Here is a 72,089-nt window from a genome sequence, read left to right as displayed (position 1 = left end):
CTCTTTTCAAGGCTGACATAGAAGCCAATGCTCCAATCCCTTCTCCCAGCCTCTTGCAATTAGATTTCCGCAGGAAGAAAGAAAAGGAATTAGAAACAGGATAATGTAGCTTTAAATCATTTCTCATAGCCTTTGCCTTCTAAGTAAGAGCCCTGAGCTTTTTTAACATGTTTCTTATATTGTTTAGTGTGACACAACAAAAAGCACAACTTGTTTGACCCTTCCTCAATAAAAAATCATTTTGTTCTGACATCCTATAAAATCTGTTCATGAGCCTACTAAGCCATAGTGTCTCCTCCAATTGACAAGGAGCAAGCACTGTAAACACATACAGTAAAGATCCCTTACCGATATGTTTAAGGCAATTCTGACAAAGTAATACATGCCATTAATACGTCACAGTAACAGACAAGCATGTGCCACTGTTAAAAACAGTGACGTTTCTAAAGCCGAGAGTTATGTCATCATCAAACTTTAAGTTCCTGAGTCAGCAGGGGTATTTTGGGTGGGTTATGTTGCTTGCATATGAGCAGGTATGACATTGCCCATAAACTCATAGGAACACAATATGATCGTCTGTGCAATCCAAACCTGAGAGTGCATCAGCATGGACAGATTTGTATCCTAAAGAGCAGTGTGTGAACATTTCTGATCTGACAGCACTAAAAAAGGCTGAAGATTGTAGCTGGTAAGAATACTTCTTCCTCCCCACCACCACCTTGGAAACAGTGAAATCCAGATATAAGCTTGCTAAAGGTCACACTTATTGTTAGCAAATACTGTAGTATTGTATATGTAAAGAACGATTGTATTCTGGTACAAGAAGCATGTTGAAAACTTTGCTTATGTTTACTAAAAAGAGAGCTCCTAAATAAAGATGCTGTATGATGTTTTCAGAAGCAGTATTTGTATTCGATTTGCAATGCTCTTACAGCGGCTTTACAAAATCCTAATATGTCTGTAGTATGAACTCAAAGTTTTAGTAAATTAAATACCTACATAAATTCCAACCAAAATCCTGTTTAATTCCAGAATTATGACCCTCTAGCAATCTTATTTGAACACATTCCTACTTTTACAATAGTTTTTTAAAGAGTTTATACTCTAGCATCACATGCTTTAACATTAATTTAATTTTGCAACTCTTCTTAATGGTGATGTTCTATTATTATGTCTATTGTTAATACCAGTAACATGGGGAGACTAAGGAAAAACACCTTCATTAATTTTGGATGTCCAGTGTGAGGTATCTAGGACCATTTTCAGACTGCATAGCATTAAATCTATTTAGGGAAATTAAACAGTGGAAAATTTCAACTTCAAAAGTAAACAAAATCTGAAATATTTTGGCTCACAATTAAAATACTTCAGTAATGAAATACTACCGTACTACCTCAGGCAGCTGTAGTTCATAATCTTAATATTCCCATCCTCCTCTGTAGCACAGGTTTTCTGAGCAAAACAATAGCAGTAAGAAGAGGTTGCTTTATTATACGGTCCCTGATTACAGTGTTGAAGAACACATAGCCTGGCTGGAGAGTTCAGTCCATGAAGAGGTGTTAAGCAAGGGGGAAAAAAATCAAAATACAGTTCCTTTAAGGCATTGTGGCTGGCTATCTAAACTAAAATATTTTGGTTCTCAGATATTTGATTTTAAGAAAAATGTATAGACAGCTGTTGCATATAAGAACAACCTAGCTGACATTTTCCCCATTTCTTAAGGTAGGAAAAGTAACATTCACTGAAGCTTGCACCTTCAAAGACAAACTCCCATCAGCTGCAGGAGCAGTTGTGAGCACTTACCACTTCAGCAAAGGGGACCTCAGAGACGCAAGTCAGGTGTCTAGAAAATGAGAGCATATGATGAAAGCTGGGATCAGGCAGAGGTAAGGAACCACTTTCTCACCGCAGTGCTCAGCCCTTCAGAGCTCTCTCAAGTGCTTGCACTACTTCCCACTCTGCCTGCCTTCAATTAACACCTCCATCCCCAATCCTCTGTCTCTTAAGGACAGAAAGGCAGTGTTTTCTGCTCCCTTTTTGACGCAGGGTTCAGGAGAAATTTTAGGCTGCTTAACACTCAAATGAATGGGAGAACACAGGAATGGGATGCCTTCTTCTCCCACTGTTGAAGTACAGCTAATGTTTCAAGCTTTTTTTTCCCCTTACAATGGAGACAGAGGGTCTGAACGTGGCACAAGCCATTATAGTGGATGAAGGGAAGTGTCTGTGCTTCCTCAGAGGAGAGGTTCCCAACTCTTCCAGGGCTGTCCTCACTTCCTAGGTTAGAGCTAGTCTGAAGTAAACTTGCACAAACAGTGTATGCATTAAATACCTTGATCCTCATCTCCATTTCTGTTTGATCCTGCTACTTGCTAACATGAACACAGCCTGAGAGGGCCAAGCCTGTACACAAAAGTTGGCAGAGGAGTGACTGTGCCTTGAGTAATTTGTAAGAGATGAGAGTACTGAGAAAAGCCAGCTGTTTGACAACAGGATTAAAGCTGTTAGCCAGGTCTGTCTGTACAACCAGTGGAAAATGTTTAGGGGATCAAAAAAGACTGAAGATCACCAAAAGCAAGTGAGCATGTATCATCAGTGCTCCCAGTTTGATTTCCCAAATCCTGTGGGGGTTTTCTCTGGCATCATTTATGAGGACCTGGGGTGAGAAAGGAGAAAATGAAAGAAAGGGTAATAATGACTGGATAAAAATGGGGAAGAAGGGAGCAAGAAAAGGAGGAAAAGAAGTACAGGAGCTAGAAATTGAGTGTAGTTGAGAAGGTAGCAGGACAAGGGCAGCAGCAAAGAAGAAGAAGAAGTTGAATGGAAGCAGGATTTGATGGGAAGGGCCAGGAATGTGAAGTAAAAAATAGCTACCTGGCAGGGGTAAGGGACAACATAACTATCATGTCCCTGAGGGCACCAACAGCCCTGACTGTCCCTTCCCAGCCTCCCTGGGACCTCCTGCCACCTGCCCAGGGCCCAGGACCCCATTTCAGCTCCGCAGGGCCATCAGTCCCTGTCTCCAGCTCCCCACAGCCCTGCAGGCCAATGGCCTGTCCCTGCCTCGGCCCATCCCTGTCCCCAGGGAGCCCAACACCCAGGACTGGGGCTGTCCCAGTGTCCCCTGGCTGCTCTGCTCCTGGCTGGGGTGGTGGGCTGAGTTCTGGCTGCCAGGCCCTGCCCTGATGCCCCCCTGGGATCCCCCAGCCCGTGCAGTGCCCTGACAATAATCCTCCCTATCTCCAGCTCAGCTACCAATTCCGGCATGAAATGCAGGGGTCTGGATACTCATCCACTCTACTTTCCATGTGTTTTTGAACTCCCCTCCCATACTCATAAGACTTCTGCTTCATTTGCTGCAGAAAGTGGGGGTGGGAGAGACTATGTAGAGTACAAGGGGAAAAAAGTTTTGTAGGCAAGGTGAAGAAAATGCCTATCTTTTAGCACTTCTTTCTTTTTTCGTCCTTTCCACTGAAGAATCCCACTTGGCCTTTGCAGTGGGTTGATCCCAGCCACCCAGTACATAACCATGGCAAGAATGCACTTATCGAGGGAACAGGGGGTCTCTTCCATTCCATAGCTAACTTGGTGGCTGTAGATACAGGTTGAGGTGTTCCCTAAACTGCATTGTCTTTGGTAGACAGATTAAAACAGTAAGGATTGCAAAAGGAGAAAACCTCCCTGAAGTCACTACATATGAAAGAAATGAGAGGCATGCCTTTGTACATCTGCAGGGACATCAGCTGAGGGGGTTATAGGCAAAGTTGCTAGGACTGGGAAAGAGGTTTGTGAATAAAATACAAGTCCGCAGTGCACCATCAGCCAGTTTCTTCATGAAATGTGGGTCCTCTGCTCAACTAAGTAAATAATCCACAATTCATTGCTTATAATGGGCATATTCACACTAATGTGTGAGACTGATCATCAGAAAACTAGTTTAAAAAATGAATAAAAGCCAGAATGATCAATCTGATGATATTCAGAACTTCTCAGGAGTTGTTTGGAAGTGTTTCAGAAATTGCAACAGAGATTTAAAGAAAAGTGGGAGATGAAGCTTCAAATAAATGCATTGAATGCATGTATGTAATTTGCCACTTCATTTAGTAGTCACTGCAAGATTTTCAAGAACAGAAGAGTGTAAGAGAAATGACAGGATTCAACTGTAAAAAAAATATGTACTTTACATAGTCCTAATACTTCTGAAATAAAGTGTAAAGACACATTACAATGCTTGAGATAAAGTTCCTGGTTTTCTGTTTAATCTTTGTCAAAACCAATTTACTAGTGTTATTTTTTAAAAAGAAAAAAAGTAATATAACTTAATCCCATTGAGTATTTTCAGGCCAAAATATTGCACTTGATTTATATACTATTATCCAGTTTTTCTCCAGTAACAGACAAATGCTAAATGCTTTATCAGTCTGGCACTGATGATGGTTTTGCCACAGGGTTTCCCAGACTGCTTGCTCTGCATAGCTGCATGAAAGATTTAAGTGATCATGATTAGGTGGAAATGTTAAACTTCTTCATGCCAGATCAATTAAATGACTGATCAGAAGAATCAGCACACATCAAATGTATGAATGTTTTAGCAAAATTCACACCAAAATTAACTTTTACATTCATGATGCATTCCTTAGCTCTACCCTTTCCAAGTAATAGGAGACTTTTTGTCCTGTTGTGATAATACTTCACAGGATGGTAGTACAGTATTAGACACTGTCCACATAGAAGGAAAGACAAGCTATATGTAGGAGAGATATACAATACAGCTACCTATTCATGTAGATCTTGAAAAGTTCTCTGTACTGCAACGAAGTAAGTAATGTTAGGGATGAACAAGCTCCTAGGAATAAAATTAGACCCAGCCTAACTTCCCTTAAAAAGACTTCAAAAACTCATAAGGTTACATGTGAGGTAAACTTTTTTCCCTTTCCAGTTGCTACATGCCTTTGTGCCTTCAAACTTCGTGAAAAGAAATGTCAAAACAACTTGTGAAAACTTAATTTTGAAATAGCTCCAAACCATTAAAATCCACTTTCTAATCTAACATAACTTTGTCTAACAAAAACTTTTCTCATCTGCAAGTAATGGCATTTAGAAAACATCCTATGTATAGATTATTAAACAGTGTTTTAGTCTACAGATAAATTACCTTACATTGCTAGCTTTTCTCTTTTTGTGTTTATAGCAACATTAAATATAGGCAGTTATATCAGAAGTGCACTAAAAGACATTTTTTATAGCAATATGGAAAAAATTGCATGGAACACTGGATAATTTTTGTGTGAAAACTTGGATTTTCCCTCTATTACAAATTTTAAATCTTTTGAACTGAGCTGCTTAGTGAGCCACAAATGACTGAGAAAGTACTTGGGGGAAATATCACCTAGACTTGCCCATTTTCATACTCTTTTCAGGGTTCTGGTTTTGGTCACAGTTGGAGGCAGAATATGGCATTACATGGATCTTGTTTTGATCTAGTATGGCTGCTTTTTCCAGTCTTAGAGTATTTTACTGCTTGGTAATTCTAGTACAGTGTGATCCTTTCCAGTTTTAATGTGGGTGGATATTTCCTAGAGTTGGAAAAATAGAAACAACAGCATTTATTTTTTTTCCTTTTTTTTTTTTTTTTAAAGAAGAACAGTTGTACTCACTCAATGGAAATCCAACAGGAATGTGTACAGAAAGTGTGCTCATTCCTGTAAATTATGTCTCCTCAGCCTAGTCATGTTAATATATTTTATGTTGTCAAAATAATGACAGGGAAAGTATGATCAGATGTACAGGAAGAACAATCAGTAGGGAAACCTGAAGTGTCAGAGAAATGCTAGTAAGAAAATAAAACCAACCAAACCAGAAAGTAAAAAGAAAGCAAATAAAATAAAAGGAAACTTGCATGCCTTGGATTACACAAAATACTACAGTGACACAATGACAGTAAATCGTAGAAGCATCTCTACTGAATGGCAAAAGAAACACTGGAATTAGCTAAGAAAACTAGATAAAGATTTCATGGTGCTGATGCCAGAACAAACACAAAGAAGGAAGAAGGAAACCTCCAAGAAAACACCATTGCACTTGGATTAGCAAACAAGAAAACAGAAAAATCCAAAGACTAATACAATTCAATTGTTAAAAGCTACTTACCCACACTTTGGTTGGTAGAGAGGGATGATAACAGTCCTGTTTTTCAATCTATATTGTATGTTTGTGCACACAAAATATAATGCCATATGTATGGGAAATGGTATTACAATGTGACCGGGCAGCATCTCTTCAGGCAGATGTAAATGTTTAAACAGAGTGCTACACTGTGAGTTGGGGAACTATTTTAAATTCTTCTGATACAGAACAACAACAGAACTGAGCATCTGCTTATCAGCCAGGTTGTTCTTAGATGTAAAAGCACCAAATCATGCCACTGGTGTAATGTGATACTGCATCAAAACCACTGCAGTTGCTCCACAATACATGCTGATGTAGCTTTGCATTCGAAGTAAAATCACATTAGATGGAATGTCACAGGATGGTGATGCAACATAAATAAGATTATGCATTGGCTTCAAGAATTCATTAAAATCATAAGGACCATGCTGATTATATTCACATAAACAGTTTATTTGAATTTTGTATCTCAGTTAATACTTACAGAAAATCTCTTCAACTAATATTGGGAGAGGGTGTGAGTAAAATTCAACCACAAGCTGTAACAGAGGATAAAATATTTCAGAGAAACCTAAATCTTTGTGACATTTAAAATTGTTCTCGGAGTCTGAATAACCACTGTCCGTGGAGGAAAAACTCTTGGGAAACTCTTTTTCCCCCCCGTTGTAGCATGATACCATTCAGTACATGGTGCAAGTATGAATGCAAGCACGAATCTGTAGGGCTCTGGACTCCATGGTCACCTACAAGGCGCTGAGGCACTCAGCACAATACAGTATAAATCGCTAGATAAGCCCTTTTTTTTTTTTTCTTAAACAGTCAAGTTTGCTGCCAGCTTGCCATACAGATTTAAATAAACACTCCAAATAAAAGCTGAAGTTCAGGTCTTTTATTGAACTTTAGAACCTTACGTGTGCAGTGTTCATGTGGATTCAAATTCAGAGCCTGACATATATTCAATCTTAGTTAAGACCTAGTTATTTTTGTTGGCAGCAGAATTGGTGCTAAAATCATAACACATTCCAGTTTTCTCATTCTATTCCAGTTTAGTTTATGGATTATCTAAAAGGATGTCCATATACAGTTCAATGAAAGTTAATGGGTCAAGCTACAATGTCCCTGAAACTCCACTAGTCAGATCTCAAAACTGTGTTTCAAACTAACTTTAGTGAATGCCTGAGGTAGAGACACTAGTTTATTTGTTTAGGCAATAATTGTCCTTTGCCTCCAGAGAAGCCCTAAAATTGCTTCTATGTTTAGAATCAAGATTGGTCTGTTAAGGCTGCTTGTCACAAAGTTTCACCTCTTTTTAGAACTGTTTATTCCCAGTACCCTATTTCCCAATTTAGTCCATTATGGAGTTTGATTGATGCATCTGCCTGACACAATATAGCAAGAACACTAGAATCCTTTATCAGATGCCTTAGGCAGTACAATTACTATTTAAGGGTTACAGTGACATTGTTTGTTAAAGCTTTATTGCCTGCCTTTCTGAACAAACATTATTATTTGTATCTATTGGGTTTTTTACTATCTCGGTTTAGGGGGAAAAGACTGTGTAAAAATACATTGATGTGAAAAATACTTAGAGACCCACTCTTGTCCCTCAGCAGACACATGACATTCTGCTGGAAGTTACTGCTGTTTGTGGGATTCATGTACACAGATGAAATGAAAAAATAGTTTCTGGTCTTGTTCCATGGGCTAGAATAAGGAATGATCAGCCTTTTCAGCAATGGAAAATCGGGTGCTATTTCTTCATAGCCGCTACTACAACAGATATTGTCTGTACAAGGGACAAGTCAGAGCAGTTACAACTGCAGAAAAATAGACTGGGAAGGGGACCTAAGAAGTCATCTGGGCTATCTCTTGCTCCAGGATATGATCAGCTCTAGCTGGGTTATTCTTGAAAATGTTTGTTTGGCTTGTACCTAAAGACCCTCCAGAGATGGGATACCCAAAACTTCCCCAGACAATCATTTTTGGTTATTAACTACCCCAAACTCACTACCTAGTGACTGAGAATGAATCATCCTTTCAGATGTATTCTTTCTTGCCACAGCCAGCATGGACATGGAGGTCAAATGATTACTTTCCTCTTTGCAGCTCTTCATTCAGAAGCAGTGACAGTGTAACTCCTTTGGGAGATATGGTTGCACTCTTTCTCCTTAGCGCCTGCAACTGACTGCAAGGGACTACTCCACAGTTTAGGAAAGAGCTTAGGGATGGCCATGGTGGAATGGAAAAGGACTCAGAGAGGAGACAAAATCTTCTTTGTGACTGAACTTGGTCCTTTAGTTCTCTTCATCACCCTCATTCTATCCCTTTCAAGTTACAATTACTTATTCCTGTAGATAACTTCATACCTAAACATCTGGCTACAAGAGCTGCAAGAACACTTAGCTCTCATTTAAACTAAAACTGTAGCCTTTGCAAATATTAAACTCAACAGCCAAAATAATAAACAAATTCACAGGTGCATGCATATAAAACATGAGGCTGGCGTTACCAGCATTTTGTTTTTTCTAGACACTCTTTAAATATCTGCAAGTCTCCATTAATTTTCACAATAGTTTCTGGGAGTACCAACAGCTTTATTATCCATTAAACAATGTGTTAACAATCATATTCCATTGGTACATTTATAATTTAACAGTTATAACTTGACAGACTTCATAGTAGGCTTCTCAACGTTTACCAGCAGCCACCTGATTTTTTTGATCCATTGCTTTGAGTATATTGGCAACTAGGAAACACACGAGTAAGTCTGCATTTCATTGTAAATGATTTAAACTTATACTCACTAAACTGTGGCCCACTCTCAGGCACTATCATTACCACCATAGCAAAAGAAAAGACTGTGTGCCTTGCTGTAGAATAGTCCTAGAAAGGCTTTCTTAAAAAACGAGAACAGTAGGTTAGGCAAAAACACCCTTTTGTCCAGGCAGCCAAAATCTATGCCACTGCCCAGTGCTATCCTGTTGGTTTGGTCTGTTTTTTGGTGTTTGTGACAAAACATAATAATGTTCTTATTGTGGCCACCCATTTTAAATTAACATAGCTTTGTTCCTACTACCATTTTTTTCAGGTCCTATGTGAATTTCCTGGATTAACATATCTTGGCTTCAAATTTCTCCTACTCTAACACCTTCTTCCTCACTGATTTCAGGAATTGTTGCTCAGTCCCTGTTTCCTCTCCCTGTCCCTCCCTCTTGACAGCACCCTACCTCCCATGCTCTCCCCAATCTCTCTTTATCTCCATACTGAGTGGCCCTTTGGCCTTAAACTAATTTTCTATATTCTGCATTTTCATCCTTTTTCATATCCATCAGAAATGTTCCAGTTCTGCATGGGGGCACATAGTTCCTGAAATTGGTGTCCTACAATTTCATAACTATTCTTCTTTGCTGAAATAACTGAAAAGATGTTAAAACACCAAGTTGTTTAGACTCAGATATTCAACTTTCTGTCCATATTTCTTGAAACTTTCAATTTGGTGGGACTTGCACCAACATTTCATATGGGCCTTGTTCACTTGCTGGGGTTTTCACGTTTCGTACCTGTTATAGCCAAGCAATCCAACAGAGGTCTGCTTCATTCAGTATCTCATCTGGTCCGGCCAGCACAAATAAACATAAGGCTCTGCTCAGAAAAAGAAATTTAATTTGGCCCTTGCCAAAACCTCTCAAAATTCCCTCCTTTCCCCCACTAGAACTAAACACTCACTGAACATAAAGAAAAACACAAACTTACTGTATATGCACAATTTGCAGGAATAAAAGTGATGGACTGTTCTGTCAGCTGATGTAAATCAGCATGGTTTGCTTAGAGGCAATAGAGCCTCATTAGCAGCTAAGGAGTCGGTCTCTGCATTTGCAACCTAATTTTCAAGTCAAATCCACTGGATCTAAAATTTTGCAGTGTCTTTTCTGTTCTTGCCTTAATCTTTTTCCTGCCATCTGATCATTCCACAGTCAATGTGAGTAATCTTCCAGCTACAAACACTGAGATCAAAAGATGTGCTATTGCCAAAAGCTGTTGGTTAACAAAACATTAAGATGTTTTGCTCTACAATTCCAGCTCTAGGTGGCTGAAACTTTTAGTGCCTTCCAAGAAGCCTAAGTTTCTATTTAAAATAATGGAAACAACTGGCATGTAGCAGAGCTCTCATAGATAGCCTAGCGTCTCTATTCATAGCTGAAACAAAAGGTATGTTTTGAACAAAAGGGGCTTGATTGCTGTTCACCTAACACTGGGACTTGTAGAAAATGTTACTGTTGCCTAGTAATGTGAGTCAGAATTTACTTTTCTTTCTAGATTCAGTCCCTATAAGGAAAGCTACTAGAAACAACAGTAGCAGGGAAACTATGCAAAAGATGAGCAGTATGTCTGTTATCTGTACTAAATTTTATGCAAATTCATTTATCATTGTGTGTTTATTCCTGGAACACTATGCCAAATATTTAGAGTCAAGTTTTTACTAGGAAACTCTTTCAGATTAGATGTGCCCACTTCATAAGGATTGCCAGCTGACTTTGTGTTGGGTTCTACCTAACATAACGTAACTATTTTCTTAGGAACATGTAAAAGTACACACAAATTTATTTATGCATCAAAGTTAAGATGGAAATTCTGTTTAATTTATGATAGAATATTTCTGTGCAAATTCCAAAATTACAGCAGATCCAATGGCATTACAATCCCATTGTATGTAAAACTGTCCGTTTATGTGCAGTCCCTTGTTCTAACATTGTTTCAATTTCTAAAGTTGCAAGACTTTCTACATATGAGTCACATTGAAATCCTGTGTCTTGAAAATATTTTCTTTTAACCTTGAAGTAAAGCTTATAAAGCTAATGTACAGTCTTCTGCATTCTACATGTGTTTTTATTTTTTATTCTAGTTCAGATTAATTTGTTGTAGGTACTGAACATATGTAAATATATTAATTGTCTAAATTTTGGTAATTATAAAACCTCATGAAAATTTAAACTGATGCAAAAGCATGTCAATTATGATATAGACAAATAGTCTCGAGAAATCCAAATAGATTTGTCTTCCGCTGGCAAGGTAAGCATAACAACACCACATTTAAGACAGCTACTGGAGATATGACATGGGCAGTTTTTTAGATCAGGACTTTGATGTTTATTTGTACTTCCAGTAAAAACTGGTGGATTTCTACCTGCAATTGTACGAACTTCTGAAAGACTTCACATTAGATAAATGCAGGATTTAGATTCCTGATGTATCATTTAGACCCTTTATGGATTCAGTTTGTGATCCCTGAGCTCATCTTCAACTGTTCATTCCTTCATAAACAGCAGTCTTCAAAGGACTGTGTTTTGAAATAAGGATTGTTTGACTTTGGGTTCTGCTTCTGTTCAAACAGATGGGTCATCCTACGATCTTGTCCACATTTTAGCGAAACTCACATTCTGGTCTTTCTAAAGAGATAATAATCACATCCTGCTAAGAACAGCTCTTTTTTTGCTTAAAGTAAAGAACATGTTAATACTGTTTCACTTGGTACGGTCTTCTCTTTCTTTCATTTCAACTACCATTCATCAATGTCCTCAAAGTACTACAATTCAGTTTATTTGTGGTATTAGGACTCCTTCCATGTAGATTAGGATAATAAATTTTAGACGATCTGTTTTCAGAAGCAGAGACATTACTACCTAAGTCTAACAGGGAGGAGAACCCTTGTAAAAAGGAGGAACTCTTGTTTTAAAGGGTCCTTTGTTTTAAGTGCTGGCATAGTTATTAAAAAGGTTGAATTTATGTTCTTCAAATTTCCTTAGATATATTAGAACTTTGTAAATGAGGTTCAGCGTGTTTCCAGGCATTCATGTATTTGTTTGTTAAAGCTGTTGCATACTATTCAGCAAAGAAAGCACCATTTCATGCTTAGCTTTCAATATGCTTTCACTTTCTGAATTCACAGAAGATTTGAAAGTGGTTTGCTTTGGCTTTTTTATTATTAAAGTAGGATTAATTTGTGTGTGTGTGCTAGGATGGTATCTATTGTATTAATTCTACAGTTGTTGAAGCTGTTATTACGTGGTACAGTAGGATATTAGAGTGCAGTTAATATACATATAGCCACAGGGAGATTTGGGGTTTACTTTTAAACCACTGTTAATCCTTTAATTAAATCAAACTTTGTGCCCTTGAAAAATTATCCCTGCAACAGTGAAAATTTCTTGGCAGAAGGCCTTGCCATGGGAAAAATATACAGAGGTGATTGTCTGTTCTCTTAACTAATCATTGCTTTTCTAAAGAGGAAAACACGGTATCTTTAGCAGAATTGTGAGGAGTGGAAAACAGTTTCTGACCTTTCTCTAGCTCTCTTTCAGGTCCAAGGGAAGTCTGCTCTACTGCCATGGTGGATACAATGAAGGTAAAGGAACCCAAAATAGAAGTGTCAGCTAGTGCTTGGCAAGAAAATTGGAGGTTACAACCTTCCTGCTGGTGAGATTAGTATATGAGCTACTTTAATAAAAGGCCTCAACTTTCACTGCTTTCTGGGATAGTTTATGTCTACTGGTTCCTTGTCCCTTCCAAGGAGCAAAGGGAAAGGGGTGTTCCTGCAGACTTTATCTTAAAGCTACAAACATATTTCTTGACCAGAATGTCTTCTCAGTCTTCAGAAATTGGGAAACTTGATCTAGCGTTTGAACAATTTTCTGAAAATAGCTCTCATACCCAAACTTTTCTTTAGTTGTACATCAGTGCTGCCTTCATTATGGTTAAAATTAAGTGGCAATCAGAGATAGGCCCTTTATCAAGCTTCACACACTAGCCAAACACATACTGAATTTCCTCTTTAAGGCCCATGGAGACATTTCCTTATACATATTCTTTCCCTGCCTTCTTTGTAGTCTATTACAAAGCAATGGATTACCTTGACAACAGCCACCTGAACTGGTAAGCTTTTCCTTGTAATTTGTTCTTTTTTGGTTCAGGATTACAGGTTAGGGTCAAGCCATTCTGGGGCCAGAGTACACTGTAAAGAACACCCCCAATGGATTAGTCCTAATTTATTTGACCCAGGTGTTCCTGTAATTGTGACACACTGAAAAATTTTGCAGTGTTTTAATGGCCCTTAAACTTACATTTCCACCTGCTCTTTCTGGCAGTGTGGCATTGCTCATGTTCCTTATGTTCCTTTGTTTACTTAGGTGTGTTTCTTTGTTTCTGTATCTAATTTAGCACATTTTAAAAAAGAGGGCATAGTAAAATTTAAAAGGCTGGTAGTGAGAGTTTCTCACATTACCACCACGTGCACTGCTAACACACAGGTGTACACCAGAGGAACAGGTAAAGTATGGTGTGAATGATACCCATAATGAATGTTTCCCCAGATGCAATTAAACATCTGTTATATACACTATGTAGCTCATTTCTTTCCTGCATTACTATCAGAATAGGTTAAAACAGAAACCCCCAGGGTGTTCCCTAAAACTTGCATATATTCACCCATGTCTCCTTTGCTGGGGTAAGAGACAGCCTCATTTTGCTAAACAATTTGATAATACGTCTGTGAACTTCAGCAGCAAGATCTTTAGATGTCTGATGCCAGAACCTGCTTAGAGTTATTCTGTCGTCTATGCTCCAAAGGAGACCAGTTCTGCCACATTTTGAAGATTGTGCAAGCGTTTCATAATGCGGTTGATGTGAACAATGACACTTTTTGTCAGGAAAACAGGGAAAGAAACCAGGCATGAAGAAAATTCAGGAACAGAAGAGGGAAGGCTAGCAAGCTGAAGCCTAAAACACCCACATTAGCCTAGAATGCTTTTCCATAATGACTGTGAACCAAAGGGCCTCGAAGAAGTCTGCCCATCGGTGTCTTACTAAGGAATGTTTCATAAAATAAGTCTCTGTGTAGTCTAAGAATTGCTTACAGCTGGCAGATGCTAGAATCTGCTTATTTGTAATGTCCTGCACCTGATACTTCTCCAAAATGGTAAAAGCCAGCAAGAATCAAGATTATCTTCTTACAGAGTTTCAAATACACATCACTTTATCTACTAAATTAATTATATCTGTTAATCTTCAGGCATTCTGTCAGATCTTTGGAGTACAGTATTGCTGGTCAATAACAATTTCTTCCATTAAGCCCAGCTTGGACAAAGCACTTTATAATAAAACCCAGTCTAACTAGCGGTTGCTTCTTGCTTCAAACTGACCTTGGCTGTGCTTACATATGCTTTTGGTTTGCATTCTAGCCTCTCCGTTTTTCAGCAGTATCTCACCATCATATCCTTTTCAGGTGTAACCAGCCCTGTACATTGACTTTTAAATCCTGTTCCCATTGTACCATCCCAAATCATTCCATTTTACATCTTTCACCTTTCAGAAAACTCCCTTCTCTCTTCAGCCTTCTCTGATGCAGCTGCTCACAGTTCATGAAGAGTCATTGGCACTTGATGCTGCTAAATGTATGTAAGAATTTGCTCACAGCCTCACCATGGCTGCATTTCAACACTGTAACTGTTTATTGCTTTACCAAAATTCATCTGCTTTGTCATCTTGGCATTTATGAGTCTGAATTGACTGATGTCCAATGTAACGAAAAGTACCATCATTTATTCAAGCATGCTGACACTTGTACAGTGTTATCAGTGGGCTAAGGAGTTTAACTGTGGATCATCCAAAATCATGTCTTCTGATTCATCTAACGTACTTAGTATCCAGTTTAAGAATGCATTGAAAAGTTACCATGATTTCATGCCTTCTTGTTGCATACCAAACACTGACCTGAAGCATTTGGTTAATTTTCATCAGTTTTTGTAACACAGTACACATAACTTTTATAAATGTTATTGTTCCCTCAGTGTTCTTGCTGTATGGTTTTTTCTATTATCCATCATAGGCTCCTCCTAAAGGAGTCTTGGTAAAATTAATGAGAACATCTTTTAGTCCTTTTTTCTTTCTTCTCTCTCCTCCCCTCAGTTTTTGCTGACATATGACAATCTGACTCTTGGCCAGAAATTCACATGCATTTTTCCAACAAGTTCATATCCGTTTGGTCTTTCAATCTTGTAACGTTCTGAAAGATGTAGTGGAAAAAACACTGAATGAGACAAAACACAAGCAAAAAATACTACAAACTTAGTTTGGGATTCCTTGCTCATGGTTACTTCTTATTAACATAACCTCTGCCATCACCTGCACTTACAGAAATGGAAGTGCAGTAGACCAGAATCTATCTATGTGGCTAAAAAAAAAAATACCAACAGCAGTTGGGTACACAATAGCACAAGGAACAGGCCCATACTTCTTTTAGCAGCGGCACTGTGTTGAGTTTGTTTCTCTGGTTTTGCAGTTAGCCAATGTGGACTCATATGATAACCAATAACAGATATTAAGAAACTCATCACATAGCAGGAAGTGTGTGATGTCTTCAAATTGCACATTTGCAGACCATTCCACAATCTTTTTTATGTCAAGGAAAAGATGTTGGCGGGAGGGAAGTCTGTGAAAACTACAACACTGCATTGAACACCAGTTCTGTTCTCTGCTTCATTGGACAAATTTAGATTCTAGTACTGAGCAGAGAGAGAGCAGAAGTGAATTTAGGAGATACTATCAAGTTATTGTCCCCTTTTAAGATATTACATTTGGGTAAATTAGCAAGTAGCACAACCCTGTTGGAGCAGATCTGTAGAGTACACGAGTTGCTCCTGATGGTTTGATGCAAGTAATGCAAGTAAATGCAAGCATTTCAGGATTTTTTATTACTTTGTATGGGCTCAGAGCTGGTCTCCTTCTCTGACTACCCATTCGGAGCTAGTGCATCTTCCAGAATTCGTTTTACCTGAAAGGAACCTAGTTCATGCTGTGGTCTGGGACCACCTTGCAGAGCCAGCCAAAGCCCAGCCTAGGGGGAGGTTCTGGAGAGTTACACTGAAATACCCCCCTGATCTAGCTTATAGCATCAGTATGGACAACTCCATGGAAAAGTGAAAAAGTAAAGACCCATACTAGAAATAGGAAGAGAAAGGCAAAATATAAAGACACTGGCCGTGGGCAAAAAGAGGACAAGATTGACCATGGGGTTAGGAGTTTAAGCATTTCAGCTAGTCAAAATTCACAAGAGCTTTTTTGTTTTCTTTTTGCTTTTGTTTTTTTTAGTGAGAAAGTTATATCCTTCATCTAATTAGATGTTTTATGAAAGTTTCCTACCTCCTCCGACTATTTTTGTAAGAAGAGCATACATAAACTATGCAACAGACATGGAAGGGAAAAATCATTTTTAGCTGTGGTACTTTCCCCTTTCATGAGAACCATTCTTTATTTCCTGTCTTGAGCCTATTTTCCATGGAAAAAAATGGAAAAATGGGAAAGAGAGAGAAGAAAATAGTAGGCAGAAAAACAAAAACACAAAGTTTATTTCGGGGGGGGGGAATGCAAGCAAAGCTTGCAAATTTCTATAGAATGAAACAAAGATGTTTCCCTTTAAAAATTGTAGATCCTGTCCCTTTGTTAGAACAACTGTTTTCATGTTTTAACCAGTTTGGACTCCTCAGTTTCTAGAGTGAGTGTTTTTGTTTGCAGGTGAGTGATGAGAGAGGGGGAGATTACGTTTTAATTACATTATTTTTCATGTCAGTATGTTTTTTAATCCCTGTACAAAAGTACTCAGAGAGCTTACTTTCTATTAAACAGGAGACATTTTTTATTAGTAAATGACGTGCTAGAGATCTGAATGAACTTTAATTATAGATTCAGCAGGACCTCAGTACCAACTGGGTTCTCATTCATATCGTTAACTTTTTTAATATTTTCACAGTCAGGTTGGCAGCTGTCAGTGTGCCTAATGCCTTAGATTTTTGTCCTTCAAACAGTACCATCTTCTCTGACATATCATATCGTACTATTTAAATGTATATGAACCATTTGGTGACTCATTCTCTCAAGGGACAGAGTTAGGGAAATATTTACAATTTTAGTCTTAGATTCATCAAATTCTGTGGTTTTAACACTATAATCATCTTGACAATCCATTTGCTTTTGCTTTGGAATAGCTACATATTCTCACACATTAATAAATAGGTATCAGCTTATATGATATGTGCTAAACGGTGTACCCACAATGTTGGCCTTGTATCTCTGACTGCTGTACTTGCCATCTGTCTGCTAAAATATACTTTAGGACTTATAATATAACCCCTTCGGGGCTCATGGGATTGAATAACTTTAGTTTTTCTGAAGTTATTATATATATACCCCCTTGAAAAATGGAATTTTATCTCCTCATCTATTGTCTCTTTCTCTCATATATATATATATATATACCCCCTTGAAAAATGGAATTTTATCTCCTCATCTATTGTCTCTTTCTCTCAAAGTTATGCTGCCTTAATGCTCAGACAGCCAACATTCAGTCCTAGACTAGTAAGCTTTTAAATTCAGATATCTCACAATACTGTTGAACTGGAAATCAAGACTTCGTGGCAAATGAGGAAAATAAAACTCATTCTCACAATTTCTAAGGAGCATTAGCACTTCTAGAGTTTTAAATAATATTCTTAAGCATATACAAGTTATCTAAGGTCACTTTTCCTATGTGTTAAATATAATGTATGTTGTCCCTGCATGCCTCATCAAATTGAATGCATGCCGCTAAAGAAGTCTGGCTGTAAGAATGAGACTGTAAGGAAAAGAGTGCAAATAAAAAAAGAAACTAATCTGCAGTTTCTAAAGCTTTGGTATTGTTGCATAACACTGTCTCGTATATTCTCTGTACTTGTATGATGGAGTTTTAGCAGCACTAATTGCAGATTTAGACCAAAGAGCTCCATCCCCTCACAAATTATTATCCATATGTATAATTTGCTTGTACTTGTATCCGGGACAGCTATTATGATATGTGCTTTTTACTTTACAACTCAAAGAAAGAAAAGAGAATCTCACAGTCCATGCACCCGTACAGTTACAGAGCTTGGCAGAAATTGCCATTATCCTGCCCCATGTATAGAGCTTTCACTGAGAGCTCCCTTCATCCAGTAAATGAAGATGAATGCTTATTAGGAAAAAAAAGGCTTGCTGTGATCAACTTCCCAAAAATAATCAGAGTGAGGCACGCAACCTGAACATTAGGGCTCTTAATGGCTGCTTTGGAGTGAACTGAGGAAGGCTAAGGATCCTTGGCTGCTTGCACTGAGTCATAACTTTTTAAACAAGGCCCTAAGTCAGAGCTATCAGTCCTGTGGTGCTGTTTTCCTGGCTCATGATAAGCCTGTCTCTTTCTATCCCAGGCTTGGGCCTGTGATTTAACATAGCAATGACAGCAATTGCTAGCCCCAAAAACATCCTTAGCGACTCTCATCTAATACAAATCACTTATTCTTTGTGAAAGATGAGTGAGTCATGCAAGCAACAGACAGCACATTAAGAGTACATTGTTAAAGTGTGCTTTAATTAGTTATGTGGCATATAATGATGAGGGGTCAAATAATAATTTAATTTTTGTACACTATCCTTTTTTTGTACATTACCAGCGGACCACCCTCTATGATGAAGGATCTCTCAATAACATACAGGATACTTACTGGAGAACATGAGGAAATTCATTATTCTTTTTCCACAATAGCTCTTTACGTGTTTTTAAAGTCTTTTTTGTGTTATATAAGTGACTTTGAAAGCTGTGGCCTAAACCTTTGTAAAATATCATTGGAAAAAAGAAAACAGATGCAAACCCCATGCCATAAAATTAAATGAGCTTTTTTAGACAAAGTATAACATACCACTTAGCTATTAATTTTTACTCCTACATCATAAAAGCCTGAGGCTATCCCTTTATATATCTCTAAGCATAGCGAAGTTGGTTCCCGGAAGAAAAACCTTTGGTTTATTTTTGTTATACCAAGTAATGTAATAGTGCCCCGATTTAAAAACAAACAAACAAACAAACAAACAAAAAACCCCTCCTCTCTAAAGTGGCTCCATATATGATGGATTTACTTTAAATAGTACAGTAGCGCATAAGGAAAAACTTTTTGCAGAAAATGAAAATGTCTCCCTCATAAAATAAACCTGCAAGCAGAGAAACAGGCAATAAACTCTGAAGTTTAGCTCTTCAGGTTTTGAGTTGAAGTCCTCTCCAACAACAAGAGATTAATAGCTTATAATCAGATCAGAATTAAGGATCATCCTACTGAAATGAGGGAGTTATATCTTTGATGCCAACAGGATTAGATTTTTTATACATCAATCGTTCTGCTGTTCACATTTACTTTATTTACAGCACTTTAACAGGCTGAAGAGCGATGACACAAGAACTTGGAGATAAACCTGCAAATGTGTTGATTTCAGCTTCCATATTAGATAAATTTGAAGCTACCCGCATATGTGTACACACTATTCACTCAGGCTCTAGAGTTTTGTGCAGTATTGCACCAGTCCTCACTAGGACAGTCATTCAGGTGACATCCCTGTGACCCCACAGAGAACCAGTGGCTTGAGCAGAACCCTGTAAAGGTGCAAGGAGCCACTCCCTGTAGAGCCAATTACAGGAACTGGGTCCTGGGCAAAAAGGACAAATCATTATTATTATATCTCCTTAGGATATGAAGGCTCACATTTGGTCATCCTTATCAGTGACCTTCAGTGTCTGTGGTGGGACTGTGTGGAGACTGACAAGGTGTCCTCAGAAGATTCCATCTAGAAGATGGAAATCAAGAAATTATACTTCAATTGGGAGCTCTCTTCCCCAAAGGGATGTGGCAGGCTTAGCTTCTTTCCAATGCAATTTTTATCGGACACATTTCTTTTTCTCGTCATTTAATCCTTTGTAAGCTGTCTCTATGACCGATGTCTGCATTTGAAAGGCTCTCCAACATTCAGACCCAGCACAGTCATGATGAAAAGATGAATACTGACACTGTCAACATGGAAATCCAACTCCTGCCATATTAATTCTCACATGTATTTCTCTCATGTACAAAGTTTGCCATTGTCTTTCACATTCTTATCATCCTGCTAGACTAATAGTCTAGAGTTGAATTTCTTTATAAATCAGCTTGGATTCTCAAACTGTCACCCTGTGTATCTTAATATGCGAAAGCAACATAGGAGCTTCTTACCTCCTACACACTATTCTGTAATTTTTGCCACTGTGCCAACAGATCCATTTTAGAGTATCAGTCTTGACACATAGACCACTTCATAATCTAAGCTGTAATTATTTGATTGATTGCTCCTTATGTTTCTCCCTAAATGTGATGCCATCTGGATCTGGTGATAGGAATTTTCTCTTCACAGGAGCTATAGACTTGGGACCAAGACTCTCACATGCTGAACTTTTTCTTTCAGTCCTTGGGATAATTCCCGCAGCAGTCATTGAGACAGTTCACTCTTTTTCAAAGACACAGATATGTGATTATAGCACATATATCTGGTACCAGCTTACCAAAACTGATGATTTTTTTCATTAAAAACTAAGAATGATAATATCATCAAGGTTTCTGAAAACCTTACTCAACTTATAGATATCCATCCCTACTAAACATTCTTCATTCTTTCCAGTTTTATTCTTTCACGTTCCCTCTTTGTCTAACACTACAGCTAGAGTTTGAGGGTAAACAAGGCTGTTTTGCAGCATATACAAGAATACTTGAGTTAGAACTTTAAAAGTTCAGCATTTCAGTATCATCATTAATGTTGGTTTTTATCATTGCTGACATGAACTAATGAAGTACTAAACTACATTTGTACTAATTCATATCAATCTAATTGTCAGTTTGGAGTGCTTATCCTCTCTCCCATTTGACTTATAGACCTCATAATTTTCTCCGACCACAAATTAAGACATATCAGTAGCATATTAAAACAGACTTGAAAGTCAACTGGATAAATTCATTAAAGTACTCCTTGTCGTGCTACATTTTGTAGTGTTAGTTAAAGAAAAGCCATCTTGAACGTCTCTCTCTGAGTGCTCAAAATTGAGGAATTGGTTTAAACATTAAGATGGTGTTAAGGAGGTTCAGTCCATCCTCTACCCAGCTGTTCCCTTGCTGGTATTAGGAAAAAAGCCCCAGACCCCCTGTGCATAGAGGCAAGTCAGGCATGTAATATGGTCTTGCAGACATATTAATGGAAAGTAAATATCATTTAAATCTTCTGAATATTTTACATAACATATAGTTACAAAACCAGAGTAAAGATTAAGGTTGATATGCACACTAGTAACTAACAACCGTTAATGACCCTTATTTTTATTTGCAGATGGGCATGGTTTTTTTCCAGGTAGTCATTCAAAGCAGGAGCCTATTTTATTGGCCCACAGTTGAATTTGGGAAGAGCCTAACTCTGTCCACTGAGTGTAAGGGAGACTGGCCTCTTAAATTAGATATCTAGAGACAGAATATCCCTGTTATGTGAAATACTAGATTAATATAGAAGGACCATATCATAGAGAATAAGATCCCTGATAGTTGGTAAGGATCTTGACACATAAAAATCCCATAAAGCTTGAATCCATGGATGAATAAGGACTCTGGTTCTTGGGCTGGAGATCTTGTACACTTACTATTAATAAATAATTCATTAGTATGATATAAACACAGTATTGGTTCTCAACATGACTGTTCTGAATACATTTCCAAAGCATGTGGTGAGGCCAGTGGCACAACTTCAAGTCAATACATCACTCAGGAGTACTGAAAGAGACCTCTTATTCTATTATTACTCTCAAATTACACTACTCCAAAAGTTAGCTAATTAGCAGCCAAGTATGACAGTTTCATCCTGTGATGGTTTCCTGTCTGTGAAAGGATATCAGTTTAAGTACTGGTTGCTATGATTTAGTATTGTATATCACAGAAGTGGGCTTCAAGGCACTTGCAGATTGTCTTCTTGAGGACTCTAAGTGTTTTGCTGAATATGTTCCAAAGAGCCTGACTTTTCAAAAAATGTGGATACTGACTTGGCTTTAACACGAGGCAGTTTTTGTAGCTTTATTATAATTATTTCTGTTAGTAAGAGAAAAGATGGATGACTGAACTCAATGTAAAATAAAAACTGACACAAGTACAAAGCACAGGCAAAATCCATAATAGTCTACTTTTTTAGGCTGGAAATTCTATGCATGTGGTAATGAAGGAGAAAGAGCAAAGGATGGTATAATGAAAGATTTTGAGGAAGCATAGAGAAAAATTAGATTGAATGATTTTAAAGAAAGTAGGAGCTGGATGAGAGAAATGGGAATTAGGTGGCAAGAAATACAGCCCAAAAAAGAGAGTGATAAGAGAAGATACATATTTCAGGAAGCTTCCAAGTAGTACTACAGATTGTCTTTCACTGCCCAGCTTGGTTGGAAAGATGACTGCACTGACATTTGATACTGAGCAATAGCTTTTGTATTGTGTCAACAATGAAAAAAAAGATTCTATTTCTATGTTGAACACTGCCCGATACAGCAGGTTGCTAAAAATAAATCAACTGATTTTACTGTGAATAAAATCTTATCAACCACACCAAATAACAATACTGAGTTGCTATTGAGTTTAATAATAATTATCAAGTGTCTCTCGATAGTAAATTTGGAAAGTGGAATTAACGTTTAAACAAAAGAGAAGCTGAACATAAATTATGCCTCTCTCCTGCCTTCCCATCACAGATGACCCTCCCTGTATTTCATTAATTGAATTATGCAGTTTGCATTTGCAGAAAATTTCATTGCAAATTGTGTCCTCTGTATAATCAATCGGGTTTTATAACAGTGATTTAGACCTGATAATTGTTTGTTGCATATTTTACAATACTCAGATTATAAAATAGGTATTTTATGACATTTTTAAAAGAAGTAATTAACTGCATGAATAAATGGACTTGAAGACATCTCTTATTTCAGATATGTGAATTCTGATGGCTTGAGTTTTATGGACATTCCTGAAAAAAATGTTCTCTTGTTTCTTTACTTGACTTCATTTGGTTTCTAAACTGACTTAGAGCCAAAAATTAAGCTTTTCCAGTGTTACCAATTTCCTTCCAACTTCGAGTCAAAGCCACTAAGTATCATAATTTCTGTACAATCCCATAACTTTCACTAGATTTAGCTTTATTTGTCCAGTAATCTTGATTAATTTGTTTTACGTTAATAAACTTATCTAATCTAACAGATGAAAGAGACTGTATGAGTCAGTCTAATTAGAAGTAGCCTAAAACACTAGATTTTGAAATCATGGTACGGTCTTTTCTGTGCTGTGTTTTATCACTTGCTTTGCAACAAACAGTCCATCCTCAGTTTAATATCAGTTGCAATAAAACAAAGAATCTAAAAAGGCAGACATGAACATGATACTAAAAAAGTGGAGCTTTCCCCATTGTTTATTGGGGAATATTAAAAACAACTTACTGAGCTTTCAAGAATTCACTTATTTGTGTAAAATTGTTTACTTTTGCATTTTTTTATAGGTAACACTAACCTTTGGGCTCCTTGCTTCATGGCTATCAGAGCTGGAAGCTCTGTTTATGCACTTTTTGTCATCTGATCATCCTGAAATTGTGTTGCTGTTTTTTCCATTATTTCCCTCAAAACTTAAGTTTTCTAAAGCTGACCAGATATGTGCTTTCCTAATAACATTTAATACCACAGCATATATCTTGCCTCTTGTCTCCTATAAGGCAGCTTGTCCAAAAAACATCCCTTTAGTTGTCTCTACTAGGAAGCAGATAAGGCTTGGCAAACAGAGGTTGCCAACAACCCTTCGAGTAGGTTTAGCTGTGATCAAATCTCCAAGTACAATTATTTTTAATGTAATCCAGTGGGACTTGAACTGTCTGACACAAGTGAGCTGGACTGAATGTGCAGTCAGACCTGATGGCAAGGGTAGATTCAAAAACAGTAAGTCTGATGTGCCCAGGTTGCACAGAGCAGGTTTTTACATTGCACACACAGATCAGTTATGTAGCTCCATCCACATTTATCCAGGACTGCTGAATGTCTGGAAGCCCATCCAACTCAGCTTGTATAGTTGTTTCTGTCTAATGAAGATTGTTTGATTAATATTCTTTACTTTTCCAACCTTTGGCCTTTATTCAAAAAAGCATTTAAGCCTCCTTGAATCTAGCTGAAGCCAGCTGACATGCTTACTGACTGAGACCAATTTTTGCCTGCCCAAGATTTTAGGCTATTTTGAGACCATGGTACAATAATAAATATGAGTAGTAAATATCAGTAATGCATCAATCAGTAACAGCATGAAGAGTAAAACAATTGTTGTTTTTAAATTAAAAGAATTTTAAATTAAAAGAATTTGTTGTTCCTGACACCTTTGATTTTTTGCTCCAGATACTGTTTTTAAAATATGCCATTCTTCAAGCTACTGGATATTTCCCATTAAAGAAACAGTCAAATAAGCTAGAGAGCCTGTTAGCTAATGTCTGATGATCAGCCATATGCAAAGCCTACCAAAAGCAAGTGGCTTTCATTATTTCCAATAGAGACTGAAAGTTACAGGATTAAAGAAATTGATTCCAATTATTTAGGATCCCATTCCAAGTGCATATAATAAATCAAACCATAAGTGGCATCAGCTTCAGTGAAATACAGCAATCGCACCTTTACCGCAGAAGAATATGTGCTTAGCCATTGGCAATTTCTTTTTTCAGGGGGAATTTCAGGTATGTGATAGAATTCCAGCTACTTGTAGAAAGTCCAGCCACATGGTCATAAATAGCATTTTGTGGCATGTAAACTTTGGATGACTAAAATTTGGTTATAAAATAATATAACACTCCATATTGGGAAACCTTTTTAAAGTTGAGTGGTTCTTTTTATTCTCTATATATCAGCTTCCTAATGGCTTTTCAACAGTTTGAGCCATTTTCTAAAATTACCACAGCTGCTTCACATTAGTTATGGGGTTTTGTTGCTAAGAGACCTTCTGCTTGCTAAGTCTTACTAGATCCTTAAACTAGCTTTTTGTTGTTGTTGTTGTTGATTGCATATTCACAACAAAACACTATTATGAAATGAGTGCTGGTATAACTTTTCCCTCCAAACTGGTTCAAAGAGGGCAGAAACATTCAAACTGCTAATAGCAGTGTTGTCTTAGGTGGTACTGCCTCTGTCCTATTAACTAAGCAAGTCACTGTTCTGAAGCCTCCGGTACGCTTTTTATTTTCCCTGTCTTTTTTCATCACACATCCAACAGGGCTGTATTTTGCATTTGTTTTACAGCTTTGACTATAATCATGATTCCATTAACAAGCATATTTAAAAACAGAACCCATGAAGTTCACCAGTTCACAAGAAATAGGAGGCAGCTTCCATGAGAAGGGAGCAGCACATACCTGAGAGCAGGAAGATTTGGTGGGCTCAGTTCACTCCCGTTCTGTTCACTGAGCAGTCACTTTCATCAAACGGGCATATACAACGTGTTCAGTGCTACCATCTAGGTCTGACAGCTAGTTTCACTGTTTGGACCATAAGTAAACAAGGTAAAAAATCAGCAACAACCAGGTCCCAGAAGGAGCAATTAAACAGTAGGGTCTGGCTAGAATAAAGGTGATGGGAAGTGAAGAGCGAGAAGTATGTGATAGATGGAAATGAGTAAGGACTTGCAGGAATACTTGCATCAGGAATGTAATCAGGAGTAGACCAGTCCTGAGAGAGTGAATCAATGTACCTGAACAATCCCCAAATGTTGAACTGATCTTTTCTTTCATGACAACCCAGTGTCTCTACCTCAGCTGGGCAGGGGCAGCTATTTTCAGCTGAAAAATTGGATGGTGTGTGAGACGGTGATGCTGGGCTGCCAGCTCTCAGTTCAGGAGACAGAAAGCAGGAGGGGACAGGTGATCTATGGGAAGTTTTGCAGAATTGCCCAGGGCAGGAAAAGAAACTGCACATGGGGCTTCCCTGGACAACATTTCACCAGAAAGAAGAATGGGTTGGCAAAATTACAATTATTGTAGTGCCAGGGATGTTTATTGTTAGTTTTTACATCACTCCACTGAAGACTTGGCTTTGTGGTTCCAGAGTCACAGCACAAGCCACATATCCTTTCCCTGTTCCTTTTCTTTCCCTTTGGGTGCTTCTTGACTAAATGACTGGTAACAAGCGGTTAATTGTCAGGTAGCTGGGGAGCAGGAACACCAACAAACAAGGCACTTGAGAGGAATGTCCAGCTGGTACCTGTAACCAGAGTAGGGTGGAAAAGTTAATGTAATTCAGAATAATTTTATATAAGAATAATTTGAGATAATAATGGGATAAGGAAAGAAGGTGTCTAGAAATTAAGTACAGACAAGGAAAATCAGTGGTTATGATGAGAGACTGGAGCAGAGTAAGCCCTTTTACCCATATTTTCAGCTCTGCCCAATGAACTAAGCCAAGAGATGAGAGAGAAAACATTTTTGATCTGTGATCTTGAGACTCTAGAGAGTTGAATGATCTGGCATTTCAGAACCTTATTGTTTGTTTGCTGCTGAAGCCTTGATCTTGATAAAGAATTTCAAAGGTTTGAAAGACAGGAAAAGGGAACAAAATGGAGTGTGAAAATAGAATATAATTACTACCATCTAATTACAAGGGAAAGATTCAGGTTAGACACGAAGGAAGACTCTCTAACGGTAAAGACTTTGAATCCTATTGCTCAAAGGTGGAGCAGAGTCCCCACTGTTTGAGGTTTCTCAGAATAAGTTTGACAAAGAGCTGTTGGTGATAGTGGTGTAGCAGATCCTGCCTTGCAAGAGGGGAATAGCCATCTTCAACAGCACGTGATACTATATGGACCCCCAGGCAGAATTTCTTTTAGTCCAAGAAGAGAAACACTTAAAAGAGACTCTGAAACCTACAGGGTTTTGCCAGTTCTCACTTGTCTGGAAAGGGTGTCACTACTAGTCTGACCTCAAATGTTACTCTAGGATAACCCATGCATATAAACATGAGTCAAGAATATGTGTAGTAATTAACTCCATGTACTACATGCAACTGAATACAGTGGGGTACATATTCTCGATGTAAAATTAGAAAGTCAAAGCATATCATGGCCTTTATAAAAATGAAAGGAAATATTTGAAATTGAGTATTTCTGTTCTAATGCGGTATTCACTATGTTCATGGGGACAAAATGGTAAAATCTTTATACTTTTCTTGAAAAAAACTGTGCTGCTGTTAATGGTAAATAGGAATGCACTGGATGAATTACATAGTATTTGGCTATGCTATGATATGTAACATTGAAATACGAACTCAAGATTGATCTAGCCTGGAATAACGTTTCAACCACTAGGGAACATGATATTTTTGCAAAAATAGACTTGTGATTCAGATAATGATATTTCCACAGGATTATTTATTTGTTATGTCTGACAGTGTGCTTGGTCCTGTAGATGACAAGCTAAAAAGTTTTCCTGCCCTGGGACTGCATAGCCTTAGGCCCCAATCCTAGGAAGATTTATGTTTGAATAACTCGAGTAATCTCACTGGGATTTAAACATAGTACTGAATTTACAAAATTGGTGCACGTGGCCAATGAGTGGGATTACAGTCTAGAAAATGGAAGGAAGAATGTAACATGGCATTAGTAGTTATTTGACCCACATCCGAAGCGTTTTGTTGAGCACATTGAAAAGTTTGCATCTCTGCTGCAAGAAACTTATTTTTCAAGACCAGATAATCTGGAATTCAGTAAAAATAGTGATCACAACATGGAATGACCCTTAAAAGAAACCCTTGGTTTTAACCTTACCTATCGTCAGTTAAAATGTTCTTCAAACATTTGGTAGTTTTATTAGCAATCACGTGCCACTCAAGCAGCATGCATTATTCAGCTGGACAGGAGAGCTCATCAGCCTGGATGCTGTGAGACTAACTTCTTTGAAGGTTTTTGAGAATCTAATTCCTATTCTGTTGGCACAGACTGCCTAAACTGGAAAATTCAAGTGGTGCATAACCATCCTTACTGCTAGAAAAAATGTCTAATTTGTCTTTGAACACTGTCAGCATGATAGAGAAATGTTCAGGTATACCCATGTGCATCCAAAAGAGAGTATAAAATATCAGAAATGCCACTTTATTTTTAAAATTTTTTTCTCTAGTCTGAATGAAGCTGAAAAATTCTCCCTTGTCATTAAGACCTCATGGAAAAAGACTTAGAATATGGTGCTGTCAGCTGGGGAACAATGGGACCACCTCTTTGAGGGAGAGCTGGAGAGTCTGCAAGACTAAAAAGCATCATGTGGTCATTTACACCTATAAGCAAGTTACAAACAGCTTCTTTGCTTGTCAGGTTTTAAAGTAAGAAAGTTATTACATAAAGTAACTAAAGGGAAGACTGAGATGGTGAATTACCAGACAGCAGTTGTCTTGATCATGTAGGGAATGAAGCTAAAAATACAAGTCAAAAGGTATGGAAAGATATCTTTTCATATTTCCATTACGTTGTTGTTCATTTGTCCCTATAAAGAAACTTTCTTTTTTGCCAGTGGTATGTAAGGAAAAATTAAAACCAGAGTTTTAAAAGCTAAAATTACAGCCAGATACTTTTTAATAGTACCCTTACTGTTGCTGTTTACATTGTTTAAGAACTTTCAGCTATTTGCATTCTATTTTAATTGGAGAGAAATCAGAGCAAATCCTGTTTAAGCAGCTTTTCAGTCTGTATAGAAAATAACAAGTTAGACTTGTTTTCTAATATGTCATGCTAGAAAAACATGTTGACTGCATACCATATTACAGCTGAATGCCAAAAAAAAAAAAAGCGTAAATCATATACATTTAGGTTCTTTGGGTTTGAGAAACCACAAAATTTTCTGTGAGGTTTTGTTGTTGTTGTTGTTTCAAAAGTTAAGTGTCCACAGCAGTATTTCTTCATGGAAATTACTTCTAACCATCACAAAGTTAGAGATTCTGGACTTTGTGCATTAGTATTCAATAACAGTACCCAAATCGCTTTAGGAAACATGCCTGCCCCAGGAAGCATTTCCACCAAAAAGCAAAATGTTTGCTCTTTACAGTGTAGGCTAATGGACGTTAGAGGAGAAATGTGTTTTATGCAGGAGAAAAATAGTACATTAACATTGTGTTCTTTGTCTTCTGTGCTAAGTGCAGTACCAGTATAGATCACAATGTACACACAGGATTAGTAGGTATGAAAATAATCTTACTAACTTTCTCCCTATTCTCCATGTCAAATGTCGATTGGCTTGTAAAAAGGCGGTTCATAGGCTAAAAGCAGGAAAACTCCTAGTTTCCTACATTTTCCTGGTGAAACTGATACGAGTGTGAGCACAAGTTTCTTATTTCAAAGAAGTTGAGAGTTAATTAGGTTCTATAATAAATCTAAATAGGTCCCTACAGCTGGGTTCAGATGAAGGAAAATAAGCAAACGGCTCACAATGCGTTGTCACTACTGCAAAACATTTTTCCCCCAAAACAAAGCTTCAGAAAAATGTCTTTATCTTATCATAAAATGCAAACAGTTTATTACACTAATTTGTGTTGGTTTTGTAGTGAGACAAGCCTGTGGAAAAGTAGAACCCTCTATGATGAGGACTCAGTGTAAACCTGGAATAGACAAGAGATACAGCAGCTTGCTTAAGATTTTTTTCTTGTCTAAATACAGGTGCTCTTTTGAGACAACCATTCTTCAATTATTTTCTGTAAACGGCATAAAATTCTAAATAAATGTTTTCACAGTTCTTCATGACAAAGAATGACCTATGCAAGGAGAGTAATTATGATTGAAAAACTACAAATGTAATCTTCAGAAATATTCTCAAGAGTTGATACTGCAGGACACTGGTCTCACACCAAAACAAGTTTTGTTGCCGGGTAATAGAAAAAGAACTTGCACAATAATCATGCTAAACTTATGACCATGAACCAGAGGCCATATTTCAAATTAAAATAATGAAATAATAAAACTAATATAACCTTTTCAAGGCATTGTCTCTTCCAGGTAGTCAAAAATATGAACTGACAGCTTTTAAAAAATATTAAAGTGATGCAGCCTTCTGAGAGTGGAGGCGAAGAGGTGGGGGAGAGGAGAATAATACAAAATCTTAGCAAATAAATTTTAAAGAATTTCTGGTAAAGACAAGCTAATAAAAATATTAATTTAATGTTCATTCAGCTTCTTCATGATTACCTTTAAATAGACTCCAGAAAGCAAAGGTGTTAAAGGGCAAAACTAGAAGACACTTCCAGCTACCTTGAAAAAATTATTTCTGTGAGGGATGTAAATTAATTATCTGAAAATCTAAGCCATTTCATTTAATTCTTAATCAGCCACACATTTATATTTAAAATACTGTGTGAAAGTTATCTGATCCTGAATTTTTTTTTTTTTTCCCCCTTACAATGATCACATCAGTGCACGTATTTTTTTTAGTGCACAGGGTTTTGGGTTTTGGTTTGGGGTTTTTTTTGGTTTTTTTTTTTTCTACATTAAATACATGGAATAAGCACTAATGGGTTTTTGCACAGATTTACAAGTAGTTATTTAACTTCCGTGACACTTGTACTCCTGAAACACTTAAACTCCTTTTAAAACATTATCTAAATTCCAGAAAAGGGCTGGAGCAGAGCATCCTTGTTAGGTTTCTGATAGATTATAGGGAAAAATGATACCTTTTCTGTGAGAGATGCTGCCAAAAAACTAGAAAAAAATCAAACTGTGGTCAATTTCTTGTATTTCCCATTTCATTTCGAACTAGAATTTAAATTATTTTTTTAATTATATGATGATTTGTCAAAGGAGACATGGAACTTTTTTTCTTTAACTTCAAAGTTGTAATGTGATCCCACTGAAGTTAATAGGATGATTCCCACTGAATGCAGTGCATCAGGGCTAAAATGATTGGAGCCATTTATGACTCAGTATGGGAGAAAAGAGAGGGAGATGGCTGTGACCCCACAGTTCTTAAACTGTCCTGGACTTGGATGAAGTCAGAGCGGTCCATGAGTAGAACAGGGTTCTGCTCATTAGAGCGTGGAGGGTAGCCAGAGCGCAAAGTAGAATCCTTTTCGTTTAGTTCCTTGATATTAATTTGCAATAAAGTTAAATATTGTGAATTAAGGTGGTAATTACTGTGGGGCTTTTGGACTCCTCATTATCAGCTAAAAATAAACTATATTTTCAAACTCTTTGTTTGCAATAGCTAGTGTCACTAGATGATCTAAGGGAATCAGTTATGCTATTGTGTTTGTTGTAGAATTTGATTGAAAGAAAACGTCACCCTTTTGTTATTAACTATTTTAATGGAACACTAAATTCACTTGTGTAACACAAGAAATTTCAAGCTGGAGTTCAACTTTGATCAGTTAAGTGTGTTTCATAGATTAATAAGCATGATGAAAAATATATCATATTTGGGTAATAATCATATTTCACTGGTGATAAATCCCATATTATATTTCTTAATAGGCTGGTAACAGCTCCAACTTAACAACTTATTTTTAAAGCCGTTTCTTAAGAAACAACATAAATGCTGATCTGCCTCCTGCAGAGCTGCTCATGGATAAGATAATACATAATGACAAATATTTTTAGAAACATAACTAATGGATAACCCAAATCCTTGCCCTCAAAACAGTCTGATAGTCTTAAAAAAGTGTTGAGTACCTACATACTATAAATCAGTTTTCTCTGATAATTCGGTTTTTCCCTTATCATTTCTCTTTTGAAATTTTAGAATGGTGGAGGGAAAATAAGTGTGGTATCTATGAGCTAAGACTACCAGTCTCCCCTTGAATTCAAGCATTCAAATGCTGATATGCCAATAACAATCTACAGAAGCCAGAAGTGCAAGCAATTATATGATTTGTTAAATACTTGACTTACACTTTATTATGTTACTGTGCACATCTGTCTGTTAACTGCTACAAGTACAGGTTTTCCATAGTTCTCCTTACAAGTAAAATTGGCAGATCTGCCAGAATTTCATGATTTCCCTAGTAATACATTACTCTAAGATTTAGCTTGAAGTCACGTACAATATCTTCAATTTCTCCTGTTGAGTGCAGGCATAAATGTTTAAGAGTCCCCAAGGATGGTGAAAGACACTGGAAGGAAACATAATCCTTATGAAGATGATGAAAATATTGAAGATCAGCCAACATAGATAATAAATAACATAAAAGAAAGACCCTGTTCTCTAATGTTCCCTGAGAGCTATTCTAAGCACTACTTATGTCAGCCATTTGGCCGGGTAGTGGAAAGGGGATTCATGTCGTCTGGACGCAGCAAGTAAATAAAGATTTTCATCCAAGATGACTATCATTTCCTTGTAGTGCGTGGTGGAGAGATTTAATTTCATAACACTCGGATCTCACATTTGGCTTTGTTACATTCACAAACATAAGTTGAGCACCTTTTTTCCACTTTCCATGATAGTTGCTCTAGAGGATGGGGTACACGTGGATTAGCATCTTCAGCTTCAACAGTTTTCTGGCTAGTCCAGGGCAGGAGATTGGAAAGCCCTGAGAGGCAGGCTGTGGCCATGCTTGGTGACAAGCAGCTGAGCTTCCAGGCTCCTCTCACAACATTACACAGGCCAGGATTCAGGCAGAGGAGCAGGAAGGAAGTCAAGTAACTTTCAAAACTCACTAGGGATTTATCAGAATTCTTTCAACTCAAGCAAACCATAGCAAAATATTTCTCTTTCAATCAATTAGCAAATTCTTATTGAAAGAACACATTAGCATCAGCTTTACTGATGTGCAACTTTCCTGAGTTCTGTTTCCTGTTTATTGCAGTGTATGGGAAGACTTCCATTGTCAAAATGAAAGAGCATGGAAATAAAAAATAATTTTTAAAAAATTTAAAACACATCTAAGTTTAAAGAAGTCCTCACTACTTCTGGAAAGTGCATTCCTATTTCCAATGTTAATAAAATTAGGATATGCAAAATTCAAGTTTTTCCTTACAAACTTAATTTTCCTGCAGTGCAAAACTGTGAACAAAATACATTTTAATAGTCTAAGTAATAGAGTTATCTGATGTTTATTTAACTGACTTTTTTGCCAGGTCTCTTTAATGAACAAATTAAAACTTTACTTTCCTCAGTAAGCTTACTTTATTTCAGGTACCTTAAGAAACTGTGTTTAGTTTCATATGATTAGATTTAAAGATAAAAATCTTAGTTTTTTTCTTGACTAGCTGACATGGTTCAGCCTGCAACAATCTTATCTCCAGTAGGACTTTAATGTGGGTTAATCAGCATAGGTTATCTTAGTCTGGGTTAAGACAATCTTTTCTTCCTCTTCAGAAGTTGCAGCTTACGGGTTTCTGACTGAGAAAGGAAGCTGAGAGATGCTCACACCAGGATGCTGCTTTGGAATAAGTCTGTTCATCAGCAAACAGAAGAACTTTAATAGTCTCTCAGTAGAGAGGCAATAGATGAGCATTAGCACTTGAGTAAATTGTATAATAGAAATTAGAGGAGAAATTGAACCCTTGCTAATTTGAGAGTCTGTAGTACAAGCTGGGGATGAACTGGAGTCCCAGATTTTGAGAGAAGGAGAAACATGCTGGATAGGATTTATCTCAAATTTCTTGCTCCCTGAAGATCACTTAATACTGACTTTTGGGTTGACTTGAACTCGCAACTGCAAAATCTTCCTTTTGAAGGGACAGTTTTACTCTCTGAATCTCTGCATAAATGTAGAGATGTGACCCTAAGGAATGGTTTATGGTATTGGGGTCTCAATGTCAGCTGTTGCTCAGTGTCATACAATAAATCACACAAAGATAAAGCACACACAGTCTCTACAGAGATGGTAGGAGTCAGTGCTGCAGAGGCTGGAAGCCTTCCGATTTGAATTGGAAACAGTATCTGTTAGCTTCCTAAAAGGAAATACTGTGTGTAGACTCGCCCATTGAATGACTTCACTAAAATACTAAGCTAATATAATCAGAAACATTTAGCTGTAATTTTTGCAAAGCTCATTGATAGCACAGGCTTCCCAACTCTAAATGTGTTTTGCATTTGTTTAAGGTTTGAAATAATTGGGCCTGGTCTTAATTGTGCATGTGCAACAACGAGTCAGAGTTGGTTTACTGCCTTAAAGAACTTTTAAAGAAATTTAATTGTCTGATTGAGTTACTGTATGTTCTTTAAACATACAGAGAGAGAGAGAATTAATCAATTTTCTTATAAATAATGGGAAAAACTTGTTCATGGCCATGGAGAGGCCTTACCCATTGAAACTTTGTGATTGTTCTGGAGGAGCTTTTGTGAATCCGGTGCTGAGGATTCACATTTGCTGTGCACCAACCTGTTCTCCTACTGCTGAGCACTAGACGGTGAAAGAACAAGTCTTCTGCATTCAATCATATCTACAGCTCAAATCCCAACACTTCAAAGTCACCAAAAAGACATCCATTAGTGTCAGTTCTGTGTTTGTTTCTGATCTTCATAACTCAGGAAGGGTGCATTGTCATTAAAGATGTTAGACAGAAGGGCAACAAAAATGGCGAAAGAGATGGGACCCTTAAGAGGCAAGACTTTCAAAAGGCTAAGAATCTCCAATGTAGAGGAAACAAGCCTGAAGACGAATATGATTGGGGTTCACAAAGTCATTAATTTCTTGTAAATTAAGCAGAGAACTGTTATTCAGCTGGTCTCTCTGATTAAGAATAAGGATGTTCCATGAAACTAGTATAAGGTTGATTTAAAACAGGTAGAAAGTATTTCTTTCCCAGCAGGTAAGGAAATTTTGGAACCTATTGTCAAAGGAGATTGTAGAGACAGACAGTAGAAGGATGTTCAATAAATTCCTTACAGGAAAACAGGTCCATAAATGGATTCTAAAATGACTGAGAAGGATGTTCTCTCTAATACCCCAAATGCCTCAGTCATGGATGTTGAGAAAGTGCAAGAGAAAAGAATCATAGAATCATAGAATCATAGAATCATAGAATCATAGAATCATAGAATCATAGAATGTTTTGGGTTGGAAGGGACCCTTAGAGCTCATCTAGCCCAACCCCCCTGCAGTGAGCAGGGACATCTTCAACTAGATCAGGTTGCTCAGAGCCCAGTCCAACCTGACCCTGAATGTTTCTAGGGATGGGGCCTCCACTACCTCTCTGGGCAACCTGTTCCAGTGCTTCACCACCCTCATTGTAAAAAATTTCTTCCTTATATCGAGTCTAAATCTACCCTCCTTTAGTTTAAAATCATTACGCCTTGTCCTGTCACAACAGGCCTTGCTAAAAAGATTCTCCCCATCCTTTCTATAGGCCCCCTTCAGGTACTGCAAGGCCGCAATAAGGTCTCCCCAGAGCCTTCTCTTCTCCAGGCTGAATGACCCCAACTCTCTCAGCCTGTCCTCGTAGGAGAGGTGCTCCAGCCCCTGGATCATTTTTGTGGCCCTCCTCTGGACCTGCTCTAACAGGTCCATGTCCTTCTTGTGCTGAGGGCTCCAGAGCTGGATGCAGCACTCCAGGTGGGGTCTCACCAGAGCAGAGTAGAGGGGCAGAATCACCTCCCTCAACCTGCTGGCCATGCTTCTTGTGATGCAGCCCAGGATACGGTTGGCGTTCTGGGCTGCAAGTGCACATTGTTGGTTCATGTCCAGCTTTTCATCCATCAGTACCCCCAAGTCCTTCCTCCACAGGGCTTCTCTCAATCCCTTCGTACCCCAGCCAAGGACCTTGCACTTGGCCTTGTTGAACTTCATGAGGAAAAGGATTGTGTGAAGTGGCCAGCCTTGCACTCTCTCCTTAAACACCCCTTATTACCACCTTTTGAGACAGGATACAAAGCTAGGCAGACCATTAGCCTAACCCAGTATGGCACTTCTTACATTCAGTGGCCTTTGGGCATGACTGAAGGGGGACAATTGGTGTGATGAGTGTCATGGCAACTAAGCCCCACACAACCTCTCACTCACTCTTCTCACAGTGGAATGGGTGAGAGAATCAGAAGGGTAAAAGTGAGAAAACTCATGGGTTGAGATAAAGACACTTTAATAGGTAAAGCAAAAGCCACACATGCAAGCAAAGCAAAACAAGGAATTCATTCACTACTCCCCATTGGCAGGCAGGTGTTCAGCCATCTCCAGGAAAGCAGAGCTCCATCATGCGTAAGGGATGCTTGGGAAGACGAATGGTATCACTCCAAATGCCCCCCCTTCTTTCTTCTTCCCCCACATTTATATGCTGAGTATGACATCATATGGTATGGAATATCCCTGTGGTCAGTTGGGGTCAGCTGTCCCAGCTGTGTCACCTTCCAACTTCTTGTGTACCCCCAGCCTACTCGCTGGTGGGGTGGTCTGAGAAGCAGAAAAGGCCTTGACTCTGTGTAAGCACTGCTCTGCAGTAACTAAAACATCCCTGTATTATCAACACTGTTTTCAGCACAAACCCAAAATATAGCCTCATACTAGCTTCTATGAAGAAAATTAACTCTATCCCAGCCAAAACCAGCAGATGAGTATCTTAAAACATAGCTGAAAGAGAAAATTAGTCCAGTTTTATAAATAATGGTAAAATCATTACTCCCAGTAACGCCAGTTGACCTGTTTTCTGGAACTGCTTGCCCCATAATCACATCTCTAGCTAGCCTTGAGGTTCTTGGGGTGATTAGCTTGTCACTTACGGTGACAGTTGTGCCTCTTCTGGGAGACAGGTTCCTGTCTGGACACACTGTCATGTTCTGTATCTAGACAGATGAGCACGTGAGTCCTTACGTAAGATGTCCAGAGAAAGAGGAGGAAAATGTGGTGGTGACACCAACACTCACCAGCTGCATAATAAATAGCTGTTGGTTAGAGAGCTTGTAGCTGCAGACCTGTAATCAAAGCTGTGTGCAACTGAACTGGCTCCTCTGCTGCAGGTGGATTGGATTTTCTCCCATTGAAACAGAGCTATTTTAGAAATGGGCATGAAAGAGATGTGTAAGGCCAGATGAAAAGCAGAAAAGCAGTAAAGAACCTTAAGGTTCTGGTCTCTGCATGTTTTTGAGTTTTGTCTAGTTTGTGTCAAATGGGTATTCCCTTCAAAAGGGTGGATGAGTGTCCTTCTCAGAATGGAGTGGCCATCACAGCCTATTGTCTCCCATCTGCAGCTCTTTTGCCATCTCAGTTTAGGCCGTCAGTCATCTAAATTCGTGTAAATCTCCAGGGAGAGGAAAATGTTATAACAGTACCCTGACTCACCTTTTACATAGTAGTATCAGTGAAAGGGAGAGATTAAAATTTTTAGACAGACTAGACTATATCTCTATGTGTTCATCTTCATAGCCAATAACATCTCTCTACTGGGAAATTTAGGTGGAATGAGTTGTTTATTCTTCTGTCAATGGCTAGGCACATAAAATTCTTGTGAGGCAATGTTCAAGATAAGTGCTTAAAATCTGGGTCTTACGTGCTATTAAGAAGTAATGAAAAATCCATGGTGTTGAGACAAATACTGTATTTACTACGTGATATTTCATTTTCATTCTTGAACGTCAACTAATTATAGTGCTTTGTTTTAAGTTTCAAGTATATTTGTGTTTGGAAATGTTCTTAAATTTCACATGACAGGATTGTTTTCCTCTTTTTTACTCTTTTTAAAAAACTTTTTAAAGTGATTCAGGCATTTTTTTTACATCATCCCCTGAAAGCATGATAATTGCACAGCATCAGCAACATATCTGTTTTCACTGGACCTATGTTAGGTATGTGGAAAAATCTTTTTCCAGGAGAATTTCAGAAAAATCTAGTGCTTAAAAGAGAACATTCTCAAGTTCTAAAAAGTCTAAGTTTGTCTGTCTTGAGCTAGAATTGTCTTTAAAAGAGGCTTGTGAGAAGAGGCAAAGACTGTTTGAAAATTAAGAATTTTTCTTGTGTCAATTCCAAAAAAATGAAGGGGATAAAGACAATGGAGTAAGAGGTTATCAAAGTTTCTGTATTCAAAGGAACTTGTGCTGATTATGTAACACAGCTTGGTCAGAAAGCTCTTGTCTTTAGGTAGAGATTCCTTCAAAAAAGCTGGCATAATTGATAGTTTCATAGATTATGCACTAAATCTGTTAGCTGCCAAGTTTTGTATTTTTAAACATGCACATCTTCAAAGAATGGATCAAACTTTCAAGAAAAAAAGTACTGGTTCCTCTAAATAATGTTTTAGTAATCTCAAAAGAAGAACTTCTTGATAGACAGAGGTGACAGGCAGCTGTAAAGAAAAAAGACTAGGCAATTTGACTTGTTACATTCCAACTGTACTCCAGCAGAAGTTATACTTCTGTGTCCGCAGTTAGTGCTCTAGCTGATAAATTAACCTTTCTTTGAAATGGTCAGTGGTACTTAATGTCTTGGAAATGAGACCCATTTCTGAGACCTAAATATGGGCTTTGCAGCCTGAGGATTTAAAAAAAAAAAAAACCCTTGTGATCTGGTGGTGACGTACTGTCAGTGGAGGAGGCCTAAGGCTGGTCAGAAGATCTGCATTTTCAGCCCAGTTCTGGCACCATTTCAGCTTGCAAGTTTACTAATTCACAGAATTCTCCTTGAGACTGTCTGATAAATGGAAAAAACTTTTGTCCATTGAAGTAATCTTTTCAAAGAGCTCTCTAAGCAAAAAATGATAAAGCTTGTCTGTAGGTGGGATTAGGCTGAAGGACTTTCTAGCTCCTGGACCCACATCCATTTCACAAATCTGTGTGTACGGTTCAGTACAGCAGGGAGCAAAAAACTGTTTGCTCCTCGAGCGTACTCATGTGGTGAAAGTAGCGACAAAGGTTTCAACCCCTTTTAAGATTTAAATATGTCTGTTTCCAAGATAAGAAACATAAAGTTCACAAGTTGCATTAAGACTTTCCAGGCTGGGGGCCTCAGTGTTGGAGCAGACCAGGATCCTTCCGGGGACCACGGCCATGTTGGGCCTGGAGCTGCTCTGGGGCCAGGTGAATGCTTTGCTCACCCTGAGTATGAAATATGGAAACTCACTGTACCTCTGAAGTTGCAGCTGGACCTGGGCCTGGATGCCAGGACACACCTGCCACTCAGATCTGCAATATGGTGGCAGAAACAGCAACAATACGAATTACTGCATATAGTGAATGGGCTCATGTCATGAGCTCCGACAAATTTGTAGCAGTTGTTAGTCCCTTTAATAATACCACCAGTCCTGGAAATAGGTTCATATCGTGCCCAAACTCTACCACTCTAAGTGAATTTCTCTCTCTCTGAGCCTTTCCCCCAAAACACTTATTTAAATGCTAACAGTTCCACAGGATTCCTTGTTTTTCTATTTTACATCCATTGTAACATCAGTCAATTAAAGAAATGTAGATAATGGGTCCTTTATCACCAATTTAAAATTCCCTTTCCATTCTCCTTTGTGGAACCATTTAGCCTGTGTCTCTGGTATTGTTTCTCTCTGTTCAGCCAGCTTATCCAATCTTGGCCGTTTCCTCCGCTATAAACTTCCATGTTTGTGACTCTTGGGGGACCCGCCTTTCATTTTTATTGCCCCACCTATTGGAAAATTCTTTGCTCGTTATTTTATTTTAAAGCTTTCCAATTTTCAATAGTCTGACTTATTTCCTCTCCACCTATGAAGTGTTATGAATGCAAAAAAAGAGAAATGTATGAAAGAAATGGTAGCAGATTTGTACTGATACTCATTAATTTAAGTCTGTGTGGCAAACAGATTTGAGCTTCAATATGTAACAAATAAAGATGTATGGAAAAAGTAATCCACTCCTCTCCTCATCATGGAAATACCAAGTCACTGCACATACACAAGTGGGTTTTACTTCAAAGTTGCGTGTCATGCAAAAGAATGAGTTGTTAGCTATGACATTTAAGAAAAGGATTACTGTGAACTTATTTTAAAAGGTAATCTTATTTCTCTTACTCACGGTGACTCATTGGTTATGACATTTGAGTTAGAAACATACCATATAGAGATAACTGCTCAGGGTGTTATTCGTAATCAGTGTCTGACAAATACTGAGTAGCAGGAAACCAAGACAACGGAGGTTGTCTGCTATGCTCGGTTTGAGGGCACAGGAGGAGGGTGCTCAGTTTTAATCTTTGACCTTTCAGTAGAGGATTTTGAAACAGACAACCAGATAAATAATTTCCTGGAACAAACAAACTGAACAAAAAAATTAGGTTTGTTTTTCCATTAGTAAAGAAATGCTCATGTTTAAACCTATATGTAAATTATAGGTTCGTAAAGCTTCACAGCAGCAAAAATGAGACTTAAAACTTCATGCAAGATTGCCAGGGATCTGGTATCTAGTAGAAGAAAGAAGACCTTTTTTTTTTTAATACTGTCAACTTCTAAAATAAATATGGAAGAGGGAAGGAGTAGGCAATAGATGAAGATGAATGTTGTAGGACAGCATTTTGGGAAAAAGAACAGTACATCACTACATAAAAATGCAATGGCTACAAAATGCAAAGTGTGAGCTTATGACTTGCCTAGGGACATTGTCCCGAGAGCATAATGTGATGGACCCTGCATGCAACTGTTGTGGCAATGGTGTGAAAAAGTTAAGGAACACAGTTATAACAGTAATGGTTTGTCAATCTTTTTTTTTTTTAATTAATGGGTGCATACTGTTGTCCCACAGATATTTGAGCAAAATTTGTGAGGCCAGTAGAGCCTGGCCTGACTAACTAGATCTTTCTGTGGCTTCCCATGAATTCAGACCAAAGTACTGAGACAGATTGGTCAATCAATCTACCTATACGTTTTTAATGAAGAGATATATGTGTAGTTAGTATATCTCTGCATTAGGAGAACTTTTCCTGCAGTGTGAGATGCCAAGACTAAAAAAGACCTTCTCCCTGAGAAAGCAGTAGTTTCTGCTCAACTTTCCAGAGATATATGATATCATTTGTCACATTTGAACTTTTTAAGCCAAAATTATTTTGACTCAGAAAGGTCCAGCAAACTGGCTATTGTGGATAATTAGGGGGAAAAAAGAAAAGCTCCAAGCTCTACTAAGACAAAGTAAAATTCTGAGTAAAAAATTCAGACTCAAGTTTATCAAGACAGTAAGATGGCAACAGCCCTTCCCTTGGACATCAGCTAGTAGAACAATGCCTCTGAAACCCTTGCCAAAACTGCATGGCCAAGCAATTGTTTCTTCCCTTCCTGTGTCAATGTAAACTGGATAAACACCTCTCCCAATAGCTTTCTAACATCATCCAATTAGAATACGTCTAAACCAAAAGTATCTATATTTTATATGTAAAGAAAAAAAGGCAGTCAATATCAAAATGCTCAACAACCTACAGTTGTTACACTAAACCAAGTGTAGACTATTTTTAGACATTACAGTTGTGGCTTCCAACTTTTTTCCCTTTTTGGTATCACACGGACTTATTGGGCTTATAAAACCCTGAATGCATTATATGCTGTCAGAATTTGACAAGTCAGGCTAATGAAATTTTAAAAGGCCCTGTTTATGTATATTCTAGTTGGAACATATATTTCTTTTTTGCTGTGGATTTTCCTCTTTAAGTACTTTCCTATAAAGGTTAACTAAAGCATAGAGGAACAGTATGTTCCATCCATATGTGCCTGTAACATCCACTTGAGGTAAAGTAGTGTTTACTTTAAGATCCATTTGCCATTGAACTGTGGAGGGAACATGGTACATTTTTAGATTCAGTTATAGACTGAGAAAGGCAGGTGATAATAAACTGTTTATCATCTTTAATGTTTCAGCAGAAGGGAAAATAGAATTTGAGGTTTTCTTACATGAAATGTTTCTACTAGATAGCAAGTTAGATGCTATCTGGCCATTATGGTAATATTGTTTTCTGGAACTTCTTTTCAGACAGATAGCTGCAGTACTTTGGCTAAATAATTAACAAAATATTTGACTAAAGCTGTTGACTTATTTACCAGATATTTCTTATGCTATTTAACATAATAAAGAAGAGCCAATATTTACTGTTTGTTAAGGCAATATCTTCTTTTAAAAACATTCTTATCAAACATGCAGACTAGAGAGGGCTTACTGGTGGCCCATGCGTTTACCCACAAAGGAGGGTAACCTAATCCTTCAAGTTCCCTGAAATGGAGTTACACAATACAAAATTTGCTGAGCAATTTGCTTGAGCAAGAAGAGAGGAAGAAACAGGTGTGGGGTAGCCAAGAGGAAGGTGTCTTGGCTGACCGCTCAACCAGCCAGCAAGAGCTTCCTCCTCTTGGTCTGCCAGTTTGGGCTAGCAGGTTGTTTATAGGTATTCAGATACGTATGTGTAGGTATGTACAGGTCTTACTAGCTTGTATAGAAGCCAGTCCATATCTGCCATCACATGCATAATCTGCTCCATTCCAGATAATTAGCCCTTCTGTATTTGGAGAAATAGGGAACAAACCTGGATGGTTCTGCCAGGGAGAGCTGTGGTCCAGCAGAAATAATACTCAGCAGGACCTGATAAGCCCAAAGGAACTGACTCCACATGGTCAGTTATAGCAGTCCCCATGATGTCAGATACTGCCTCTCTTGTCTACTTTTTTGCCTATATTGGCCTGGGTAATAAAGAATTGATAGTATGATTACCCTCTCATATTAGGCCAATTACCAATAGCTGTTTGGGAGAAAAAAGGCCTGATGGTAAGTAACATCATTGCTAAGGACACAAAGAATAGGTGCAATAACTTTGAAGACTTTTAGTGGAGTGTAAAGCTGTGTTAAAATAGTAAAAAAAACTTAATAGGAGCACCTAAGCTTGTGCCACAGGACTATTGGACAACATGTCACGATGACAACTCTATTGTGGATATGAATAAAGTGGGAACTGTAAAAAAGACTTGCATTTGTAAGATCTATCATGATATTGACAACGTATTTTCTAATTGAAATCTTCAGATTCTATCTTCAGTCTGAAGAAAAACATTCCAAAATATGATACAATGTTATCCTTGTTTTGGTAAATATATGCATCATATATTAATGAATTCACATGGTTTTTAGGAAATTGGAAGTCCTGAAATTGTTTAAACTTTAAAGTATTTTACAGAAAACATTTATTATTTTTTCTTTATGAATTAGTCGAAGATGCTTAGAGACAGCTAACAAATTTTGCACTTACTTACTATATCTCCTGCAAATATAATTCTGCAGAGATTATCAATACTGGGTGACATGTGGAAAAGCCTTTTCAGTGGAATGAGTTTAAAGAATGAATCATGTAATTTCCAGAAGACAAATCAAGCAGTGCTGGCCATATGGTGGAAAATATAGGCAATCTGGCTGGATGTATTGTGTCTATTTAAAGACACAACTGGAAAATAAATGGGGAAGTTTGACACTTTCATGTGTCACAAGTGAAAAGGCATAATACTGCCCTTGTACATAGAAACTGGGGGCATAATACTTAGAATGGGAGCTATGGACAGTGTTCTCTTATTACTCATGCACATTACAGGTATCAATGGAGTTGCATCATATAATTCAACAAATTAGCTGTTCCCTGCCTCCCTTGTGTGCTTATGAAGTCGGCATACAGTTCATTAACATGGCTAGCATCTAAACATAACACGAGGATTCAAGCAAAATGCTTTAATGATGTGGTTGTGTTTTTTACTTAAGTAACAAAGTTATGAAAGAATGAAATATTTTGTTGTTCCAGTGTTTGCCCCATTCTTCACTTTCTGCTAGCTGGAAAGTTTCAATATGCTACATGTGGTACCTTTCAAAACAAAACACCAATTAAAAATAACAAAGAGGAACACTGAGAAATTCATGTTCCATGGAACAACAAATTGTTTCAAATTGGTGGTACAGAACCAAATTGGCAGCATTACAGTTATTAACATTGCTTTCTCAGTTAATCAGGAGAAAACTGTTTCTGGCATCAGTAATTTCTTAGCACTTTTTGTGTATATTTTCATTGTTTGCATTTGACACATATATACAATACATAATATAAAATGTATTAATATGGATATGTAGCAAAGGCGTGAAAGCATGTATTTCTTATTAACCACAGCAAGTATTTTCTAAATACTAAGATTCAATGTGGTCTACAATAATTCCTCTTTTTAATTTGTATTGTAATTTGTTCTTTTATTCTTGTACTTCTAGTGTCATGATGATTTTTTCCCTGTCTGTAAGTGGTATAATTACGCATTGAAAACCTGCATCAGTTTCTTTCACATAAAAACATGTGGACATTCATATGCACAAACCTGGAAGAGCTTTATTTTGCAAACTTTTGTATTATTCATAGCCGTTCAGAACACAGGTAGACTGAAGACGTAGTGGCGATGGATACATATTATGATGGAACATGATGTCTGACTCCAGCATACAAAACTATACTGTTCTTGTTACATGACAACTTAATTCGTATTTTACATGTTTCCAGCTCTAACTTATGAAGTCTGCTCTAGTGATTTTTGGAAAATCTGTTCATGTTGTGGTTTACTCATTTTGGATATGATTCCAGCATGAAGCCTTCTCTCCAAGAAGTAAAACTTGTTCTAGCTGCTCATAAAATTTTCCCCAGAAGTGTTTATAAAAGCTAGTAAAAAAGAAAGTGCTCATTATTTTTGATAAGCAGTGAACGATTGGAAATACATATTTCAATCACAGAGCTAAAGCTATTTGGAAGTAAAGCAGAAGGGTATATATGCTTTTTTAAACTGATAAGTGTTTCTTAAAAACGTGAATTTTCATGAGTCACCTCAGAGTTTAAAACATCACCTTTCTTTTCTATGGTTAAATGGAGGGAAAATACACCAAGACTCAGCAAATGTCAAATCCAGCTTTAAAAAATTGGGATTTAAAGGAGGTATAGTACCAATAAGTCTAAAACTATTAGGGCTTCCTAGTGAGAATATACAGGACTGTTTTATGTAGTTTTTGACAGAGAACTTAAATTAGCCCTGCAACATGGATGGTGTAACTTTTCCTGCTGCCTGGGAAAGAAATGCTGTCAAGCTGTAAGTTGTGGTGATGGCACTTAGTTTGTATGAGTCTAATAAAAGGGCAGAGTGTATGCATGTTTCTCTGATTTTAGATTTTTTTTCTCTTGGTCAGAACTTTGAAGTCTTTTTAAAGCTTTGTTCTCTTCCTCTTTTCCAGGCTAATAAAAAGAATTATTATTACTACCACATTTGTGTCTCTTGGATTTTATTTTGGCTAATGTGAGCATTTTTACAACATGATCTTGGACAAAGGAGCAATTAGAATTAAGGAGCCTTATCCAACAATTACAGCACTTATTGCAATTATAATAGTAACTTAGTAAGTGGATGACTTACTGAGTTACCCAAATGATACATTTTTATTTTCCTTTTAAAGTTAGCAAAAGCTTAATGCTAGAGTTTTGTAATGAGCCTGTGGTAACCAGATTTGTAGTCTGAAGCCTTCGTCTGCCACACTGTTAGCCATCAAAGGAGCCCTGTCCTACCAAGCTTTCTATTTTCACAACAGGATATCTGGTTTCTTTTATGAGGATACAGCTATGTTAATTTGGTTTAGTGGTTTGTTGGAGGTAAGCATGCTCTTCACAGCACAAACACCAAAATCCCCTTAAAGCAGTTCCTTGTTAATAGCTGGGGTCTGATTGGCAGTTTTGCATTGTAAAGTGTGATTTGGTTGGATAAATATGTTTAGTCTAGTAAGCACTTTAGTGATTGAGTGTCTGTTAATGGATAAAGGTGGATTATGGCGAAACCTCTACAGGCTGTCATTGAGCACTTAGAGTTGTGAGATGTCATGGGGGGAATGGAAAACAAACCGGCATCGTGGAAAAACTCACCAACTAGAACATATTTTAAATATTTGTTGCTATTTCAGTGTTTAGCTTTAAAATCATATTTCATTTGAGGACAACAAAGCAGAGCAGACTGTGCAGCTCATAGCCTTCTCATTTGGCCTTAAAGCAAGCATACTCATTACATGCATCTGGGCATATTCAGAGAGAGGTCTTTCTCAGCACATGATAGTCGAAAAGCCACCAGGTACCTGGAGGGTAAGTGCAGAGTAGCTATAACTTTTCTTAGGAAGGTACTGTAAATATTTTAATTCAGGATAAAATTAAATGCAATTTTATGCGGTTTTATAGATCAGTATGCTTGCTTGCTTGCTGTTGTGCAAAGCTACTTTGTTTTTATAGCACCTTCTCCAAACAAAGATTTTTGCAAAACCTCCCTTACTCCTCCTCCTTCTCAAGACAGAGATGAAGATCTTTCTTTCTCTTACTTTTAAGAAAGATAATGTGATCCTCCATATAAACCACCAACAAATGTCACTTTTTCCCTCTACTCAGGTGTATGCTGGTTTTTTATGAGGTGCTAAATATCAGCTTACTTGGGGACTTGAAATGGCCTTGAGGCCAAGTGGCAGAAATTGAGGCACGTAGGTAGAAACTCTCCACTTTTGGTGAGTTTTAAAACCTGTGTGTCTTTACTGATGGCCATGGTACAATGATTGGCTAAGTTTGTTTATCATATTACAGAAGTGTGGCACGTATTAGCAGGTGAAGTACACACCCAATGTATTTTGACGTGTAGCTGAAATGCTTGGACAAATAGAGCTTCCATATAAGATTTTTTTAAGCTGTTAAGCTAAAAACTTCTCTGGGTTCTTTTTTTATTATTATTTTTTTGGGGGGGTGGGGGGAGGTTTGTTTTCAAGACAAACCCTGGAACTCTTCCCTCTGTTCTCTTTTATTCTTTTCTTATCAAAGACATATCAGCCTGACCCATGCCTTACAGTTGATAGTTACCATATGTCAGTATAGGTTCAAGCCCACAAAACTTTCAGAAACTCTAGTGAAATTTTTAGAGCGGAAAACTTTCTCCCACTTAGTTTTGGGAAACTTCTCGCAGCTTCACTGTAAACCTACATGTTTCACACACTTTTTCATCTGGTTAAAACTACCTGCACAGGGCCATTACCTTTTGGTCAAATCCAGATTAACCTGGGGGGTAGTGGCTTCTCTGTTAGTTGTGGTCTTTACAGTTAGGTGCTCTTCTAAAGGATATATTAAGTCTCAAATATATTTAATGGGCTTGAAAGGAACCTAATGATTGAGTAGGTTCTTTCTATTATGTTACTCTAAAGAACAGGCTAGATGGTCATAAAAGTTATTTCTGGCCAAGTGGTAGCTTGGAGACAAAATTCTTCACTAGGATCCATGCAACTATTCCCATATTGCAGTAATTTAACAAAGAGAAAAACAGACTTGTAGACTTAAGCTTTTTCTGTGCTTCTTATCATGACTCTTCTTGCTTGAATGAGAGAATAAATCAGCATCATAATTATTAGTTTCATATAACATATTTGCTTCAAATCACAGAAATCTTGCTCTTAGATGTCAATTGTTAGCAATAATAAGATATAAAAAGGGAAGGAATTCATTCTGAATATATAAAGATATTTTTTATTGGATATACTGCTTTTGATTTAGATACTGCTATAGCCCATTTACAAAAAATACGTACTACCTAGCATACTGGGCCACCAGAAAATGAGAAAGAAATACAGCTGAGGAAATTAAGGCAGAAAAATTTATTTACTTTTCCAAGCCTTTAACATGTTGGTGTCCCTTCATATAGAAGGTCATCTTCACTCCAAAGAAGAAAAAACAGTGCAGGGCTTATGATAGATTTGATTACCTAAGCAGCACTAGGAATACGGTTCCTTGTTCTAAAATGTGCTACCCTAACTAAAACCTCTACTTTTAGAGAATTCTTTGCTGATTTTACAAGTCAATTAAAAACTAAAATGAAATTGTCAGAATTCTTTGGAGAAGAGCTGACATTTGAGAAAAGGTTGAGAAAACAGCTAGTTGACTAAGGACAAAAACAGAACATTTGGGGAATCTGGGAAAGCATAAGATAAACTAAATTACTAGAGCAAGATTTGGGATGAATGAGGAGAATTAAACCAGGGAAAGGACCAACAGTGTGACAGTCTTATTGCCAGTAAGACAGGAATAATTATTAATAAAACAGAAAATTTTGGAGAGAGAATAAACAGCAGGCAGGCATAACATCAGCGACTGGAAAGGAACAGAACAGAAAAAACGTGAAGAAAGGAAGGACATAAGAGGAATAAGAGGTAAGTAATGTAATCTTGAATTCTGAACAAACTTTTGGATGTGAAAACTGCAGACAGACAAGGCAAGAATGAGTCAGATGAGAGCTGAGTAGTTATTTAAAGGAAAAAAGAAAGATGCAGAAGGTGAAGAAAAAAGAAAGCTATCTGAAGGGAAAAAATATAAGCAAAAGATGCAGAGAGACAGCAGGAAAAGAAGCTGAGTAAAGATGTCCTGTGAGAGAAAGTAAGCATTAAGAAAGTACTGATATTTAAGACAATCAAATATTCTGCAGTAAATCTTTTAGGCTTTGTATAATGGAGCTCAGAAGTAGATAGATTTTGGGAGCGTTAATTCTGTGCCATGAACAAGCAATTTGTTTTAGAAGTATATTTAAAAAGACAAAAATCAGAAATATTGGCCATGTTATAAATGTTTTGTAATGTTATTAGTCTAATGAGAAATATGCACGTGATCCATGAGCCCAGGGATTTTGGGGTCAGTATCTTAAAATTATGCCAGTGACCTTAAGACTAATGCAGGTCTTTTTCTAACAATTAGACATAGCTGCAGACACTCAAGCTATCTTGGACCTCTTTTGATAGGGCTTCCAATTTTACCATTACATCTTTAATTTTTTGCAAAAGTCATAATTTTGAAATTTAAAAATGCTTTTCTGTCCTAAGTTGCTGCATAGGGCTTTCACATTAAAGGCAAGGTGAAAAAGCAGACTGGCTCAACAGGGGAAACAGTAAAAATTGCACATAAGAAAGTGCTCTAGGTGCATGAACTAATCAAGCAAGAGAAAACAGGCATTAAAGAGCAGGTAAGGAAGTCATTTTAAGTGCTGTAATTTGAAGTAGCAACATACCTAAACGGGAGGTAAAATTTTTGAGCATAAATGATTCCTTAATATTAAATAAACACATTCATACATACACAAAATACATACATAAGTACCAGGTGGGGTCCTTAGTTGGGGTAATGGTTTTTTGGCTTTGGTCTACAACCTTGGCAGTAGCTTTCATATCTTGCTCCAATGACCTATGGTTTTTCTATTCTGGTTAGCCTTAACCGCAACACTGTACTTCTACTCCAGAACTGTGGATGAAATATGTGCAGCTTTTGCAGCCCTTTTTGACAAATACCCAGCAGGCATCCAAACACTTTCAAGCAATAAATAAGACCCCACAAACAAAAGCAAATTAAACCTTCCACTTCTATTCATAAAATATATATGCAACTTTATTTAACCAATCAGATGCCTGTTTGTGACACATGAAATAACTTGGTGGTCTTAGTCCAATTCCAAACGGACAGCTGTTTGGACCATAAAACTCCCCACCATAATTGGCTTTAACCAGCATCCTTGTCAGCAAAATAGCCAAGTTTTGTAGGGGCACAGAGACTGAACAGCTTTTCTCATAGCCTAGAGGTGGTTCTTCTAGATTAATCATGTGGGTGGCCTGCTGATAGGGGTAGAGTTTAAAAAGAAACTTTATACTGCTGGAATTTTTTGTATTGCATCTTCTTTTAGAGTTCAAGACAGAATTCTACTCTTGAGTTTCTCATAAATGTTAAATTTTGAAAGTGTAATATATATTAACATTGAAAGGTGTTTTGGAAACTATGAAATAAATTGTCCTTTGGAAACCAATCGCAAAATATCTTAACGAGACTAGAATTTCATTCAATGTTTAAAGCAATTCTTTTTTTTCTAAAAAAAAAAAAAAAAGAGAGAGATTTTTGTTTTGTATATTAGTGGAAATGGAATTGCCACACTTGCCACCTAGTTAAACCCAGGTCCACAAATTTGTCCTGTGCTAAGTAAATCATGGAATTGCAATAAAGCTTTTGCCAAACATTTGAATGAATGGTAAAATATCCTGAAAAAATTTTAGAAAATCTAATCTCAAAACAGAAACAAATTAAGAAAAGCATGCCTCACCCAGATTGAGAAATTGTTCAGAAACATCATGCCTAATGCCAGCCCTGAATAAACCGCAACATTCTGCCTTCACCTTGACTGATAGGACTATCATCCATAAGGTACCTTAGAAATATAAATCGATATAAGCCCACACAGAAAGTGCCTTATAAAACATCTGAGGTAGTCCCAAGCACTGTGAAATGAGAAGCTCGAAATGCATAAATTGTTACAAAAATAGCACCAAATTCTCTAATTCCCTGTAGCATGTGCAATACCTTGGCACCAAATATAACATACAACCTGTCTGAAATAGTAAAGATTTACACTCACTTTGCACCGATGTAAATGTCTGTGTAGGGTGCAGGGCGGTGATATCTTGGCCCATAATGTGGAATTGTTTAAGTGCTACAAGAGAAATGTTACTGTAGTATTCATTCTTGAAAGTCTGCCTACTTTTTTCTTTCCCAGTGACTGCTTTTTAAAGAAACGCCTCTCTTATTTGCCTTTTATATTCTGTCTTGTGTATGAGCTCTTGACAAGCTGAGGGAAAAACATAGGTTTCATAACATGCTGTGGAAAAAAAGAGATGTGGGTTGTTTTTTTTATATTTAAAAAACAATAAAAACACTGTTAAGTCAGATGGGCACATGCTTTGTGCAGCTCCCAAGGCCTATCTGAAGAGTACCGTACAAAAACAAAGCTTGGTGAAGAGGAAGCAGCTGCAGGGGTGATATAGAGCCCTTTCTTATAAACAAAGAGCACCAACAAATCTGTTTGAGCATGAATATTAGATTTGCTGACTTTTACTGACATCACTGTGGGAGATAAACATATTACAAGGAGTGGGACAGCTTGTTGCTTGAGAGGTTGCCAGATGAGATAAGTGAATGGCAAAGTGGCAAATGAAGACAGGGTGCCCATCCTGACAGTCTCAGCTGTAGCTGAGAATTGTGACTTGGTGAAGTGTTGTAGTGAACATAACTAGGCTGGAACAAGTGGATAAAAATGAACTATGAGCCTCTTTTTTTCCAATGGCGAAGAGCTAACAGCTGCTTCCATCTGGGAACTGTGTGAAAGTGCCTTACAGCTGTGCAATAATAAACAGCTAAAAACTCTGCACAGCCTACTGCTCCATTTACATTCTTTCCCAATCTTTTGCCTCATTAAACTGTAATCTTCCTCCTAATTATATTTCATCAATCTGTTGTTTATGGAACTCTAGATTAAATGGCAAACATATTGAAACAAAAATAAACTTATAATTAGTTGTCTTCTCCTCACCCCTCCTCCCTTTGTATTAGCAAGTGCATCATTATCAGACCCCAGGGGTTTGGTGAGGCAATCAGTTTACATGGTGCACTTTTGGCAACAATGAATAAAAAAACATTTGTAGCTGCATAATATGATTTACCAGCTCTAGGGCTCCAGGGTCTACACTTCCATAAATATAAGTGACAAATTATCAATAAATCATTCCCCGGTCTACCATATTGCATAATGTTTATTGAAACCCAGTTCTAATAAATATAAAAGTCACCTTTTTTATCCAAAGCATAAGAAACAAAGATGACAGCGATTACAAACAGAAATGAAAAATGAGAAATAAGCCCCTTCACAAGCAATGAACCTCTTTTTCCCTAGCATCCTTAGTGCCTCAGTGTTGTTGGCCTCTAAAAACCACCTTGGAACAGATACAACTTTCAAATGGTGATTTTATTATTTGATTATGATAAACATTGTTTTTCTGGTTTTGTTTGTTAGGCAGATAATTCTCACATCTGATTCCCAATCTCTGAAGAAATCAGTCCAGTGCACTTTCAGGATATTGATCAGAAACTTCATTATAATTGGTAAAGTTCTTCCAAATGAGCCCAGTTGTAGATCAGCGCAGCACACCGAGACCTGTGCTCCGAAACTGTGCTAGTTTTCTTCACTGCAAGAAGTTATTTGAAAAGTGAAACAGAAGGGAAAACAGAATATTTGCACATTAATTAAGGTTTTCATTCTTTATCTCTGTAAATTGAAAACCACAGTTCTAAAGACTTATACTTGGGCAGTTTTTTCACTCCCCTTTGTGTCATAAAAACTGGGCCAAATATTGCTCTAGGATGTAAAAACCCTTACTGAAGACTAATTGAACAAAATTACTCATGAAAAATTTAGACTTTATCACATTTTCCCTCCACATAAAAAAAATTTTTTTGATACATTTACTTTTATTGAAGCAAATTTTGGAGATATCTGACCTGTTACAGGTACTGATTAAACCATGGGATTATCCTATCCAGTCAATTTATATCTTAATTGAAATTCCCTGTCCTTTTGTATTCTGCAAGCCAAATATCAGAAACCCAGGTTAACCTTAACTAACATCTCCTCTTCAGAAAGATTACATTTTCCACTAGTCTTCTGATCTTTTTCTTTTTTTTCACAAGAAGTCATAACTATCTTTATATCATGAAAAAGATCTCTGCTAAAATACTTCATCTTACTTAAATTTCTGATAGGTATATCCTGCTCTGTAGGACATGTAATCTACATGTTCAGTGACTCATTTTTGTTGATGTAAATAAATTCTGTTTAATCTAAAGGACCATGCCCATCTAGGACAGAAGAATTTTTTCCCTTTTAACTTCAGTAGAAGTTTTGTTTGCCTGAGAACTGTAGGACTGGACCCAGGACTTTCCTTTCCAGATTAAACAGTATTCACTGTGCAGGCTTTCTCCTGCTGCATGATTTTTATTGTTGGCCTTCCATGCCATGCTTTGAAGACAGCATAGGCCAGTGCAGTAGTGTGGCTGTGTTTGTGGAGTATGAGGGAGTAAATATCTCTTTCTCAGAAGTTCTTACAGAGTTTTGGAGGAAATGGTTCATTTCCTATAGGTTTAAGGCCCTAACTCATTGACCCGCTGGAATAATCCTACTGAATTCGTTCGCTCCGTTCCCATATAGAAGCGTTTGCACATCAGAACCTGAAAAAAAATTGGAAGAAGGAATGCTCCTGGCACTTGTAAAGCATTAAACAAAACTTCTTTGTTTTAGAAATGGTTCCTCCTCTGGCACTAAGTCAGAGTGATAAATACCGTGCTGGCAGTGTTCAGCAGGGTGTTTATAGCCAGCATGGCTGCTTGTTGCCTGGGCAATTCGTGGCTGCGAGGACAGCAAAACCAATTTAAAATCCTCATCACCAAACTACACGGGGTCTAATGAGTTCAGCCACAGTCCTGTTCCCACTTACTCCGTCCCTCTCAGAGACGGCGTGTCCTCAAGCTCTGTTGGGGGAAGGAGAAGGGATTCAGGCGCTCGGCGTACCAGAGCAGCAGCAGCCTGGATCCATAGGAAGGAAGCAGCTGCAGAGCAGTCATGAGTTAGAGACTTGATGCCAGCTCAGCATCTCACATTTGGTGATGAGTGAGGAAGTGGAAGAAACTGAGACCACTGAGCCGACAGACTATTTCCATTCACTGAGACAGGATGTAATGAGAGATCTGAGAAATCTGGACTTTAAAATAAAGTCAAAATATAAACTGATGTGTATATCCTGACGTAAAGAATGACATCTGTGAGAGTCTGAGCAATCTGCATGAGGATATCAGAAGACTAACAGATGATTTTCATAGATTTGAATGCCAGAGCTATTGCTCAACATTCAGATATTTCTGATTTCACATGATATAACCTAATGAGGTTATAGCCTGGAACTAGGGGTAAAAAAAACAATATAAAACTCCAAATCGAGCATAATTCCAAAAAATCAGGCCAAAAATCAGTGTTTCCATAGGGAAAAGCAGACTTGGCTGATCTGCTGTAGGAATATTGCAATAGCTTGACATAGGTATTCTGCATCTGCCTTTCAAGGAGAGCCCTGAAAACATTGTTAAAAAGCTAAAAAAAAAAAGAGAGATAAATCTATCTATAAAATGGCCATCTTGCTGTAAGTGAAGGAACCCATAAAGTGTCTGGGCATTGCAGAGTTCTGCAGGTGATTAAACGATTGCAATGAATAACACAGGTGTTTATTTTCTTTCATGGACACCTCAGTCACATTTTTGTGAAATGTTTCTCTTTTGTTATAAGCAAAACTGAGCAATCTGCATTTATGTTTTTCTTTGCAAAGGTTAAATAAGACCTCATACAAAATTCCCAGTCTTTACATGTTTAATTATGAATTGAAGACAACTCATGCCTAGCAAAGATCTAAGCTGACCTCTGTATTATTTATATTTATTATCAACCACTTGCAGTATTTCTCTGGATTTTTTTTTTTAATTGATTTCGTTACATTTAGTCCAGAAAGTTTCCAGTTTATTGTAGCAGTGGCATTATCTGATGTCTTCCTCCAATGACCTAGGAGCTTTTATGGATATCACCCTATAAAAGTCATCCAGCTAATTATAACCTGGTGCTCTCTTTCTGATAAGCTGTGTGTTAAACTAATTACATGTTGACCTTAATAGCTAAATTGTTAATTTCAGAACCAAAAAGTAAAAGCTATCAAAAAAGATACATGAAGAAAACAGAGCAAATAATTCATCCTCATCTTACAGTCTAAGGCCACTTAGAACTTTTACAAGGGTTTTCAATCTTGCTACCTGATTGCTGGCTTACAGCCCATAAAAACATATGATGTTTGTTCTTGAAGTTCAGTAATTCATCAAGGAGCTACGTGCAATTATTACTTTGCTAACAATTACTTTTCTTGATTGCGGACTAAAATTTCTTTCTCCTCTTAGAGCTAACAGCAGGGTATTGTTTATCATATAGCTGATCATACTGATATGACACATCTATTTTAATACTGACTGTATGTGTATTGATATCAAGCGCTAGCCAGCCAAGAAACAATTAGGGACCCTATAGTGTAAGCACCCTAGTCCCATTAACCTCAGTGGAAGCCGTTTGTGTCTGAATTGAAGGAGAGACTTTGGCCCTGAATTTATAAGACAGTTGGAGTGTATTTTTATCTTATTCCTATGGTGTCAGTAGACATAACATAGCAATCTGCATGGTTTTGCATAAATCCAGCTACAAATGAGCATATTACTCTCTACAAATATATTTTTCCCATTTTTCTGGCTTTGAAAGTGTTTTGCAAAGACAGTGTTAAACTGATATAAGCCAAAAAAGGATTAAAAGTTAGTAGTATACCAGGCAGGTCTGTAAGCACAGGTAGGCTCAGCTTGCACACCAGGTTGCCCACACAAGACACCCAGGGCAGCAGGAAGCTGTAGAACTGCATAAAGCTCATGGGCTCATCCACCACTCATGGACATCACTAATAAACTTTGATGAGGGGCAGGACTATTTGTTAATATAAGAAAGAAATTATACCCAGTTCAAGCTGGTGTAGGGACAAAAAAATTGGTGAGACCTATCGCTGGGATAAGCCACATGACAGCCAGCAGTCACAATATTGCATAATGGATATTTAATGTGATGCAATTCATCCTCAAATGTAGCATGTTACCTTATACTTGAATGCAAAGTGTAAAAAGACATTCTGTGCCCAACTTCAACCACCAGTGGGAGATTCTCCGCTTTCCCACGTTTTGTGAAAGTCCTGAATCTTAACATGCTGGTGCTAAAAGTGAAAGCCTGTAGGAATAACTGTCATGGTTTCCCCTTTCCACTGGTTGGACAGCACTCACTGAGAGGCTGTGAGAAAGGGACTGAAAACAGTGCTCTCAGGGTCAAGTGCCTATTGCCAGCCCTAAGGATGAGGTAGGCAGTGGAAAAGCTTTGGCGGCTTGACATTTTTTGATGGATTTTTCTTTTCAGATTAAATTATTTTATTCATATGCAGAATTTTTATTGGCCTCTTGTCTCCAGGATAAGACCTAATATATCGTTGTATGCATTTGGTCTCAATAACTGTTAGTGAATATTTTCTTCTCTTAACTTGTTCTTCATAAATTACCACAAATTTCCATTTTAATTATTTAGTTAACTGTCTTCTTAAGAACACTAATCGTTAGCCCATCTTATATGCTTCTCTGGAAAAACAAATAGATGCATATAAAAAAAAAACTTTTTTTTTATGAGTGACTAGGCAGTTACAGTTTTGTTAGAAAACATGTTTTTAATCAAATCTCCCTTGAAAATAGAGGTTTCATCCATCAGAGAAGTATTCCAGAAAACTCAAGCACTCCTTGTTAATTCCCAAGATATTTAACTCAATTTTTCCTGTGTCCATGTAGCCCTGTTTTCAAGAAAATAAAATGCCTCTCAGAACACTTTATTTCTTACTTCTTCCTTATTCTATGAAATTATCTACTTAAACATTTTTGTTAGATTCATAATATAATTTTTTTCCTCCTCCTTATCCTACTATAGCCTCTGCATTGAATACAACCTGATAGAATAAAACACTCATTCTTTTTTAAGAAAAACAAAAATATCTTGTAACTCCTGTTTAAACTGCTCCAGATATTTGGTTTTATACTGTTGTATGCTAACATTTCAGGAGCACTACTGAATTAATTATTATCCTCCAGTAATTCTGTTGTCCCAGAGCTCTTGAAAATACAGGATTCAAACTTATGACCAAATTGTTGCATCTTAAAGAACTGAATCATATCACAGAAATTACAAGCGTATATTCACTTAAACTGTGGCAAACACAAGGTAGTCTTATTCCTACTAGTACTACTATGTTTACTGTTCTTCTAATATAATTCCATATCTCCTGCAAATAGTCACACCTGCACTTGGCCATCTTCCTGACCATTTTACCAGTACAGAGATCAATGGAGATCCCTGAGGGAGAATATTCCTAACATTCCTCCCAGGAAAAACTGACCACTTATTCCTACCCTACATTTCTTATCATTTAAGCAGTTGTCACTCAGTTGTCACTACATGACAAGCCCTTCCCTATTACTCTGTAAGGGCACAGCTTCTGTAAAAACATCTGGCAAAGGAGACTGAAAGTCCAGCTACACCATACCAGCTGGATTTACCCTTATTCACATGATAAATCATTCTTTCAAAGAACCTTATCAGGTATGCAAGTCACGCCTACATCTGCAGAATTACTGACTCTTCCCCAAAGCATCATATCTGTGTATCATATTCTAATGTTCTCCATCAATTTATCTACACTTACATAAAGACAATCTAGAAATAAAATTCTGGATTAGTATCTGACTGGCTGTCAAAGGTTTGTGTCATGTTCTCTTAGTATCTAAGCCAACTTAAGCAATAGTTAACACATCCCAATTACCAGTACAGGATTTTCCTGTCTGAGTACCTTTGGCACTCCTGGAAATACCATTTAGGTCCTGAGAAATTTTTCCTCCTTAATTTATCACTACAGAACAAATCTCTTCTACCCATGTTTCAGTTGGAAATAGGTCTTCAGACTCTTCTCCAGTAAAGCATGATTTGAGTGTATGGTCCCTTCTGTAATGAATACCAGTGCAAGGAATTCACTTCTCTCTGTGCAATGATCTCGATTTTCCTTGACAGGTCCTTTTATATCAAGATCATCCAATGTTCCCAACATCTCTTTGAAAGGCTTTTTTCTTTTGATTCACTGGAAGGAGTTTTTTATTATTAACTTTTATTCTTTCAGCCAGTTGCTCAACAATTTTTGGCCTGTCTAAATGTGGTTTTAGAGTTAAGACTGTGGTTTTACTTTAAAGAGATTACAGGCCGATACTTGCACATGAAGATTTTGAAACTAAACATATTCCATATCGGAAGGATGGGGTTTTGTATCATCTAAGCATGAATTAATCCAATTTCAAAAATGGTGGTAGGAGGTGTTAAGGGAAGAATTTTTGTTTGTACAGTCCATCTCTCAAAAGTGTTGGAAATCATAGAAGCATAAGAGTTTTGCTGCCTTATTCAAAAGAGGCTAAAGATACTCGAGCTGCAGTTCTCAGAACTGACTCAGCCTGAAGGTTTAGGCCTCTGGGTATGCAGCCACTCTGCTTCTTGAATGAATCTGCTTGAGGACTTACATTGTATGTCTGTCCTCAGCCTTCCTCTGCTTGCTGTGCTTTGAGAAGCTGAACATAAATTCAACCTGTGCATTGATGTCCATTTTCTTTTACTTCCCCATGCAAGACTTTTAGATAGTTCAGAGCCTCAAACGGGATTCTGGATTCTGCTTTAAAACTCTACAAAGCACGTATTTTTAGGTGCTTTTGTCTTTTACTAGGTCATTTAATGCTGCCATATTTTCTTCAAAAGTAAAAAATGTGATGAATAGATTTTTTCTACTACTACTGTGTTCAAATCACTGTAAATTTTTTCCTAGGTTATTTTATATACTTTAAAAATGAAGATTAATCTATAGAACAATTTATTTTTTACTGCTTTGTTTAATTATATAAAGAATCATAATATTACATGCAACACCAGCTCTATTAATCTCGACATAACTTGAATTTAAATTTAACCTTTGCCTCCATCCTTTGTGTATCCTCGTATTTTTTACAGTTCATGTCATGAATGGAACAGGCAGAACACTCTTTGTATTTTAATCACCACAAGTATGTCTAAATTTTTTCTTGATTTTAATTTATACAAACGAAACTTATTTCTAAATCTGTTTTGGTTTGGGTTGTTTTTATTTGCAAAAGTATTTTTTATGTGATGTCTTAACAGTCCTCTCTCACATCGGAGCAAGAGGCATTTTACTTTAAAAAAGAAGGTCTAATTTGTTGTTTGTACAAGGACTTGCAAATACTTTAGAAAAGCTGGACAGAACTGACTACTTGCACAAATATTTTCAGCTTTGATTGGTGGCAGTGGTTGTTGAGGGAAGCACAGATCAGAAATTTAGGCTATTTGGGAAAAAACAGGAAGTGTTCACTTGCATAAGTAGAGCGAATGAGCTGTGGAAAAACAAGGCAGAGTCCTACATTTTCAACAACACAGTGTCAAAGCTCAGCCTTAATTAAAAACAGCATTATCTTGGACATATACTTCAGTGTCAGGTACATTTTGCATTCTAATCCCCTTACTACAACTCATGACATCAATACCAATCCAACTCAGTTTTCCAATCAAATTAAATGATGATAATAATATTTAATAACCTCCAGATATTAAGTGGATTAAACACATTTCCTGAGCTCTTCTGAGCTGCAGCATGCCATGCAAATGAAGAATAGTTTTGCAACTAGAGAGGTAGCAGGGCAAAGAATCGTAATTTATACTCTTAGAGTTTTATACATAATTTTCACCACCTTCCCAATCCTCCAACTTTTATCAATAGAATTATAAATTATATTTTACAGAACCTTAAGCACAGATAATTTACAGATGTAAATACAGGCACATTAAACCTAATACTAAAAATAAAAAAGTGTTACGTGGATACCTAATGTACAAATATGAAGTCTGCTCTAAGATTCAGCCACAGATCTCAGCTTCTCTAGGTATTTCTTGAACTAAGCAGCCAGATACAGAAGATGTTTCTGACCTCTGTCAGCATCTGCCATATCATTACACAGCAACAGCTCAGTAACAGCCACTTTACCAGGAGACCTTCAGAATAAGATTTCCTTTCATCTTAATTTAGTTGCTTTCTTGGAAATTCTCATAGGTGAATCACCATCCTTCAGTCATAACGTCTAGAAGTGAATGTTATGGCTGTGTACTGTTGCAAAATCTGATGGTTTTGTCCTGAATATAATAGTATATATTGTTTGTTTTTTTGTTTTAAGGCAACAGCTCCTGAAATTGTATGGAAAAAACAAATCTCAGCTTTTTCTTCAGTCTCTGGAAACAGAAGCAACAACAATAAAAAACCCAGTGTAATTTTTTTTCCTAGCCCTTTCCCCCACTGAAAACCTTAAAATGCAATCCTTAAAGTTTCCAAAAGCAGAAGAAACACAGCAATTCCTACTTTATAATATGTTAGGTTTAAAACTTGTAATAAGGAAGATGAGGAGAGAGGCTGAATCACGAGTTTTCAACAATTGGGGTTAGCAGCATCATGTAGGGTTTCATCTTTTATTCACTGAAATTCATCACAAATGTTCTATCAGTTTTTAATGGCGCAAGATTATGGTCAGAGAAAGAATCGCTTTCCTTTGCACCTGCCATGGTAGAGACAGCCCAAGTAGAACAACTCCTTTGATGTCTATCTTGCTAAACCCATGTATCTAACTTGATTTTGGCATCAACCAAAGGAACTGCTCAGTACCATTGCTTTCTCTCCCATGTACATTTTATCATTTTTACCAAATGTTTAGACTGCATTTTTTTCCAGGTTGAGGATTTACTTTCATTGCCATATTTTTTTAACCTCTCTGGTCCTTTGTATTTTTTCTGGCTTTAGTTTTGGCAAGATCTTTCAGTGCAACAGCATCAGCAAATCTGTTTAATATGATCTTTATTCCACTTTCCAAACCACTAGGATGTTAATTAAAAACAGCTCTTACACTGAGCCTTCCATTGGCTTGAACAGTTAGATATTTTGCCATTCATCATTATCCTGTTTTTCTAATCTCTGTGGCCCCATTTACATAAAAGGTTGAATTATGTTTTCAAATTATGGTTCATGAGACTTTACTAAGTACTTGAGCTAAGACAATGTATGTTAAGCTACTGTATCCCATTCTTTCATTAATTTTGAAATTCTTCTACTAAAGACCATAAAAATGGTTTGGCAACATTTATTTTTATTCACCCAGCATTGCATATTCCACATGCCTCTAGGAATAATTTCTTTTTTGGTTTTCTTTCTTTTTCCCATCATAACTTAAAACTAAAAAAGTATTAACAATCTTCATATCACATTAGGATGAGTATTTTATCCTGTTTTATGGCTGAGGAGAGATTCAGTGAATTGCCTGAGGATATAAGCCAAGACTCTGAAGCAAAGGATAGCAGGAACCAGAGGCCCTATACTGTGTTACAGTAGTAGTATGAGGGCCAAATTCACTATTTGTGTCCTTGTTTTTTCCATATTTTTCATTGTTTAATTATTTAACTTGGAGTTGAGATTAATTGCCAGGTTTTGTCTCCTCTGCCAATTGATGAATCTAGCTTTTGTTTATTTTTATATTGACAATATATACCCTTTCGTATTATTATCTGGCTTTATTCTGAGAAATATCTATTTATCCACATTATTTTTGCTAGGTATTTGAGAACATCTTCAGTTATTATAGAATAGGATTTTAGAAGTTTTGGATGAGATACACAAACCTGTAATTGAAAACATCAACTAACTTTTGATGGTTTAGGAGAAAATTTTTGTCTTGAACAGACTGGTTTTCTATGGTTCTGATCCTTTTTTGTACATTAGTAAGAATTTTTGCAGCTAAAATTGGTTATTCCATTGAAGATACATTAATTTCAGTGAGAATGCATTACTTCTGAAGTCAGGTAATGTGTACCAAGACACGACATGTGAAGAAGGAAGGAATGCCAGGTTTTCTACTCATCATTTTATTGCAAAGTTCTGAGTGTCCAACTATCAGACCACAAAAAAAAAAAAAAAAAAAAAAAAAAAGTCTTTCTGAGATGCATACACCTATAAAACCAGTATTTTGTGCCTGTTACCTCAAGTTCAGTCAATATTGCAAGGAGTCAACAGGCTATAACTATCGTCCCATAGGAGTTCCTTTTCAAGAACAGCCCCTAATGGATGCTGTAGGATTGAAGTACCAGTGATTATACTGGATGCAATCTGGATGCAATCTGCAGGCTGTGGAAAATGTTGGAAGAGGAGGAGGAAGAGACAAGTGCCTGTCTCACAGGGAGCATGGCCTAAGCCCAGGGAGAAGAATGGGAGTTCAAACTCAGGAAAACTATTTTGCAGAGAAGGCATAGCAGGCGAAACACCTAAGTCTAAACTTGCAGACCTCTCCTTACCTTAGGATAGATTCCAGCAAGGGACTTGAAGAAAAAGAGGAATGGAGGAAGCCAAAGAGAAGTGTTCAGTACTGTCCTTACAAAATTTGCATGGAATAGCTCTGCTTTTCACAGCTGTTTGCTTTCATCTTCCTTTCTGATGGACATGAAGTGTGTACATCCTTCCTAATGGTGCTTCCATTTGGGCTTGCTTTTTTTCCCCTCATGCAGTTATTGTCATGGCAGAATCCGTGCAAAGAGGTTGATACTGTGCAGTTATTAAAATCCTGTGTCTGGCAGTGACCTGTTTACGCTAGCATTGCATCAGCTCTTTGCACTACTGGCAGCAGTGGTGGACAGGGTGCTGCTTTTACTACAATTTCCACTGTTAATATCAGAGCTGGAATATTACAGGGCAAAACTCTGCATCTTTCTTGTAAGAGAAAAGAGTGTTTTGCAGAAAACAAGCTTCGCTAACATTAGTAGTGATTTTGTCTACCTATTGTTCTGCATTTTATTGAATTATTTGGAATTTTTACAGCTTTCAAAGATGTGGTATGTATTTCTTTAAATCACTTTAAAACTCTCCAGTGGAGCACATTGCATTATACGCTTTAGAAGTTAGCCAGAGTAGCAATTTTTATGCGGCTAAGTTTGCCACAGTATGTACTCAACATACTTGGATACTGGGAAAAACCCAAACAGTGTGGTTTCTTAATAGTAATGAGATTATTTAAAGGGAACGGGGCAAAATAGGAAAAGATGACAAGGCTCTGTCAGAAGTAGAAACTGGAGGCAGTAACTCTGCTCTGAATTTCTTACCGCAGTGGACTTAAATACAATTTTGTATTCCAGTATGATAGTGGGCAAGCAGTACAGATCACCTCCCTGCTCCCAGGGAGGAGGTGAGCAAGGAGCTCACCTTTCCTGTTCCCACCAATATTGCCTGATTTTGTCTTGCCAGAGTTGGACCAGAGACAAACCCAGTTAATAGAACTGGCTTCAGAAGGTTTCATACAGGTAGCTGTGAGTTAGAAATATATTTAACATCAGGGACTGTTCTGAACTGGTGCACGAAAGAAACATCTCCCTCTCTTTGCTGTAGATTTATAGGCATGGAAAATTTTGTTTGTAAGTAATTGTCTGGGACTCAACAAGCTACATGACATTAAATGGGCTGTGAATTATTTAGACAAAAGTACTTAAAATGTGTTAAAAAGCTATTAAAAGAACAAGCAAAGTACAATACATTTCAAAGTGACTGCTTGAATCCTTTATTCTTTTATATGTAATATATTTCTTTTGCTGGTAAACTGGAAGGCATGCATTTGCCTTCTAAGAGAAAAGATGTCATGAACAAGAAGCCTAGGCTAGGAAAAAAAATAAGATATATTTTTCATATGATGCTGGAAAGCTGATTTTCAAGAACTGTAGTCTAAATCAAAAGATTACATGTTAGGTAAACCAGAAATTAAAGTAAGCAAGTATTTTGTACATCAACTTTAATGATTGTCCTTGGGTGTCTTCAGATATCCCTGCAGCATCTTCTTTTCAGTCAAGAGGGCTGTCTATCAATAAGCCCTTCAAAAGCCAGTTAGGAAAAATATCCTGACAGCAAGTACTTTGGAATATGCTGACAAGTAAAGAAAAAACCACTTGTTCACTTATGGTAAAATTGACAGTAATGTAGATAGCTCTCACGGTACCCACTTTCAACATTGACTTTCTGCTACACACCATTATTTTGCTATGATTTTACTTGAAAAGTGACCACAGTGACAGAAACCAGAATGAGAGTCTCTGAGTAGAGAGCCTTGGATTTACACTGAGGATTCCTATCCCTCTACCATATCTTTATTTTCTAATGTAACAACCCTTTGTTCTTTCTGATCCCACTTGCCAGTACGTACAAACCTACCTCTATCTCCATAGTATGGCAATAAAATGGAGCATTTCCAAATGTGCACTTTTTTACTAGTGGAACATTATAGAAGCTAATGGTCATTTAATTTTCAGTAAATTCAGTGTGGTATCTTGGTTTATTTCAAGTTTTGATGTACACCTGAACCTGGATTTAAACTGTTTGTCAGTTCTTGGTTTCTGTATACGTGTGTGGGTTTATGTAAAAGATGCTATATGGGAAAAAAGACCTTGCATAGTCATGGAAAGTGACTATCTCAAGATATAGGCCTCTTTAGGAAATCATTTTATGTGGAATAATTAGGATAGATTAGTAAGAAATGCTTTCATCTTAGTTTTTTGCCTATGTTGCATTTTAAAATAATTAAGAATCCAGATTGTTTCTGTTTTTCACCTTCATTTACTGGCACCCAGCAAAGAGGCCTACACTTTGATTTTAATCATGGCCAGACAGTATAAGACCTTGGTCTTAAAGGCAAGCGGAGCAACAAGCAGAAACCCTGCTGTGTAATTTCAAAGCAATGTACTTCATGCTGCTAACCCTACAGTATGATTTCTGTTCTGCCAATGGCTCCAATAGCACACAACTTCCAATTTGCACCTCTTGCATAAATCCACATTATGCCAATAGGTTTAGAAGAAAACCACAAGCTGCCCAGTTCAGCAGTCAGAGGTCTGTTAACAGATCTTTAACTATGATCTATTGTGTAGGAAAGTCTGAAATTATGGATGCAGAGTTTCACTTTATAGAGCTCTCACTTGTGCTATGCAGGTCTCCTTGAGATAATTATAAGTGTTTATTTTGGCTTTTAACAAGTTTAATCACATTATTTAGCATGTTCTGATTTTGTCACTGAGGCAACCATTACTCTTGCACACAAGTTTTGCTTAATTGGCAGCGGGAGGAGAAAATGGAGTTTAAAGCAACTAATTGCACTAGACCTCACAGATGCCAAGATGAAGCCCTTTTAATTAAAACTTTTTACGAGATAGTTTACAAATGTAAAAGCACTATCTCTTGTAAGTACCTAATACAGCATCCTGCTTTCAGTTTTGCTCCCATTTTAAGTGTCTAAATATTCTGGAAGTTCAACTAAAGGACGACTGCAAAAAATATTTCACAGCGCGGAAGACAGAGATTGGGAATATAAAAGTAGAGAGTTCAGTAAGGCACTTCACTTACTTATCTGAATTCCAATTTATAAATAACCTTGGCTGCCTTTAGAGGGTAAATCAGTCTGTTAATTTCAGGCCACCATTTAAGTATCATGCTGTGCCAAATTGCATTTGATGGTTTTATAATGGCATGACTACAATATACTAAAATGAGATCTATAAAGGTATCCCCTAGTGGGAATTTCAACCCAGGTCTCCAGTGGTAAAAATGACGTTCATATCTAGCAGTTCTTTCCACTGCATCTCAGATATGTGTTACTGTCCCATGTTACACAAAAAATACATTTTACATCACAATTTAAAGTGCTTACAGTTCCTAATTTAAATGGCTTTGTGATTTCTAATTAATGCTTGTAATATTTTTTTTCAAAATCACAGAGTATGCTTCTTGACACACTTCATTCCACTTTAAATCTCTGAAGTACAGTACTACAACTCTCTATCAGAACTGATTGAACAAGTAGCACTTGATAGATGATAATAGTTTCCCCAAAGGGAGTGTTATTTCTTGATCTTTGGCATGAAATAATGTAGGTATATTGCAGAAAGGTAAATGCTTGCATCAGGATATTGTTCCACAAAAGACTTCTTTGGTCACAGTGGCATTTTCCAGTGAGCAAGACATCTTCACCCCTCCTCCAGTGACCCAACGAAGTTGAATGCCTTTTGGAAGGTTAAGCTCTGTACGCAGGGGTCATGGGACTGGGCTGAAGCCGGAGGGTCTGTTTATTTTCTACGTGTGTTGAACTATGTTGTTCTCTGGGTGTGAACATAACTTTCTAACCTTCACAAACGATCCCAAGGAAAAGACCTTGCTGACTAAGACTGGGTTTGTCACTGAGCCATTCCAAAAATTCACATCTTTCCAGATGATGCATAGCAGCCAAAGAGAATACTTATTTAGTCACTGAATTGTACTTTAAACCCCAGTAACCAGAAGCAATGTCTTTACTGGAGTAATGGTGCAATTACTTAGATACTTTTTCAACCATATCTTGGGGGGAAAAAACGCCATAGATGTATCCCTCTAGCATCCAATAAACACAGCAGTCCCATAAAGAACAACTTCTCTTAGCCTGCTATAATGCCCTGAACTACACCATGCAAAACAAAACACTGAGAAAGTTTTAATAAACTTCCTGGCTCATGTCATGACTCCTACATATTGAAACAGTCACACTATGCCAAACGGCTTGAAAGCAGAGAAATTCATAGAGCACTGTTTTTGTAAAAATTGAAGCTATACAAATTTAAATGTTTCTGAGTTCCTGTAGGTTAAAATTATCTGCAGGTTTTAAGTAGCAGATAATGTAAGTGAATATCTTCACTTACAGGAGGCGAGGGATGAAGTACCCGTATCAGACAGATACTCTTACTGAGTTTCTTCTTTAGACAATTTTGAGGACCTTGGTGGTATCATATTTTTATCTCGTTACAACTCCAAGCCTCATCACTATATCCAGTGTGTCGTTTAAAAGTCTTTTTTTAAAAGTCATCTTAAAATCTTCCACTAAACCAGGTGGTTCTAGATAAATAATGAATATTTGCACTAGGTTAGTGCACCAGGTTAGTGCGCAGCTTACTATTTTCACTAAGAAGCTCAAAAGTTATCCTATGTCATATTCATTAACTTCAGGAATGATTTTGTTTGGAATTTTTTTACTCACTTCCCTAGGGAGAAATCTTCACTTACATGTGACACCAAAATGAACATGCTATGACTGAGACTAGATTGAGTAACTTCTGGTTTCAGGTCAGAAAATATCTTTAGGAAGAGTGTACATCTCCCACAAGTCTGACAGTGAAATATGTCTACCCTTTCTAGCAGTCATAATATTTACAATATATTATTAATAATGAATTTCATAATAATCCTGTTGCTGACCAGGCAGTGAACTTCAATAACTCATCAAATGCATATTTTGGTAGTTGCTGGAAAATGAGACATTATGATGTAATGGCCAGCTACATAATATTTTGTCAGATTTTTTAATATTAGTCTTTGGATGGTACTGTATGTATTTCTTTGTGGAGCATGTCAGGCTCTTGATTTGTTCATGGCAGTAGAGAGTCTAATTTTTGAGTACTAATTAAAATATGCCATTAAGAGTCAAATTTAATAAAGCAAAGACATTTAGAACTAAATTCAAAGCTAATGATTAAGATAATCTTTCATGACAAGAGATTACACTGGTATGAAACTTAATTTAATACATTCATATTAAGCAGCCTCAAAAAAAGTCACGGACTTTATTCTGATTTTTCTTTTCTAAGATAGACACTTAAGAAAACCATTTTGGAACAAGTGAAAGAGTTTCAATGTAAAACATCAAATCATTTTCACACTTATATTTTACCCAAATTGCCTACAATTTTTGTATACCTTACAAAACAAATGGCAATATTAACCAGTATTCTGGTAAGTATCAATGTCAGGTCTAACAGCTGATACAGTTCTTTTATTAAAAATTGAAAAAAGACACATAAATTATGCTGACATTTCTGGTGGTAGTCTTTTTCCCAGAAGGACTTGAAAGACCATAGGCATTCTAATGATGATGCCAATTTTTAGATAAGATGTCAGGCTAGTGTTCAGAGTTCATTTCCCATTATTTGGGACTTCCTGGACATTTGGTACTTTTCTAAGAGGAAAGGCATTCATCGTACCGACCCTGCTAAGTCCAGTTATCTGGAAATCTCATTTGAAAATTTCAGTTACTTGTTCTTGCTGTGAATTGTTGTCTTTAACAATACACTGTTTCCAAGGGTTACTGTAGCAATTATTTTGTATAGCTCACATATCATTGAAATTGGGTCATATAATTAAGATAGTGTCCTTTGGAACAGAACTGGAACCTAAAATAAATGAAAAGAGTTAATTTAATTTCTCTATTGATACATTTGAATGTGCAAGTTTTCTCATTATATTTGGACTCCTCTGCATTGCCTAATTTTGGTCCAAAATAATAAGTTTTAAAATTGCATCATCATCAACCCATAGAAGTAAACAAAGTTTGAAAAAGCATTCATATGTGCATGAGTCTTGTATGGCATTCAGCACTGGAGTGCACATAGCCTGCCACCAAAAATTGGTATTATATCCTAACAACCTCTTGCAACACACCTGGGATCACTGGGTTGAAGAAGTACCCATGGATGTGAATCATGTGTGTTAAACATTGACAAAAAAGTGAGACATCTGTCATGCCAGAAGCAGGCCATATGTCAGAATACTCATGAACTATCTATCTTTTCTAAAACTAGCAACAGTCTGGGGTTTTTAAGACCTATATAGGCAGGTTTGGCAGCTTAAATGTGCATTACCTGAATGAGGAGAAATAGCATGGCTTATGAAGCCTTTGGGAAGACATTTGAATACCATGAGCATGAGAGTGTTTTTTCTGGTCTACCTATCTATTTCACAGAGAAGGAACAGAAAAACCTGTGCTGCCATTTCTACAAGTCCTGTGAGGTACTATAGGCTTTGGGTAAGTGAAATTTAATGCAGAACTGACTTTAAAAAAGAAATAGGGATTTTTTCCAGCAAACCAAACTATTTTACTTCAAATGAAATCTACCCAAAAAGGTATATTTAATTTTGATTTTGCAAGTAGGAATGTTTCTAATGGCACTCTAGATTTCCTTTGGAAAAACTTCCATTTTGCAGAAGTCCTTTTTTCCATCCAATTATTCTGACAACAAATTCCCAAACAGCTTTTAGCATAAAAGGGGATTATATATGTTACAGATATTTCTCAGTGCTTTCTTAAGGCTATAGCTTCTTCAAGTGTCATTCTTTACTTTTTGGTTGGTTGGTTGGTTGGTTTTTTATTTCTTACTTCTGGCCTTAGCAAATAACCATTCAATAAATTATTGCATATGGAAATTATTGATTTTGCATGTGAAAGGGAATAATGCTCAAAAGGCAAACCTGATCTTGAGCTACTGAACATTGACAGCAAAGAAGGTTCTGGCAGTGGCTGAATGGCAGTGGTGGGGATACGAGATGCAACTGGGACAGTTAATGCTCTGGGCAACCAAAGAGAGAAGCGGCCACGGTGTAATCTAACTGCAAAAACTCCCAGCAATTACAAGACTAAGCCTTGGGCCTGGCAGCAGTGTCAGAAGCTCAGAAAAATTGCAGATAACACCATTTCTTGAGCTATACCAATCTAGAGCCTGTGGAATAATGAAGAAAAGAGGAGAAATAGCGTGAAACAACAAAAATAAACCTGCAGAAAAAGAAGCAGTTAAGAAAACAATATAGACAATAGTATGCTTTTCCACTGATTATTTAGATTGAATAACTGTCTTTATTATATTATGTATGAAATGCAAATATTTACCTTTTGATTTTGTATTTATAGCATTGATAGAAAACCACTGTGTAAACATCAGCAAAAGCTACACTTGACAATTTTTGACACATCTATTGTAAAAAGTCAGAAATGAGAAAATAATTCACTAAAAGTTGTCAAAACCTACTCCCTCTTGCCAACCCCTTATATTTCTGATTGCTCTGTTTTATAAAAGCATGTGCAAACTTGACATTTTAAGCTTAGAAAATAAAAAATCTTCAATTTTGTATCTCAGATACATGATGTAAGAACTGTGAAGATATGGTGTAGAAAAAAACCTAGAATCTTCACATTGTGTAAAGCATAGTTTCTATCCACCATTATCACCAACTGGAGTAGAGTTAATGTTTGCTTAATTTAACTATTCAAAATGTTATAGACAGAAGTGTTCAAGAGCCTGTGGTTGGATGAGCTGCTTCTATTCACATTATTTGGGAGTGTTCTGCACGGCAGTTGCATTTGCACTATAAGTTTAATAACTTATTCCAAATTACAACTGAAAGCAATAACATTGCTATCAGTAGCAAAAAAAGCACAGGAAAAAAAAGAAGCAAGATTAAAAGTTATCTCTAGACTACAGCTATAAACTGAACATGGCAAGCTTTAGGGTAGCTATTTAATTATCATCCATGTAAAACTTTTTTTTACTGATTTCATTTTTCCACAAAAGCACAGGGTATGTGAAATATGCCAAAAGGGCACCCTGACCCCTTTAAGTTCTGCTATTAACCTAATAAGGATCTTATCCTGGACAGCTGATGATTGCATAGTGTAATTATAGAAACAGGGATAATTGCAATATACATAGGCAGTAGGGAATCTGCTACTCAACAATAAGAGTCTAAGCACAATGATCCTGCTGATTTCAGTTCTTAATTGACTTCAAAGAGGGTTAAAACTGAACAGCAGCTTTTAGGATAAACCTTTCAACAAGTTCAAATTTGGACAGATGAGATGAGCCGAGACACTTGACAACCAAATAATTTTGCCTCCCTATATCCCTTCTGCCCTGATTTTGCAAGTCACCTCAACCCAAGTAAGGGTTATGATTATGTTATGATTTTAACAGGCACACAAAATACAAAAAGTCTTAATGTTATGATTGGAACTAAATGCTGTATGAACAGACATGTATGAATAAGTTAAATATCCATGATCTTGAAAAAGCTTTATGCACTCTTTCGGGGCTGTGTACCAAGTCATTTAAATAGTCAGCCACATCTGTTCTGTGCTGGAAAAACTGGCCCAAAAAAGAAAGTACTAGTTTCTGCCCAAGGTTTCAAAATGGAAAAGAAGTGGTTATACCTTGTGTTAGAACTTTATTTAATTATAATTAAGTTTAAGAGTGCACAAGCTTGTAAAATAGCAAGGCACACAAGATGAGAGTCTGAGGCTATGTCTTCATTAGCAACTAGCAAGTCCTGGTAGGAGCAGATGTGGAGGGAGACAAAGAGCCGGTGCTGAGGACGTGACATGCACAGTACATGGCACTGGCTCGTGGTAGCCTGATTTTGGGGCCAAATCCCTGCCAGATGCTGAAAGTCAGGCGTGGGCACTCCTAGGGCATGTCTTCCAGTTTCCAGTTTCAGGATCTGGTTCTGTGCACTCCCAGACCCCTCTGTGGTGTGAACTGAAGCCCTGTTGAGTGGGCATAATTTTGCTTCGAAAGTGCACCCCTGATCCAAACTAGGTGACAGGCACTTTTGAATGACATGCCAAAGTTGTTCAAACCTGTTAAAAGTTAGGAAAACATAACTATCCAAGTCTTTTGAGTGGTCTTGCAAGTGTTAACTTTGTCAATTATATGGATTTACCAATGAATAACTTCTCTGTATAAGAATAGTAAATGTGCCTCAATAGCATTTTAAATGATTTTTTACTATGTGTGTTCAATATTCAGTTTTCCATGCAGTTCTGTGTTTCCACAGAGAGGCACCATGTTTGGAAGGAAAGCCTGCCAGGAGTTAATCTGATTAATAATATTAAAATGATTAAAACTGAGAAAAGCTGAAGTGTATGTTGCTGGTAAAAGTGACTCTTTATCTCACCTGGATGTGCAATAAACAGGAGAGTCTGGCACATGTTCAGGGGAGTCTGAGATACAAACCTGAGAGGCAGCCAGCCCTGAGGAAAGTCTAAAGATTAATTCAGTTTATGTTACGATGAGCCTTGTCAGTAAAGCCAGATCTCAAGAGCAGCCCTGTAGTCTTGAACATTCCTTCCCTTGGACTGGGAAGTTCACTGAGGAACACTTGAGGAACGTAAGCCTGGAAGGGACCTTCCCTCGCTTCTCCAGATCCTGCTCCCAGGTAGCACATAGCAAAATGTTGTTCAGCAGTAAGAAAGAAGAGAGGCAAAAAGAAGATGGAGCGGAGACATTAAACGTAATGAAGACCTGGTGCAAAACCGACTGACTGCTTCTTCAGGCTTTTGCTATGGAGAGTGGTGCTGAATGTGGGAGCAAAAGCAGAACATCTGAATGGGAATGAGGACATGAAAGTAGAAGTAAATATACAGCAGACGGGCAAAAAACTCGGGGAGATCAAGTGCTGGAAACTTCAAAGTATTCATTTATCAGGCAGGGGAACACTAGAGAAAGAAAGTTATTTTCATGAAGGAATATAATTAAAATAATATTTTGTGAATATTAGTCATTAATAAATTGTGGCTTTCTGCTAAGTGGTTTGTAGCGGAAAACGATTACTATCCAATTAGGATTAGTAGAAGCAAAACCTAAATAGTTTTA

The sequence above is a fragment of the Pelecanus crispus genome, chromosome 4 (genome assembly GCF_030463565.1).
Source record: "Pelecanus crispus isolate bPelCri1 chromosome 4, bPelCri1.pri, whole genome shotgun sequence".
In the NCBI taxonomy this organism is placed as follows: Eukaryota; Metazoa; Chordata; class Aves; order Pelecaniformes; family Pelecanidae; genus Pelecanus; species Pelecanus crispus.
Note: the sequence above shows the minus strand (reverse complement) of the source record.